Genomic DNA, 72,089 nt, shown 5'->3' on the forward strand with positions numbered 1-72,089 from the left:
TGCCTTGTGGGCTGCAGTACCAGGGCTGGCCAGTGGGTGCCCTCAGCAATCAGAGACTCAACCCTGCAGCCAGCCAAACACCTGAAGCTGATTATGCAGGTGTATTTAAGGGATGGCCAGACCTGCAGTCTGTGCCTTGGTGTGTGTTTTTCCTGGGCCCCTGTATCTTGTTACCTGCATCCCTGTCCCTGTCCCTGTCCCTGTCTGACGGATTCGTTGCCAACCCTGCCTGATCCGGACCTCTGCTGACTTCTGTTTGATCCCTGGCTTGTGACCCCGACCATTCTCTGCCTGACCCCCTGTACCTACCTGCCCGTTAGTTGCTGCACCCGGCTCGTGACCTGACTACTCTCTGCCTGCTCCTCCTGTTCCTACCTGCCCGATTGTTATTGACCCGGCCTGCCTGACGACGCTTGCATTGTATGTATTGTTATCTGTGGGTGGTTTGGTTTGTTTGCACTGTGTTATGTTTTAGTATTGCACTGCGTTTATGTATTGTTAGTGTTAATAAATTATATTGTTTATAACATATCTGAAGCCTGCGTTTCCCTGCGTCAGTTCACATACCTCTGGTCATACCCTGGAGCCCTGACAGCAAGCCTGTCAGTAAAATGTACAAGGGATTCTTCTATGGAGATGTTTTCTTGGAGTGTATAAACATCTACAAGTCTCTGGGGCAGATAAATTATGAGGGGCTTAATTTTGTGGAGCCGATCATAGCTGGTCACCACAGGGACGACAGAGATTATTGTCACTAAAATGCATAAAATACATTATTATCTCATATGTTTTCCTGGCCATTGCAGCAGAGAACATGAGCATAGGAAGAGTTGGGTCTGTGGCCCAATTCATTCTTTTTTGTAACGCCCATGTTAGGGGTTAGGCCCAAAAAAGTTTAAAATTCAGAAACCATTATAGGTTTCCACTCGAATGGCCTAAAAAGGTATGAATTTAGGTTGGCGGCAAAGTACTGTTTATACATTACTTTGGTTCAAATGATCAAGGTCTTTGGTGAAAAACAGCTTAAAGAAGTCAAGGGGTGTTGTTAAGTTGGCTGTTTCCACCTGAACCCCAAGCTTGGCTTGAATAAGGAAATAATGGGCACTGCTGAATCTGGGGACAGTCAATTAGGGTTTGCAAGCACCTCTGGAAGGCTACTATGGGCTCTATGGGCCTGTGCTTGTATTCTTGGTGGCTGCAGTTGCATTACACTACTGGTGCTAGTCACCGCACCAGCTTGTATTGCACTGCTGGTGCTCACCACTTCACCATGAAATATTGCAACGCTGGTGTCCAAAGGCCAGGATGTACTACGCTGCCAGATCACCACAAAGTAGTGCAGCTCTAGTACTTGTGCCCTGCTCTATCTGAGCATAATTATGTGTTTGTAGCACTCCAGTAACATGAGGTTGGTTACTCCTAATTTTATCAGGAACCACTTCACCATCGTCTGAGCTAGCTGTCAGGGTGCCGTTGCTTTCTATAGGTTCACATTTTGAGCCTGAATCTGACAGTGAGGCTTCCCCTTCTCTCTTATCTCTCATGCTCAGAATCCTGTACACCTTCACACTAGAGTATCTTTTTTGAACATTTAGGGTGCTAACTTTACAGGTACCTTGTGCAACTATGGGAAAAAGAGCTCCTGGCTAGCAATCAGGGACTGCAGTGATCAGTGACTTAAAGTGTGACTTTGATAGTGTGGCAGGGAATCATGGACTGGCACTAACTGACTTTGATGCTATCTGATGTCACTAATACAGTGATACCGTATTAGTGTACTAATGACACTAGCTGGGTGACAGGAGTGATCAGGGGGCAATACAAGTGTATGTGTGATGCTTTTACTCACAGATCTGGCTGGGTCTCTCTTTGATCTCAGTTCTGAACGTCAACAGAGGCCAGGGAGAAACACGCAGATCTCTGTGCAGTGGTTGGCTCACAGCTATCAGGTTTACAGCCAAAATTATTGTGCTGTGTCCAACCACAACACAGAGTAGCAGGGGGGAGTGTGTGCAAACCTGCAAACCAGGAAGTTTGCTGCGATGTACGGGTATGATGCGGGGCCTGGGCAAGCTGCTGACCAGCAGTAAAATTACTGTTGACTGGTCGGCAAGTCATTAAATGAAATTCAGAACAAGCCATCACTGACCTTTACTTTTTTCACTTTAGAGATTATATGGCTGGAAGATTGCCAAGTCATCACTGGGAGAGGGAAGCAGAGTGAACTGAGCACCTTAGATGAGGATTTCAGTTCTTCTTTTGTAAATGTTTGAATTGTTCCACAGTGCCTGTGGCTAAGGAGGTCAGTGAGGGCTTGTTCTAAAAAACATTCCCTTCTGGCTGATCTATGTATATTGCAGGGATTTTAACAAACTTTGTTGCAGATTTCTACCTTGTGTAATTCTGATGAAATAGCGATTTGTTTATCTGTGTCCATGTGCAAAGTGAATGTGAATGGGAGTGACTTTAATATTATCAATCAGCTGCACCTGCAGGGCTCTAATGAGGAAATTGGAAGTCCATCAATCACTTTAGATGTGATTAACCCTTTAGGAGTATCTCACCAAAACTGAAATGTTTGTTGCAGAGGATGCCCAAAATCCATACCTTAGTGATAAATCAGTGAGCCAATGACACAAGCAGGAAATTACATTTTTGTGGTGGGTACCGTGCACCATCTGTGTGAAGAACCCCTCCAGGTTGCCAAATTGCTTTGCATTTACAGAAAATTACAGCACAGCAGAGTGAAAAGGAAAGGTAATTTTTGTATTGCCATTGTATACAGTGAAAGAAATAAGTATTTGATCCCCTGCTGATTTTGAATGTTTGCCCACTCACAAAGAAATGATCAGTCTAAAAATCGAATGGTAGGTGTATTGTAACAATGAGAGACAAAATAGTAACAAAAAAATTCAAATGCATGCTATATTATTTTTTATTTGTGATATTTTTTCCCACAAAAGTGGAGTTATCTTTTGAACATGTATAGTGTGTCACATGTTCAAGCAGATCTAACTTTTAGCCCCCTTCCCTGTGACAGTGGGCAGGGGTTCCGCACATTTGAAATCAGCGTGGTTGTGCGGGGTTTCGCCCATAGATGCATCACTCATTCAGATGGACTCTTTAAAGGACTGCAAGCATGCTGGTTAGCGTGCTTGTAGTCCAATTACCCTTCCTACCGCTCTGAAACTGACAGCCTATACAGAGGTATGGGCACAGAGCTACAGGCAGCGTCTGCAGGAGCCTGACATTGCAATCATGATCCACTGATCACAGTTGCAATGTTCTACAGGCCCTGTCAATAAATATATATACAGTTGCAAGAAAAAGTATGTGAACCCCTTGGGATTACGTGGAGTTTTGCATGAATTGGGCATAAAATGTGCTCTGAACGTCATCTAAGTCACAACAATAGAAGAACACAGTCTGCTGAACATAATACTACACAAACATTAGATGTTGCCATGGTTTAATTGCACATAACATGTAAACATTCACAGTGCAGGGAGGAAAAAGTATGTGAACCTTTGGACTTAATAACTGGTTGACCCTCCTTTGGCAGAAATAACCTCAACCAAACATTTCCTGTAGTTGCAGATCAGACCTGCACAACGATCTGGAGTAATTTTGGACCACTCCTCTTCACAAAACTGTTTCAGTGTAGCAATATTCTTGGGATGTCTGGTGTGAATTGCTCTCTTAAGGTCATGCCACAGCATTTCAATCGAGTTGAGGTCAGGACTCTGACTGGGCCACTCCAGAAGGCGTATTCTGTGCTGTTGCAGCCATTGTTTTGTTGAATTACTTGTATGCTTTGGGTCATTGTCCTGTTGCATCACCCATCCTCTGCGGAGGTTCAGTTGGCGGATGGTCGTACGTTTTCCTGCAAAATGTCTTGATAAACTCTGGAATTCATTTTCCTATCAATGACAACAATCCGTCCAGGTCCTGAGGCAGCAAAGCAGCCCCAAACCATAATGCTCCCTCCGCCATGTTTTACAGTGGGGATGAGGTTTTGATGTTGGTGTGCTGTGCCTTTTTTTCTCCACACATAGTGTTGTGTGTTCTTCCCAAACAACTTAATCTTGGTTTCATGTGTCCACAGTATATTTTGCCAGTACTGCTGTGGAACATCCAGGTGCTCTTTTGCAAACTTCAAACGTGCTGCAATATTCTTTTTGGACAGCAATGGCTTCCTCCGTGGTGTCCTCCCATGTACTCCAGTACTTCATTCTTGTTTAATGTTTTCCTTATTGTAGATGTGTCAACAAAAATGTTAGCATGTGCCAGAGATTTCTGTAGGTCTTTAGCTGACACTCTGGGATTCTTCTTTACCTCATGCAGCATTCTGCGCTGTGCTCTTGCAGTCGTTTTTACAGGACAACCACGCCTAGGGAGAGCAGCAACAGTGTTAAACTTTCTCCATTTGTAGACAGTCTGTCTTACCATGGACACATGAACATCAAGGCTTTTGGAGATACTTTTGTAACCCTTTCCAGCTTCATGCAAGTCAACAATTCTTGATTGTAGGTCTTCTGAGAGCTCTTTTCTGCGAGGCATGGTTCACATCAGACAGTGCTTCTTGAAACCAGTAAACCCAAAACAGGTGTGTGTTTTTTAAGGGCAGGACAGCTGTCAGCAACACATCCAATATCATCACACTGATTGGAGTCAAGGTTGGCTTACTCCTGGCTCCAATTAGCTCTGGGAGAAGTCATTAAGTTAGGGCCTCACATACTTTTTCCTCCCTGCACTGTGAATGATTACATGTTATGTGCAATTAAACCATGGCAACATCTAATGTTTGTGTAGTATTATGTTCAGCAGACTGTGTTCTTCTATTGTTGTGACTTAGATGACGTTCAGAGCACATTTTATGCCCAATTCATGCAAAACTCTACGTAATCCCAAGGGGTTCACATACTTTTTCTTGCAACTGTATATACTGTGTGTGTATATATATATATATATATATATATATATATATATATACACACACACTTTTTCATAAAGGTGAACTTATCATTTAATTGTTTGAAATGAGTTAAAAATGATTTTGTTGGTACAAAGACTGCAGCAGTATATACTGTGCAAGTAGGCTCAGACACTTTTTAACTAAATGCTTTTAAGCCACATGTAGAAATCCATGCAATGCAGCCATATCAACTTCTCCACAAGGTACAAAGTTCTGAAGTTAGGAGGTATACTGTAGGAAATATGAAGCCATCACAATGTGTGGGACTAGGACAAGATCATCCAGTGTTCAGGGCAAAGATAGCAAATCTGCTTCCCTCCCAGGTGGAGGACGGGATAGGGTTAATAGCGGTGCACACACAGGCCATGGCTCAGTGTGTCTTATGGATGCATAGAGCTAGGCTCAGGAGAGAACACACACCAGTGTCCCCATAGTAAGTGGCTTGGTCAAAGGGTAGGAGCCAGGACTGCCAGCGTGGGATCCGAGAAGAGGAGGTTTAGAGGTGCTATACAAAACCACTGCACTTAGCAGGTAAGTATAAGAAAAAAATGTACCTTTTAATATCCCTTTATGTATATGCATATGCATGTTTATGCATCTATACGTGTGTACAATATATGCAAGTTCTTTATGGAACATTTTACATTCAGGCTCTGTCAACAAGATCGTGTGTATAAACATCAATAATGTATTACTTCCATGTGCAAGAGGCCTTAGAATGAACTAGTCTGTATGCAGGAGTTGTATTTGCCTGTGTGTGTCTAGCCAGCTAGAATTTGTGTGAGTCTCCCTCAAGTGGTATCTGGTGTATTGTAGGCTGTGATAACTTTAGTGTCAGTGTGTACGTGCTGTTTTAGGTTGCTACCTATGTCGGGATTGGAAATATTGGGTTTTTATAATAATCTGGAGATGTGTGACACACAGAGATACCCTGCACTCGTTTGGCATCCTTTGTACCTATACCCTTTGTCAGTAGCGGACTACTACGGTCGCAAAGGTCGTACTTGTGACTGGGTCTTAGTGTTCTGCTACTGTGGCAGGGCCCGCTACTTGAAGGTACTTCTCTAGTTACACTTGGGAGATAGTATACTACTCACTGCCATAGTAACCGCATAGTGCTGCCGCTCACCCAGTCTCTCCTCCTATTCATTTTGAAGCTGTAGGCAGATGGGGCATGCCGTTGGGGGGCAGAAACAAGAGTCAGCTGACCCAGTAGAGTGAAGGGGGAGGAGCTGGAGAAGGCTCCACTGGGAGGAGAGACCCTATTTTGGAACAGAGTGACACCGGAGACAGTTGGAAAAATCAAGAGACACTGAGCATGGAGAGGGAACCAAGTGGACATTGAAAGCAAGTGAGTGTCACTGATCCCATCCCCACCTAGCACTGCCACTGATTCGATCCCCCACATATCAGCACTGTCACTGAACCCAATCCATCCCACCAACACTGTCACTCATCCCATCCCCCCAACAGCAATGCCACTCATGCCATCCCCCCCCCCACCACTGCCACTGATCCCACCCCCCCAGCACTGTCACTTCCCTTATTACCCACACAGAACTGCCATTGCTCCCCCCCCACTACCATACTTAACACATCCTCCCCCCGACCAGCACTACTATTGATCCAATTCTCCCACCCCCCTCCTCCCAGCACTGTCACTGATTTCCCTTTCTTGGCAATCCCACTGATGATTGGGGGGGGGGCTTCATGGTTTCTTGCATCAGGGGCCTGAAGGTTCTAGTTATGCCTCTGCCCTCTGTTCCCCTGCCTGGAACACTAAATAATGGATGTCCCTGGATACATTAGCAGTTCACCTATAGACTGGAGCTGATCTCTGGGTCACTTACAATTTTTGTTCCTGCTCAAACAATTCAACCTGAACCTATATCATCTGTACACCTTTTCACATTCTACCTTCTCGTATTTCAGCCAGTGTACTATAAGCACGGCATCCCTCCCCTCTCTTCCTTTGGTAACGAAAGTCACAATGAGTCAGCATAAGCTGTTTTCAATAAAAACCTGTGGCAGACAGTCAAGGTTAACTACACTTGTAAAGCAGCAATACCGGTCAATCAAGACTAACAACAGTAAGTAAATATATCAAGGGGAATAACAGATTACCCACATTTTACTACTTTTTTTTCTGTTTTGTGCACTAGGAGGATATCTCAGGGACTCTATTTTCCCTGTTTATTTTTTTTTTCAAGCTCTAAAGTGGGAGTTTTGGGGGTTGGCTTTTGATGCAGTGTAGGCAAGCTTTATTGGCTACCCTCCTCCAAATGGTAATTGGTGTAGATCAGTGTTTCTCAACTTTTTTTTCGGCCAAGGAATCCTTTAGAATTAGCTTGAGGCACCCTATACGAAAATATAAAAACAAAACCAATAGTTTTACATAATTTAGCAGCATCCACAAATGTAGGGCTTATAACATTAGAGGTGATTTATTCTTCCACAGCAAATACACCTTTGCACACTGGAACTGACTAATATTGCAGTTTTTCTCCTTTTCTTCTGGTTCTCTTCCTCGCTCAGCTAATGTGACCCCAGTGACATAGGGCAGGGAAGGGTTAAGCAAAGATGCTGTACAGGCACCCAGTGTCCTCCTTATCAATTGATGACATCATTGGTTTAGGATGCTGGCAGCTGGAAGGTGCTATGGTGCACAATGTGGAAGGTGCTAATGGTACACAAATGAAAAAACTGTGGCTCTTTGTAACTAAAAAGCAGGCTTCATCCACTTGCTGGCTTGTATACATTGTTTTGGGCAATTTTTAGGCATTTTGCCAAGGCACCCTCGAAGAAACCTGAAGGCAACCTGGTTTAACAAGGCTGGTAGCCGCCACTTGGGGGCTAAGAATATGCATGCATCATACATACTAGGGGGGATACAACTGGGGGAGTCAATGGTGGAGAAGGATCTGGGAGTTCTGGTAGATCACAAGCTTATTAATGGCATGCAATGCCAAGCTGCGGTTTCTAACGAAAGCAAAATCTTCTCTTGTATTAAAAGAGATATAGACTCCAGAGAGAGAGATATCATTTTACCCCTATACAAATCATTAGTAATACCTCATCTAGAATATGCATTTCAGTTTTGGGCACCAATTCACAAAAAGAACATTGGGGAACTTCAGAAAGTACAGAGGAGGGCAACCAAACTGATAAGAGGCATGGAGGAGCTCAGCTATGAGGAAAGATTAGAGAAACTGAATTTATTCTCTCTTGAGAAGAGGATATTAAGAGGAATATGATCACCATGTATATGTATAAATACATCAGTGTTTCATATAGTGAACTCGGTGTAGAGTTATTTACCCTGAGGTCATCACAGAGGACAAGGGGGCATTCTTTACGTCTGGAGGAAAAGCAATGTAATCTCCAAATACGGAAAGGTTTCTTCATAATGAGAGCTGTGAAAATGTGGACTAGACTCCCTCAAGAGTTGGTTCTGGCCAGCTCTGTGGATTGCTTTAAAAAAATCCTGAATTCTTTCCTAGATACACAGAATATAACTGGATACTAACATTTATAGGTAAAGTTGATCCAGGGAATATCCGATTGCTCTCGGGGGATCAGGAAGGATTTTTTTTTCCCTGCAGGAGCAAATTAGATCATGCTTTGCTGTGTTTTTTTTTTTTTGCCTTCCTCTGGATCAACTGTGGGTATAGGATTATAACTTTTTTTTTTAATGGTTGAACTGGATGGACTTTTGTCTTTTTTCAGCCAGACTAACTATGTAACTGTGCATGGGTACCTGACATCACATCACTAAAACGCATTTCAGCATGGGCTAGGTTCAGTTTAGCCACATCATGAAACACTGAAAAAAAATCATAAAAACCTGGGTAAGACTCAATTGCACTTTTACCATAAAATGTAATAAAAATGAAAACAGTTTGAATATACTGTAGAAAACAACTCTCAGATGGTAATTACAGAAAGGTACAATTATTAAAAATGTTTTAATTAACTGCTTCCTGACCGCCTTTTAGCAGATATAGTGCTAGAGGGCAGCACGGGTGCGCAAAATCACCTTTATATATGTGATTTCTCATTTCGCGGCCACGGCTGTCAATCTCCGGGTCTTGGCTGGTGATCACTCGCCCGGCCTGGTGATTGCCGAGCATCTCCGACGAGGAGGAGAACTGTATGTAAACAATACAGTTCTCCTCCCTGTCAGCTCATGCACACTGTTTTGGATGGGTTTGCAAATGTCCTACTACATAGTCCATATATATAAAACTCCACCATTCTTTTGCATATAATATGCCTATACAGTTCAGCCAACGTGGGTGCAAAGCCAGCTGTTATATTGTATTGTATCCCAACAGGATACTGTCATTCATCACAAGTGTTTTACGCATCATGTCCTCATAAGAACAGCAACTCTACTTCAGTTTATGACTTGCAAATTTGTCATCAACCCTCATAGTGAACACATTGGCATAATTGTACCTTTAAATGAGATCAAACAATAATTTGATCTCTATGCCTCTGATGCAGCCAAGGATCCAGCAAATCTGGTCCGGCAGCTTTTTTTGACTGATATACTCTCCAACTGCCCAATACAATGTGGTCTTTTGAATGGATAGACTGCTAAGCATAATGCCTATATTTCCAATCCATGGATAGATTATTAATATTATTATTATACAGGATTTATATAGCGCCAACAGTTTGCTCAGCGCTTTACAATATAACGGGAGACAATACAGCAACAATACAGTTCAACACAAGAGAGATAGGAGCAGGGGCGGACTGACAACTCATGGGGCCCCCTGGCAATAGGGGATCATGGGGCCCCTGTGTCCTTGCCCAAACTCAAAAAAGCCTATGAAAAAGGTACCAGGGGCGTCTCATATGGGCCCCTACTGACCCCGGGCCCTCGGGCAGTGCCCGAGTTTCCAAATGGTCAGTCCGCCCCTGGAGGGCCCTGCTCCTTGGAGCTTACAATCTAGGAGGGAGGGGTAAGCATACTGAGTAATATTCTTTATGCCCTGAGTTAAGTGGGTGGCTGGATTGAGCTATATAAGCATTATTTGGTCTCATTTAAAGCTGCAATTGCTCTTGCAACCAGTTTTTAAATGTTTTTATGTAAAAATTTGCCTTTTTTTTGCAAGAAAATTGCTTAGAATCTCCATCTCCCCTCATCTTATATATTTCCTGAAAGCAGAGGCCCTGGAGAATAAAATGGTGGGTGAGAGATAGGAGCAGGGGCGGATAGGAGCAGGGGCGGACTGACAACTCATGGGGCCCCCGGGCAATAGGGGATCATGGGGCCCCTGTGTCCTTGCCCAAACTCCAAAATTTTTATGTTACATAGTATGGTTGAAAAAAGACAAAAGTCCATCCAGTTCAACCATTAAAAAAAAAAAAAAAGTTATAATCTTACACCCACAGTTGATCCAGAGGAAAAAACCAGCAAAGCATAAACCAATTTGCTCCTGCAGGGAAAAAAGACTCCTTCCTGATTCCCCGAGAGGCAATCGGATATTCCCTGGATCAACTTTACCTATAAATGTTAGTATCCAGTTATATTCTGTGTATCTAAGAAAGAATCCAGGCCTTTTTATAAAGCAATTCACTGAGCTGGCCAGAACCAACTCTTTTAACATTTTCACAGCTCTTACTGTAAAGAAACCTTTTCCGTGTTTGGAGATTAAATTTCTTTTCCTCCAGACGTAAACAGTGCCACTTGTCCTCTATGATGACCTCAGGGTGAATAGCTCTACACTGAGTTCACTATATGAACCACTGATGTATTTATACATGTTGATCATATCCCCCCTTAATCTCCTATTCTCAGAAGAGAATAAATTAATTTCCTCTAATCTTTCCTCATAGCTGAGCTCCTCCATGCCTCTTATCAGTTTGGTTGCACGATATTTGCACAGCCATTTACCAAATGCTAATTTTCAGAAAGAAATACACTTAATTGCACTTTAGTGCACACAGACACAATATACTGTATTGTAATACCCAAATTTTTTTGGTAAATAGAAAACAAGAGGTTGTGCCAAGTAAATACAGGGTTTGAACAAAACAATAGAAACGCTACATGATTTGTAGGTGTGAACGCGATGACATGTTTTGCGTTGAAAGCTAATGAGTCACCTAGCTGAAAGGTGGGAACCTCACTTTCTTCATTCACCACATGCATTGCTGGTTGTACGGAGTCATGTCAGAGCTTACTGAGCTTCAAAGAGGGCAAATTGTTGGTGCCACTTAGCTGGTGCCTGTGTGACTGAAGTTGGCAATTTATTTGCTGTGTCACAAGGTACAGTATTAAAAGTAATGACGACATATACAGTTTCCGGGAAAACATTATCTGATAAGCATAAGATTATGCTTAAGCTTATGCATGGTCAACTGACCGAAAGAGACAAAAGGACATTGCACAGGATTGTGACCTGGAACAAGAAAACAATTGCTGCAAAAGTGACTTCAGAGCTCAATCTCAGTCCCATGAAGACTGAGATTGAGCTCTGCAGTCAGCTGCCTCATTGACCGGGAACAGTCAGGTAAACAAAGAACTGAAACCAGAAGTGACTTTATACATGTTGATTCTGGCTTCATTTGTCACAAAGCAGGGGGAGGAACATATGTTCCTCCTTCTCCTTTGTTCTCAGACAGAGCGGCTGCTTAAGGTGGTTCGAGGCACCCCAATGGAACAGAAAAGCCTGGGAACAGTGGCAGACGGTGACAGGAGGGGGGCCCCCTTCTGAGCCCTGTAAAATCAATTGGGCATCTATGGAGCCACTCAGATCACACATACAGTAAAGCTGATCACTTGCTGAAAATTTTGACATCAGAATTATGGCTGCTGCTGCAGGCTGGAATAATCACTTCCTTACCTAATGACTGAAAGTGGTTAACATGGTTATAAAGCCATTTTATTTTTCTACCTTAATGTATTCCCTGCATTTAGGTAAAAAAAAAACACCTTACTATCTGTTCTACTTACCCCCCTCCCTAAACACTTACCTGACTCCTATCACAGCTTCGGCTGTTCCGGCTTCAGCACCGCTCTTTTAATTTCACGGTTTCACAGGGGACACTAAGAGTTGTGGTAACCATAGGCTCCTGCTGCTGGCAGTCAAACTCATGTGAGGAGGGAGCAGGGGGCGTGGATTATTGGCCCTATGTGTGTCTATGGACACACAGCTTGTCTCAGGAGTGCGCAAACATGGATATCAGGCTTGTTAAGGAGGCACCCAGAGCAGCGAGAAATGGATAGCGCCAGCGGAGAACTGCCAGAAGTGGCGGTATGTGACCTCCTTGTGCAATATGGTTGCACAGAGCAGGTAAGTATAACCTAGTTTTTAATTTAATAAAAAAAAAATAGCCTTTTATATCACTTTAACCACTTGAGTACCAGACTGTAACAGAACTTTCTTTTGGTTGTATTTAATAACTGCTGGTGTTTTATTTTTTACAATAAAAAGGAAATAGGAAAATTAGGAAATTACAAATGTTTTGGAAAAAAACAGTTTCAATTACTTCTATCAAAAAAAATATGTATAATATGAAAACCCCCCAAATGAACCTTTTTTGGAAAGCAGAAACCCCAATATAATCTAATTTTTTGCCGCAAATTTTTGGAAATGTAGAAACATGCCAAGTTTCTGAGGGGGCTAAACAGAGCTTAAGAATTGTGCACTAGATATGTTAATGTACAGGTCATACACAGTAAAGGGGTTAATGTACAGGTCACATGGAGACAGCATAGGAGCTAGTATGTGTAGGAGAAGAGAGGACATGAAAGGGTAAGAAAAAAATCCATGTGACATTTCAACAGAATGAATGGATCAGCAGCTACTGACCCATTCTTTGCCCATTCATCTCCTTCTCAAGTTGTAAAGGGAAGGGGAGGGATCAGCACTGTAAATAGTACCATGTGATTGTTTTGATGACCAATCACAGCAATCACATGGTACCCAACATTTTGGTTCAGCTAAGTACAATGTCTAATGATGGCTTGGTGCACAGCAATCACCCAAAGGATTGGCTGCCCATTCATAAACGGCACTGGGTAAGTAAAGGACTGCCCATCCACACATTAAAAATGTGCAATACGGAGTGCGCATGCGCGGCCGGTGGGACGGACATGTCCTGAAGAGGCTCCGTCTCCCCGTCGGGTGACAGCGCCGGGAAGCAGCGGGTCCCAGCCCGCAATCCAGCCCAGGGGGAACCGACCCACAAGGCAACCCTCCCAGGGTCTGATCCGCCCTGCTCAACGGCGGATCAGCTACAGCAAGTCGGAGAAATCCGACAGGGGACTCCGTCCCCATAGTGAGTCGCACACAGGCCCGCCCACAAAAGCGCCGGGAATCAGCGGGTCCCAGCCCGCAATCCAGCCCAGGGGGACCCGACCCACAAGGCAACCCTCCCAGGGTCTGATCCGCCCTGCTCAACGGCGGATCAGCCACAGCAAGTTGGAGAAATCCGACAGGGGACTCCGTCCCCATAGTGAGTCACACACAGGCCCGCCCACAAAAGCCAGCACATCTCTGAGGCAGAAGAGAGAACAGGGGGGCTGAGATCTGAATAACAGCCCCCCCCATTGACGAGCAGCAAAATGTTTAAAGGGGCACCCCGGCACCAGGTCCCCCCTCCAATTAAAACAATTAAAGAGGCCCTGGGGAAGGCCTCCACAAAGATGGCCGCCGCCCTAGCTCGTGGAAGCAAGCAAGCTGCAGGGACATACGCAGCCCTGCAAGATCCGCAGCCCAGTCATCCCTGCACTTCTGAGGGTGAGTCTGACACTGAAACAGATGCCCCTGCACCTACCCTGACGCCTTACCTCACGCCCCCTGACCTACTATTACGCTTCGAAAAAATGCTACACAAAGCTTTGAAGCAAACCTCGGACCGCATCACTGCCACACTATCTAGGGAAATCCGTGAATTAGGACAGCGCACTGCGGACCTAGAACAGAGAGTGGACGGCCTTGACGCCTCGCTTCAGACACATATGGAAGACCTTGACCTCCTGCGTGACGAAAACGCATCGTTGCTGACACGACTGGAGGATTTTGAAAACCGAGCAAGGCGTTCAAACCTACGTATCCGTGGCCTTCCGGAAACGATCGTCGACGTTCAATCAACGATAACAGCTCTGTTCCAAGAGCTCGCCCCAGCTATCCCAATCGAAAGATTGGAATTGGATAGAGTCCACAGGGCGTTAGCATCGCGACGCTCAGATGGCCCGCCACGCGACATTATAGCCAAGCTCCACTTTTTCCGTACCAAGGAGCAACTTCTACAAGCTGCCCGTAACGCAGAATGTCTACAATTCCAGGGACATAATTACCAATTATTCCAAGATTTATGCCCCACAACTATCTCCAAGCGCAGGGCTATGAAACCCCACCTACAAGTACTTCAACAACACGCCATACAGTATAGGTGGAGCTTCCCCTTTGCTGTGCGATTCCGCTACCAAACCCGAGATTACATCTGCAAGACTCCAGAGGACCTACTAGATACCTTGCGGATCCTACAACTACTTTCCCCAGCGACGCCTTTAGAGAGCGCCAAGCGGAGGTCCACATCCTGCTCGCGGCGGAAGTCCTGCCCCACACGTGCATCTGAAGGTCAACTCAGCCTCCACAAAAGAGGGCGTTTTTCGTCACCGGGCCTCTCTTTACAAGACACCATGGACTGAAATATGTCCCACGCTTTTTCTTTTTGTTCCACACGCCAAGCGGTGTACTCTCCTGTCTGTCTTTGCGGTTGGTGCCCTTGATGCCATCTCTCCCTTTGCCTGTTGGATTTTGGTTGCCCCACAGTCTGGGGATTGTTCTGGTCTTCCCCTCCTGGGCCCTATTTTGGTTTGCATTCGGGAGCCTGGACTTTGACAGAGTGCGCTGCCACACCTCCACGCCCAAGGTGTCGCACCAGCGCTGCTGGAGCCGTCTGAGCCTAGGACACCTTGATTTCCTCGGATGTTTTTTGTGCTTGTTTTTTCTACCGGGACCTCACCACCATTTATTTACTATATAGCTGTCATCCTCATGGTCCACGTACCTGCTCACTCCACATTAGCCCCTGTGTTATTGGCTATTTAATAACACTTGGGCTACTATTGCTCCCTCGCCCACCCTGATTCAGGGTGTCCTTGGGAACATGCCTTTTAGGCCTTAAATGGCCTTCTACACCCCTTTCTCCATGTTACCTTTCCCATACCGTACCCCCCCTCCCTCCCCCCAATATGACTCCATGACTTCGCGCAACATACTCCGCAACGCTCTCATCTCCCACAGTAATCGTCAGACTCCATCCCTGCTGGTGAAGCCAAGCCACTCAAACCACTACGAACTCTCCCCATGGGCTCGCTAAATATCCTCACCCTGAATGTACAGGGCCTTAATGTCCCCCAGAAGCATAATAAGGATTTCCAAACCTTTGCTACACTTAAAGCTCACGTGGTCTGTCTACAGGAAACACACTACACCCCGAACTCCACCCCCAAGTTTTTCGGTCCCCGTTATCCTCAGGTCTATACAGCCTCTGCCGCCACCAAACGTAGGGGGGTACTGTTTGCCTTTCATCGCACAACACCTTTCACGCTACACACCGAAATCAAAGACCCGGATGGTCGTTACCTCCTGCTAGTAGGGCAACTCCTAGATGTAGATGTTACCATTGTCGCATACTATGCCCCAAACCAAGATCCCTTACCATTCCTCTCCCACATACTCTCTGTTATAGACCATCATAAGCACGGTACTTTATTTGTCAGCGGAGACTCTAACAGTGTAATATATCCCTTTCTTGACAAATCTTCTCAATCCTCCCCTGTCCTTACCTCTAAACAAACCTTCCAAGCCATATTACAACGTCATGCTTTGATAGATACGTGACGGGAACTCAACCCGGCTAAACGCCAATACACTTTCTATTCTCACCCCCACCAGTCATTCTCCAGGATAGATCATATTTTCATTACCACCGCCTCCTCTCCCCGACTCCTAACTTCCGAAATAATTCCAATCCCTTGGTCTGACCATTGCGCCGTATTCACGTCTATGGCCTCATTAGCCCCATCCCCCGCTGAATCCTCTTGGATCATTAACGATAACCTGCTCGCAAATCCAGCGCACTGTCTAGAAATCAAAAACGCCCTCAAGGACTATTTCTCTCTTAACCAATCGCCTGATATTTCTCCTCTCCTGTTATGGGAAGCACATAAACCAGTACTGCAAGGGTTTTGCATTAGCAAAGCATCCTTCATAAATAAAACCAAAAGACAACAACGTCTCTCACTGGAGCAGACCTATGATCGTTCCCATCAAGCCTTCCAGGCGGCCCCTTCACCTGCCAACTGTGAGGCCCTAGAGCGATCTAGATTGGCGTTGGATCTCTTTCTCACGGACCAAGCGGAACTCTCACTTTGTAGGTCTAGGCACAAGTATTATACTAAGGCAAATAAACCCAATACATTCCTGGCCCTCTCACTTCACAGGCTGGACCAGCCCACTAGACCTATCCGGATACGCACCTCTTCTGGTATCCTCACTAGTAATCCTGAGCACATACTACAGACTTTCCATAAACACCTGTCACAGCTTTACTCTTCCTCCACACCTTTTGATTCCACACAAGCTGATACCCTTCTAACCTCCATTTCTTTCCCAAAACTCTCAGAGTGCCAAATAGCGACACTAGAGCAACCCATCTCCCCAGCCGAAACCCTAGATGCTATTAAAAGCATAAAACTGTGTAAACGCCCAGGACCGGACGGTTTCTCAGCCACTTACTATAAAAAATTTGCCCATCTCCTCGCACCCATCCTCACTAATGCCTTTTACGCTTTACTATCTGGCCAATCCTTCAACCCTGAAACAGTACAAACGAACATTTCAATGATCCCAAAACCGAACTCTGATGACACGCAATGGTCCAATTATAGGCCAATCTCTCTCCTGAACATTGATATCAAACTGTTAGCGAAAATCCTTTCCATACGTCTTAATCTGTGTATTGGCTCTCCATAATGACCAAGTGGGCTTTATCCCAACTAGACAAGCGGGAGATAACGTCAGACGTGCATCTCTTTTGGCAAATCTAGCCAAGTCTCGCAATATTCCCGCCTGTTTCCCGTCCTTAGATATCCGGAAAGTATTTGATACAGTTTCATTGCCATATCTCAACTACATTTTGCACCGCTGGGGTTTTGGCCCACACTTTTTACCTGGATTCTCTCGCTGTATCGAGAGCCCTTTGGCCAGAATTAGGTATTTGGGGCACAGGTCAGCCCAGTTCCTGATCTCCAGAGGTACGAGACAGGGCTGTCCTCTGTCCCCCTTGCTCTTCGCCCTGGCTATAGAGCATCTAGCCCTCTTAATCTGAGCTAATCCGGATGTCAGGGGACTCGAGATAGGGGGCACACATCATAAGTTATGTCTCTTTGCGGATGACGTCTTGCTCTTCCTCACATCCCCACTGACTTCCTCTCCTTCCCTACTCCGGCGTCTCGAGGCGTTTGGCTCGCTCACACTAAATAGTGAAGCGCTAAAAGCTACCAAAAATAAAACCCTATATTCACATCATAAATACCATCTGAACCTATAATAATTATAAATAACATACAATAATAAAAAATATTTTGTCTATCAGTGGGATAACTTAAATTAATAAATATCTCATACATAAACTAACCATAAATACCTCATAATATATAAATACGTGATATAAAATGAATAACAATTGATATTCCCTTAATTGATCCTCAAATTAATCAGTGATATGGAATCGACATTTATAATTATACTATTCAATAAATAATAAATAATGAAAGTATAACTATCCGTGATGAATTGTGACAAACCTATGAGTTGAAATAAATAAACTGTGATTCTTAATCAAATAAATACGTGATTCATAATTTCTGTGGTAAACTATATATCAGAGTATTCCATAAAAAATTATATTATATATTAAATCCACTATATTTTGTGATAAACAAATACATAAAAACACTGTGTCTAAAATAAGCACAAAAGTCCATGCATATAATGTGAAAACACTCAGTGATCTTCACTTCTAGTGCTCAAAAAGGAATCCTCCAATGGCAGCAATGCCTGCTCACCTCCCCACCTCGACCCACACAGGGCCACAAGGCTAAAATTCTCCTCAAAGGCAATCCTTTACTCCAGGCAGCTCAGCAAGGGATCACAGGACTTCCACTCCACCTCCTCTCAAACGTCATATAGGTCACAAACAGAACTTCCCATAGTATAATACCGTTTATTAAAACACTCAATGCAACATACTGTTTCCACTCACATGTATTTCTTATTACAGAGCGCTTTCCACCTCATTCCATGGGTGTATTCACATACAGGGAGGGAAACCAATATGGCCGCTGCGTCCGGACATGCGTCCCCACGTGACTGGAAGTGATGTATCTCTGAACTGGGAATGGCGTTCCGACGCGTTGCGTCACGTGCGTCGTGGCTTCATCAGGGTAACCGCCCCCCAGAGCCATAATGTGTTTATATAGGGAATAGTCAACACACTATTCCCAATTAGAGGGCGGGCTCCCAGCGGCCATTTTACCAGAGCCCGCAAAGCTAACCTCGTTACATGGGAGATATTCCTATAATAGCTTCTCGATCTAAGACTTTATTAAATACCACTACTTCCATTTCATATTTACTCGTAATCTTATGGAATACTCCTCTTAGAAATACAAATAAAATACATAAGATTGTTTATTAATATTATATTAAGAACCTGCATACTACCCCACTTTATTAATTATAAACCCATCTCATTATTATTGTTAAAGGGACAGAGGAAATGATTATAAATTAAACCTAACATTAATGTATATATACAGATACACAGATCTGATATAAATAAACCAATCCTCTAATAGAAAGATATATATATATACATATAATATACATATATACCCATATAATCACATAACAAACCATATCCTTAAAAAGTTGATGTTTAATAAAAATTAAAAAGTCTTAAAAAACGTATTAAACCTGACCTTATATAGCTACTCTATATTCTCACTTAAAAATCTGAAAGGGGACCCTTATTAAATCCAATATCTTATCTATATAAATCCGTTATTAATATAATTGCTCTACACCTTAACATGTAAAGACATATGCATTATATGGAGAAATTTAATTCCCATATATATTCCAATTTGTAATAATCATGTGAATAAACCCATGGTCCGAGTTTACAAAAAACCTTATTACATATGTCGTAAACAGACCATAAATATATCTCTACAGTATAACAAAAGTATTTAAAATAAATACGCACAGTCTAAAATCCATAATATAATATATATATCCATAGCCACTAACCCTCCCTCCTTGGCTACTAAAATATTATCTCTTTCAATAATTCTCACTAAATAAAAGTCACTAATAAAACAATTTAAATCAAAATCCACATTTAACCCACAAGGTACCTGCGTATGCATAATATAAATCCATCGGGATTCTGCTTGGCTCAAAGATTTAACCTTACTACCACCTCTCCAGTGTTTTGTATATTTCTGGATCCCCCAAAATTTTAGGCCTGATGGATCTTTATTATGTTGTTTCAGGAAGTGTTTGGACACACCAACATTAAGAATGAAGTTGGTTCATTCACATGATTATTACAAATTGGAATATATATGGGAATTAAATTTCTCCATATAATGCATATGGCTTTACATGTTAAGGTGTAGAGCAATTATATTAATAACGGATTTATATAGATAAGATATTGGATTTAATAAGGGTCCCCTTTCAGATTTTTAAGTGAGAATATAGAGTAGCTATATAAGGTCAGGTTTAATACGTTTTTTAAGACTTTTTAATTTTTATTAAACATCAACTTTTTAAGGATATGGTTTGTTATGTGATTATATGGGTATATATGTATATTATATGTATATATATGTATATATATATATATCTTTCTATTAAAGGATTGGTTTATTTATATCAGATCTGTGTATCTGTATATATACATTAATGTTAGGTTTAATTTATAATCATTTCCTCTGTCCCTTTAACAATAATAATGAGATGGGTTTATAATTAATAAAGTGGGGTAGTATGCAGGTTCTTAATATAATATTAATAAACAATCTTATGTATTTTATTTGTATTTTTAAGAGGAGTATTCCATAAGATTACGAGTAAATATGAAATGGAAGTAGTGGTATTTAATAAAGTCTTAGATCGAGAAGCTATTATAGGAATATCTCCCATGTAACGAGGTTAGCTTTGCGGGCTCTGGTAAAATGGCCGCCGGGAGCCCGCCCTCTAATTGGGAATAGTGTGTTGACTATTCCCTATATAAACACATTATGGCTCTGGGGGGCGGTTACCCTGATGAAGTCACGACGCACGTGACGCAACGCGTCGGAACGCCATTCCCAGTTCAGTGATACGTCACGTCAGGTCACGTGGGGACGCATGTGCGGACGCAGCGGCCATATTGGTTTCCATCCCTGTATGTGAATACACCCATGGAATGAGGTGGAAAGCGCTCTGTAATAAGAAATACATGTGAGTGGAAACAGTATGTTGCATTGAGTGTTTTAATAAACGGTATTATACTATGGGAAGTTCTGTTTGTGTCCTATATGACGTTTGAGAGGAGGTGGAGTGGAAGTCCTGTGATCCCTTGCTGAGCTGCCTGGAGTAAAGGATTGCCTTTGAGGAGAATTTTAGCCTTGTGGCCCTGTGTGGGTCGAGGTGGGGAGGTGAGCAGGCATTGCTGCCATTGGAGGATTCCTTTTTGAGCACTAGAAGTGAAGATCACTGAGTGTTTTCACATTATATGCATGGACTTTTGTGCTTATTTTAGACACAGTGTTTTTATGTATTTATTTATCACAAAATATAGTGGATTTAATATATAATATAATTTTTTATGGAATACTCTGATATATAGTTTACCACAGAAATTATGAATCACGTATTTATTTGATTAAGAATCACAGTTTATTTATTTCAACTCATAGGTTTGTCACAATTCATCACGGATAGTTATACTTTCATTATTTATTATTTATTGAATAGTATAATTATGAATGTCGATTCCATATCACTGATTAATTTGAGGATCAATTAAGGGAATATCAATTGTTATTCATTTTATATCACGCATTTATATATTATGAGGTATTTATGGTTAGTTTATGTATGAGATATTTATTAATTTAAGTTATCCCACTGATAGACAAAATATTTTTTATTATTGTATGTTATTTATAATTATTATAGGTTCAGATGGTATTTATGATGTGAATATAGGGTTTTATTTTTGGTAGCTTTTAGCGCTTCACTATTTAGTGTGTGGTATTTATGACTTATTGGTTAAGGCAGAGTGATAGCAGCTGTTAGGATAGGGACGCATTCATATTAAGCGCAGGAGGATATTCCCATTTTTACTATCAAGCAGCGCATTTAGCACAGTTACCTAAGTATCATGCAACCTCTGAAATCCCTCAATGGGTTGCCCTCGAAGCGATAGAGTGTGACCCCCTATCTACAGCTAACTTGCTCTGGTTGAGGCCAATAGACCGCCGTTTTATAACCAACCCCATTACCTCCCACTTCTTATCCTTATGGGACAAACTGAAAGCCCGTTATCTCCTCCAATCGCTACATAATCCTATGCTCTCGTTTCTCCGAAACCCAGCTTTACCCCCAGCCTGGCAGACACCCCTATTATTCAAAGCCTGGACCTCTGCTAACCTGCTCCGTACACATCATTTCCTACAGAGGAATAAGTTTAAATCCTTTGCCTCGCTGTGAGAAACGCATAGTCTTCCAGCTTCTTACGCAACAGTAACCAATCAACCAGATGCCATGTCTTTCTTTGAATGGACATGTTGCAAAGACCCTCACAGACGTGGTCTTATTTCATGCCTATACTCACTCTTCACTACTTCGGTTACTGCGCCCCCCCCCCTACACCCATAGGTGGGAAAATGATTTAGGTAAGGGACTCGACTCATCCGATTGGGACCACATTTGGGCCAACACAAAATCATCTTCGCAGAACATCATAGCATTAGAAACGAACTATAAAGTCTTAACTCGCTGGTACTTGGTCCCGGTGAGAATTGCAAAATTTACCCCTAGCTATTCACCCAACTGTTTCAGAGGCTGTACGGACCCAGGAACACATTACCACATTTGGTGGGACTACCCAGTAGCCCGAATCTTCTGGGCTGAAATTTTCACCATACTATCCACACTCAGTATTATCACTTTACGACCTGATCCAACAACAGCCCTACTCAATCAACGCCCCCATGGCATCTCCAATTCGCAATTCAAGCTCCTTATGCAAGTCACGATGGCGGCTAAGCAGCTTATAGCGAAATCCTGGAAATCCCCCACTCTAAGTGTTGCGGCTGTCAAAACCAGATTAACACAAGCCATGATACATGCAAAGGTAGAAGCCACAATTCTTGACACAATCCCTAAATTCTTGTGCATTTGCTCCTAACTTTGACGAATAACTCCTCCTCCCTTGATTTGTGTACTATGCCCCATGGGTATTGTCAATAGCCCTTCATACGCAGCTCATAGGGGCTGTCGTACACTCGATAAAGCTCATGGAGTCATTGTTGCTGTTCCTCTTCCCCTGCCCCCCCCTCCCCTGTTTGACCCCCCTCTAAATTTCCCTTTCTCTTTAATGCCCTTGTGAGCCATTACCCCGATCGACCAAAGATATAATGTTATTTGTCATAAATTCTTAACTACCTGTTTTTGTCGGAAATGTATGGACATTTGTACCGTGATCTTCACTTCTTCTGTTTTGCTATCACTACAATGTCCAATGTATAATGGTAATGTCTCCCCGTTTATGTTACTCTGGTTTACTAATAATAAAAATTGTTTGAACAAGAAAAATGTGCAATACTACATAAGTGGTTAAAGTAAACCTTTTTTGAGAGAGATATGGAGGCTGCAGCTGCTGATCACCTGGAAATGCTGATTGCCTGGCTACTATGTTGACTTACAGGGTTTGATTTCTTCTGATTTAGTGAACCTAGAATAATTATTAAGATTAGGAAACAAAGTAAAGTCCAAACTCCTTCTCTGCAACATTACTGTCTGGCCAAGTTAAATTATTTGTTATTAATTAACCACTTCTTACTCTGAGACTATGTAAATACAGTGTTTTTGTTTTAATCCAAAATCAAACACTTGCAGCTTACCAATTCTTAGATGTGATGGCTGTATTAGTTTCCTTTTTTAGGCTTTCTTTTGTCTATTTCATCTGGTGATCCAGCCAGAAAGTCTGGTGTTTTTCAAAATAACAAGCTCTCTTCCAGATATATTAGTCACAAGGATGAGACAAACCATTTAACACTGGCAGGGGTGTTTACAATGATCAGCTTTTATTTACTTGTGTAAAACCTTTATCCCAAAAGAAAAAAAAACTATTGTAACTGATTATGAAGTGTGAACTGGAGTTTGGCTTCAATTTGTTACAGTATAGTAACAGTCCCCTCCCCCCCAGACTGACAATGCTGCTGTCTGCTGTGCCCCCTGTGTTCCTTAATCCAGAGTGGAGGCATTTAATACAGGAAGTGTGTTACTGGCCAGATCACCACATGCAAACAGAAGGAAAAAAAGAACTAAAAATAAAAACGAATGCAACCATCACATTTAATGATTGGCAAGTTGTAAAATATTACATTTTTGGTTGTGGGTTTAATACCACTTTACCATTTCCATACAGTCATTCCTTAGACTGTATCAGAGGTGATATGTTGTGTCATGGCAACGTCCCTTAAAAATCTACAGATTATTTGAAAACACATAATGGGACATTTCAGACATGTACAAAGTAGCAAAACCATATTTTAAAAGACTCAATGTCAGTTTTTGTTGTACATGAAGCAATTTGAATAAATCAGTGCCTGCATATACAATATTATGGCTGATATACTATATCACTAATATGTCACCATATTCTCTCTACTGGCCCATATTCCCATATGTACTCTCGACCTAATTGGGTAAGCCATCAGTGTTCGATAGTTTGTATGGGAAACATCCCAACATGTTTCAAAGCACCTTCTTTATTAGGGGCAAGGGGTAGATCTTTCACCAGGGTTAGCATGTAATCCTTCAGGAAATTTCCATAGAGTCACATGGTCAGCCAGGTTAAAAAAAGTCCATCTAGTTGAACCAATAGAAAAAACAAATAGAGCATAAGTATAACCAGAATAAAATATGACTTGACTCCATAGAGGAAACAGGAACTGGATAAGTGGGATCAGCCTCAATCTTGTGGTGGGAATCAGTAAACTGGACAAGGATCTAGAGCTGGCCATACATGGATCGCAATTCGGCCATTTCCTGCTGGTTGAATTTTGCTCCATAAATGGGGATAGTGGTTGTACAGAAGTCAATTTACTGATCGACGTCTGTACAACCACCCTGTTTTCCCGATCAATCAGTGCTTCCAGCTGCTCCCTGGGAATCAGTACCATGCATGTCCCTATGGATACCTTCAGCATCAAACCTACAGCAAGAACTTAAGTTGTAGAAAGCATTTGTTTGTCACGAGGTTGTTTTTAGACAATGCCATTCTATATGGAGTATCTGAATTTTTTTCATGAATGGCAGGGTTTATATGTAGTTTGCAATGCATATTTCTTTCTTATTTAAAGAGTAAGTAAACTCTGACAAGAAAACCTCTTATTTGTTCTTAGATATCTTAAACATACCATTTAAAGCATTCTCTTAAATTTGTTTAATAAGTAGTTAGTTCTAAATTGTGCAGTGTACTTCAGCGCAATTAATCACAACCGTATAACTCACACCATATGATGTATTGCAGCTGACACCATATGTGTTCCCACATATATTACAATTGAATCAAAATAAAATGCCGCACAATGTGATGCTCCTGCGATGCAAATACTAAACAATTATTACCATACATCATATATATTACATAACATTGTCTGAGGATTCATCAGACCAGGCCAGCTTCTTCCATTGTTCCGTTGTCCAGGTCTGATGCTCACATGCCCATACTGTATGTGTTCACTTTCGGAACCTGGGTCAGCATGGGCACCCTGACCGGTCTGCAGCTATATAACACCATACACAATTTACTGTGATCCACTGTGTGTTCTGTCACCTTTCTATCGGAACCATCAATACCTTTTTCAGCCTTTTGAGCTCCATTAGCTCTTCTATTAGATCGGAATACATGGGCCACTGGCCAGTCTTCACTCCCCACATCAAAGTATCGCTGAGCCTTAGCCACCCATAACCCTGTCACTGGTTCACCAGTTTTCGTTCCTTTGACCACTTTTGGTGAGTCCTGACCACTGCAGACTGGGAACATCCCACAAGAGCTGCAGGTTTGGAGTTGATCTGACCCAGTCATCTAGCCATTACAATTTGAACCTTGTCGAAGTCACTCAGATCCATATTTCAACTTCACCGCATGTTCACTTGCTGCAAATGTAATGAGATAATCAATGTTATTCACTTATCTGTCAGCGTTCATGTTATCGATTGGTGCATGTATAAAGCTGTCAGTAATGTTTATTGCCTTCTGATAAGCATTCTGCAATGGATTGCTTATCAAAGAGAGGTACAGCAGCGGTTGGCAGGCATTCAGGAGGTGCTACTGCTGCCTTTTTAAGTCTTTTTTTTTTTTTTTACTTTTTTGAATGGCCAAAGCTCTTGGATCGCAGTGGTGATGCTGCTCCATTGATCCCAATAGTTAAATTTGACAGGCAGTGACATCTGTCAAACTCTGCATCCTGAGTTAAAATTACTGTGGCCATGAAGCAAAGCACTGTGACTGCACTATGTGCAGCTGTAATAATATAATTCTGATGGATGGCCAAGGGAGGTGGGGAGAGTCTCCTATTTTTAACGCCCCCAGCCACTAGTGTGAAAGAGCCAGCAGTCACCAGCACAAGGGAAATTTCTCATTGAATGAAATCGTTCATCCCTTGTTCTGATTTTTAAGAAAAAAATAACAAAGCTTAAGATTTAAAGGCAGTACTCAGCTGTCATTTCAGCTTGCTGCAAGTGCTCTAATACAGCTACGATCACCTTACTATTTGCACAACATAATATTCTCTTAATATTAGTAAAAAAAGCAAAAATACATTTTGGGTTAATCTAGAGTTTCCACAATTTGCTGCCAGTTTCATTTGGATAAATATGGTAGATATCTCAATATATTGGGCTAGCATTACTTCTCGAACCATTACTGTGTAAATGACATTATTATATTCTTTTTTCTTGCAGTGTCTGAATTAGTTTTAACTTATTTCCCTGTAAGAGGTAAGTTGATGATCTAAACAGGTTAAACTCACATTCCATAACTAAATTACCATGACCAGTACTACTGTGAAAATGAAGATTTTGCTTAATGTGGCATACTCTTGGAGGACACAAATTAAAATGTATCTTTAGGCAAACCTTTTTTGCTATGTTTTGGATAGAGCTGGTTTAGATGCACTGTTAAAATTGTTTTGCTGTCTGCATGTATGCAGGAGTTAGTAACCCTTTTAATAAGGTCACATCTCTGGGTGTAGCTGGTGGGTGGAGTATGTACCCTTTATAAGCTGGTATGGGTGGAGTCCCAGGCAAAAGGAGTATGGGAACAAATTACCCCTGACATACCTATGTCTGTAGCCTGTAAAGGAGAGGGCCCTTAGGGCCACACCATCAAGAGACTCTGGATGAGGGCTATGAAAGGAGGACTCATTGTGGAGATTTGGGAGAGATGGGTGGACTTTCTGAGTTCACGTTTACTGCACTGATATGTACTGTACTGCTGTTCTGCAGAGTGGAGTTAAAGAAGCTGCTATACAGAGATGTGGATAAACCAGGGTTGGAGCACCTGTAGTGCTGGGTAATAAAAATAAGTCTGAGCTCAAAGGATGATACTCAGCAACCACTTAAGAACAGTTTAATAAACTGATATGAATTTTAAAGATGCAAAGAAAAAGCAACAACACAGGAATGGCAGTTTACATATAACTGGGTGCAGAGATGACAATGCTTCTCTCATAGAGATGGCTTTTCCCAGAGGTGGCTCTCCATTGGCTAGGTTTCCCACACAGCGGAGGTTCTTTTGGCTTCTTCTGCTAGTACCATGACTTCATTTCTGGCCACAAGAGCACTTCACTTCTGGTCCTTGGATACATCGTCTACGGGACCCCGGCAGCTGCCAGATTCTATACCTCCCATCTTTCAGGGGTCACCAGAATATGTCAGCACATCCCACCGATCTGGGAGTTTGAGTCATCCTACTGTGCTCTATGAGAGAAGCATAGTCATCTCTGCACCCAGCTGTATGTAAACCGCCATGTTATTTCTCTTTCTTTGCATCAGCACTTTATTAAACTGACATGGATTTTAAATTGTTCTTATTGACTTATTTATATTACCCAGCATTGTAGGCACTCCAACCCTGGTTTATGCAGTTTTCTCTCATTGGTTCATATGCATTTTCTGTTAGCAGCCTCCACTATAAAATCATAATTGTTCTATTATTCCTTCCACTTGGTTTGGATTTTTTTTTTGTACGGAGTTGTGGACCTATCATTGCACAGTAAAAAATGGTAAAACGTTACTTGTGTGGACATTCCTTTATTCATGGAGATGGGCCTCAGGCCAGGAGAATACTAGTGCTGTTATGGAGGTTGGGTCTAAGGTCAGGAGAATGTGAGTAACAATATGGTGGAGTTTCTCCTAAAACAGATGTATGCATACCATATCAGAAGTAGAGGGGAGGTGTCCTTGGCCAACTTTTCAGGAGATGGCAGTGAATCAGGCCAGCTGATCAAAAAAAACCCAAATAACAAATGAACGAACAGGTCACCCCATTTACACAATCGAGGTAGATGGAGGAATCCTCCCCGCTGCGCTACTGCATTTTGACAGAGGAGGCTACTTTGCTGTCAGCATACATTAATCAGTGCTGCAACAAAGTGGCTGCAAGCACTTGTAAGAGGAGCTTTGGGCACAAGGTCCTACCCCTGCTTCAGCCCTTCCTCAATCCCACCTGATGAGGCTGACTCCTCCACCATTTTGTGCCCTACTCCTTGTCGTAGGCCGCCTCATGACATCCCCAGCCATAGACCTTTTTATATCCAAAGAAGGAATGTCCACACAATATATAACTTCCATGCACTTTACTGGTTGAACAAAGGAATGGCAAGACGGTCATATCACAAGGACATACAAGCCAGAGTCACTTGACATACAGTACACAGTCAATAACATAAAGTAGACAATCCACAGTAGTCTCAAGTGAAATGCAGCACCTCACAGCCATCGACCTTCAGTCTCTCCTCTGCTCAGAGTCATAAGTACTCACAGGACTGCATTCTCTTTAATCACCTATTAGGTGGGTACATCTCCTGGGAACCCTCCAGGGAAGCAGCCTCATACAGGGATCTCCAGCCTGGCCTAAAAGCTTTTTGCAATCTGCCTTAGTCCCCACCTCCATAAGGGACATAATAACTACTGCCAGCTCCTCCTGCATACAGGTCCACTCCACCCAGCCTCTTGCCCTTCCCAGGGTCCACGTGTGTACATTACATGCTCACAGGTGTGGGGTGTTTGTCTCCCATGCCTGCAAAGAGAGCGTGTGCTCCTCCCCACCTAGCTTATATATGGGTGCTGACTCACCCCTTGCATCACTGTGGGAGGGCTCCACCTAAAAGGGGCCTAACACCTAGTGTCACTACCTGCTGTACCAGACACTATTCTGGTACAGAGTCACCTAGTGGCAAAGTGGCTAACTGTACCTGCCTACAAGCTGATCAAACGAAAATATACCAACAGTTCCATTCAAGTGGAGATGATCGGTAGTGCAACTCCTCTGGAATGGGAACTGCTATAGGTGGATCAAAATTCGGTCAGTCCCTGCTGAACTGGAAAAATTTAGATACATCTAAAATCCAGCTTTAGTTCTCTTCTGTTATTACTCTTCTATGTTTCTACAAGTTTTTTTTTGCTTTGTGTCTGGTTAAATAGATATTTCTTAATTTCCTGTCTTGGTGACAATGTTGAATAATGCAAGGGGAAATTTTCCAAATTGGGCCAGAGGCAGTGAGAAAAAACCTGACGGGGTTTCTAATTGTTCCCTACCCTATCCAAAAGTTGGAAAAAAGGCTTTTGCTAGAGATTTAGCAATATTTTGTATTATGCCATTTTTAAAATAGGAATTCCCTTTTAATTCATTATTATAAAGGTGGTTTTAAACCTCAGACATGAAATATGAAGCATATCCCTCTATAGTGTGTACTTGTCTCAGTCCAGAGCATTAAGTGTCATTTCTATCTGCTTCCTCTTTCCTCTGCTATCAGCATGAATCACTTCTGACAAGTTTTCCTGACACCCAGAGAAAAATGGTGATGGGGAGGGATCTCCAGCAGATTGACAGTCACTGCTCTGTTCCTGTGTGCTGTGTGGAGGGGAGTGTGTCCTTCCCTCCAATCAGCTCCTCACCCCCTGATTTTCAGAGCTGAGAGATCCTGTGTAAATTCTGCACTTTGAATGGATGTAGGGGAAAGATCGCTACAGATCAACAAGTACAACTTATGTAGGAGGATTTGTTTCATCTGAGTATCACCTGAGGCCAACCATTTCACTAGGTATATGGAGGGTTTACAACCACTTTAATCATTATTTCTGTTTAATATAACACACTTAAAAGCTCTTTTGGTTTCTTACCTGATATTTGAGATCTTTATATATTTACAGGGAGAGCAGAGCCCTTGCGACTCCTACTTGCTGACCAGGGAATTTCCTGGACAGAGGATGAGGTCCAAATGCAGGATTGGGTCTCAGGCAAAAGAGATCTGAAGAAAAATGCCGTGAGACACACCACTGTTCAGTTTGTTGGAAAATGATTGGGGCTTTTAACAACTTTTTGCTTAATTTGTACATTTATAAACTTTTTCATTTTCCAAAATGGTACCAATTTTTTTTATATGTTTTACAAAACCTATGAATAGAGGGTGCATCCATGTTATCCATGTTATTCATTTACCAGCATGATCTGCCTGCATACTTGTTGGCAGCCTGTGTACAAGGCAGAAGAGACTTGTCTATACAAGGATAGAGGAAAATAGTCTCAGCTTCCTTCCTCCCTGAAAGTTTATAGGATTTAGGGACTGCCAGGTGCAGGGGAAGAATGCTTGTGTATGAAAATGAGGATTTACAGCACTCATTTAATGGCAAGGCCAATCGCAGAGAGTCTCTGTAGGTGCTTAATGGTCAAACATTAATAAGAGAAATGTCTTTAAAGCCAACCTAGTGTGAAAATGCAAGGCTCACTTAATAACTTATTACTGAGCCTTCTAACCCTAAAAACCCCCAAAAAACTAAAAGCTAAAAATAGCCACAGGTTTAAAAAAAATACTTACCTTGGACCCTTCTAGCTGCTTCCTATAGGCACATGTGATACCACTGCAGTTCAGTGCCTCCTCTTGAATAGTCCTATAGCACAATGCAGAAGTATGTTCTCAAAGAACCTGGAGAACTTAACTTTCTCAAGAGACAGCATTGTCACCAGACCCTATAGGAAGCAGCTGGAAGCCATGTTTGAGGTAAGTATTTTTTTTCTTTTTTCTTGCAGAAAGTTTAGAGCTTGGCATTGACTTAGATCACTTCTTCAATCTTTATAAAATCCTTGCATCTTCAATAACAAGTTAGCCAATAAATGGAATTCCTTAAACGCCACACTTTCTGCATTAATTAATTGCTAATTACAGTATACACTCACTATCGCGAATCGAACTTGGCGAAGTGGAATTCGTTTCGAATATTAGGAAAAATTCGATTCGCACCGAATCCGAAAATTAGCAAACTTCCGATGCACGAATCGAATTTTTCCCGATCGGCCGATTTTCATCCCTTCTACAGCCGGCAAAAAGTGTCCCTGCAGAGAGCTCCGCTATTTCTGACAGTTCTCTGACAGTTCCTTCACATTTACAGCGGTTGAAACATTGTATCTATTTGTTTCCATTTAGGATACAGATGTTTTTATTCAGAAACAAATAGATACAATGTTTCAACCGCTGTAAATGTGAAGGAACTGTCAGAGAACTGTCAGAAATAGCGGAGCTCTCTGCAGATACACTTTTTGCTGTACTGGAATTCTTCTTCTTTTCATTCTTCTTCTTCTTTTCATTCTTCTTCTTCTTCTTTTCATTCTTCTTCTTCTTCTTTTCATTCTTCTTCTTTTCATTCTTTTTCTTCTTCTTTTCATTCTTCTTCTTCTTCTTCTTCTTTTCATTCTTCTTTTCATTCTTCTTTTCATTCTTCTTCTTCTTCTTTTCATTCTTCTTCTTCTTCTTTTCATTCTTCTTCTTCTTTTCATTCTTCTTCTTCTTCTTCTTTTCATTCTTCTTTTCATTCTTCTTCTTTTCATTCTTCTTTTCATTCTTCTTTTCATTCTTCTTCTTCTTTTCATTCTTCTTTTCATTCTTCTTTTCATTCTTCTTCTTCTTTTCATTCTTCTTCTTCTTCTTCTTTTCATTCTTCTTTTCATTCTTCTTTTCATTCTTCTTTTCATTCTTCTTCTTCTTCTTTTCATTCTTCTTCTTCTTCTTTTCATTCTTCTTTTCATTCTTCTTCTTATTCTTTTCATTCTTCTTCTTCTTCTTCTTTTCATTCTTCTTCTTCTTCTTTTCATTCTTCTTTTCATTCTTCTTTTCATTCTTCTTTTCATTCTTCTTCTTCTTCTTTTCATTCTTCTTCTTTTCATTCTTCTTCTTCTTCTTCTTCTTCTTTTCATTCTTCTTTTCATTCTTCTTCTTCTTCTTTTCATTCTTCTTCTTCTTCTTTTCATTCTTCTTCTTCTTCTTCTTCTTCTTCTTCTTTTCATTCTTCTTTTCATTCTTCTTTTCATTCTTCTTCTTCTTCTTCTTTTCATTCTTCTTTTCATTCTTCTTCTTCTTCTTTTCATTCTTCTTCTTCTTCTTTTCATTCTTCTTTTCATTCTTCTTTTCATTCTTCTTCTTCTTCTTTTCATTCTTCTTCTTTTCATTCTTCTTCTTCTTCTTCTTCTTCTTCGTGCCCCGTGACTGCCCAAATGAGTGAAGTGTGCGGTGATTCTAAGATCGACGGCACTCATCTGCATGTCATACTGACTGACAGTATTATTTCTCTTCCCCAGCAGACTCCAAGGGCATTTAAATTAAAGGTACAGTGTTCTGCACTAATATAAAGGCTCTCTGAAGCCTAGAAACCCTTTTAATAAGTTAAATTCGCAGCGAATAAATTCGCATCGAATCAAATTTATTCCGCAAATTCGGCAAATCAGCCGAATCGAATTTTTGAATAATTCGCTCATCTCTAGTGATAGTCATGGGTGGCTCAAGATTATGTGGACCTTGCATATGTGTAGGCACATCCAGTATTAATATGCAAAGTTCCCAATAAGTACCCAGTAGCAAAGAAATCTTCAGGTTCTTAAAGAACAAAGCCATCTTGGAGTAAGCACACTCCAATTAACAAGCATTATATTCAGATGCCTGTTATGATTGTTAACATGCATATGTTATGTATTAGCTATTTGAACTGTAATTATTTACAGGTCTTTGGGCAACTGCCTTGTTTTCAAGATGGAGATTTTGAGCTTTACCAAAGCAGCACCATTCTGCGATATTTGGGGAGAAAATATGGTAAGCCAAAAGAATTGCCTCCTCTCTACAAAAAAATCTATGGAACTTATGTCCATAAAGAAGTTTTGTTGAAATAACTGGGTAATCTATGGGTTGATTGATTTGTGGACTAACATTAAAATAGATGTAAGCCCTAAATGAATGACATTTAGTGGGTTATTTATTAAAATTGGTGCAACTCTGCATAGAAACCAATCAGCTTCCAGGTTTTATTGCTAAAGCTTAATTGAACAAGCTTAGGTTAGAAGCTGATTGGCTACCATGCACATTGACACCAGATTCTGAGTGCGCCAGTTTTAATAAATATAAGCTTATAAACACTGCCGTTTTTTTAATGTGGGTTATCAAGTAGCAACACAGGTTTTTTTAAACACCTTTTTTCTTACCCCCCCCCCCTTAAGAAAAAAGCTGCCCACACCCAAAATATGTGTATCTCACTTATACATATATAAATCTAAAATAATATGGTGTAGCACTTAACTGATGTCACTTTTATTAATTTTGCATATTAACACAAAATGCATGCAAAAATTTCCATGTGCAAAAATGTTTCTGAGTTTCTTCCCTTTAACATTTGTAATGTGTTCATACACTCTTGTGAACAAATTATATGTTCATGAAATAAATATATTTTCGCCTCTTTTCTTTCACCTCCCTGCACCACCCCCACCAGTTGTGCTCTCATATACATGCAAGGTCAAAACGTGTGTCCCCTTTAAAGCTCCCTTTAAAGTCCTCCTTCCTCCAGTGAAATATTGCTCTTTAAAATCAGATACTCTGTGTAGAAGGCGTTACCACAGTCTCTGTCATTGTGCCTGGGGATGGGGATATGAAGTTCAATGCAAATACTGCAGTCACAAGCGTGCACCACTCGATCTGAGGACCACCAGTCGCTCACTCTGCCTCCTCTATCCATATACCGTTTTTTTAAATTAATTCTTTGTTACATCTCAACACTGGTCTCCTGTAGCATCTTTACAACTTTTTTAAATGAATGCACCTAAGCAATGGCAGTATCTCAAAGCTGTTTTCCTGAAGTTGACAAGAGTGGGCCGTGCCTGTGTAATGTGTGTTGAAACGGCCACTTGTAGTCTCCATCAGAAGCCTGTGTGACAGGGTGACAATGAAGAAAGGAAGATCTCACCAGCACACCAAGGAATCCTCAAAAGGGTCTGAAGCTTTAGTGGTCACATGCTACCAACAGCGGCAATGTTTTGGAGCCACGTAGGGCCCCTTCATCAGGCAAGTGACAATGAAGGAGAACAGATGGGAAACAAGGACAGAGAAATGTCATTGGACATAGACCTTCATTATTATTATTATACAGGATTTATATAGCGCCGACAGTTTGCTCAGCGCTTTACATTATGGTGGGAGACAGTACACAAGACAGTACAGTAACAATACAATTCAATAAAAGAGGAAATCAAGGGCCCTGCTCCTTGGAGCTTACAATCTAGGAGGGAGGGGATAGTGGTACAAGAGGTAATAACTGTGGGGGATGGAGTGGTTGGAAAAGTAGAGGATTCCAGTATTAGCTGAGGGCGGGGTAGGCTTCCCTGAAGAGATAGGTTTTCAGAGTGCGCCTAAAAGTGAGCAGAGTAGGCGATAGTCTGATGGATTGGGCTAGGGAGTTCCAGAGGATGGGGGAAGCCCTGGAGAAGTCCTGGAGGAGGAGACAAGGGAGCTAGAGAGTAGGAGGTCTTGTGAGGAGCGGAGAGTACCGTTTGGGTGATATTTGCAGACAAGATCGGTGATGTAGTTTGGTACAGTGTTATCAACGGCTTTATACATCAGTGTTAGCGTTTTGAATTTTATCCGTTGGGCAATTGGGAGCCAGTGGAGGGATTGGCAGAGAGGGGTGGCAGATACGGAACGATTAGTAAGGTAGATGAGTCTGGCAGCAGCATTCATGATAGACTGAAGTGGGGATAGCTTGCGGTGAGGTAGGCCAGTGAGGAGGGAGTTACAGTAGTGGAGGCGTGATATAATAAGGGAGTGAATGAGTTGCTTAGTAGTTTTCGAGGTTAGGAACGGTCGTATCTTGGAGATGTTGCAGAGGTGAAGTCTACATGAGTTTGTCAGCGATTGGACCTGGGGCTGAAAGGACAGATTGGAGTCTAGGATGACACCTAGCACCCTGGCTTGAGGGGTGGGACTGATGATAGTGTTGTTGGTCATGATAGAGAAGTCAGGGGGGGGCGCGGGCTGGGGGGAATACTAGGAGCTCAGTTTTGGAAAGATTGAGTTTGAGGAAGTGGAGTGATACGAGCGGAGACTGAAGGAGTGAGGTGAGAAGTAGAGAGATAGATTTGTGTGTCGTCAGCATAGAGATGGTAATTGAAGACGTGGGAATTTATCAATTGACCAAGGGAGGAGGTGTAGATGGAGAAGAGAAGGGGTCCGTGGACAGAACCTTGAGAGACCCCAACAGAGAGAGGGAGTGAAGAGGAGGTGGCAGCGTTATAGGTAACACTGAAGGAGCGCTGTGATAGATAGGAGGAGAGCCAGGAGAGCGGAGTCTCTGAGGCCAAGAGAGTGCAGTTTTTTGAGGAGGAGGGGGTGGTCAACCGTGTCAAAAGCCGCAGAGAGGTCGAGGAGTAGGAGTACTGTATAGTGGCCATTGGTTTTAGCAGTTAGTAGGTCGTAGGTGAGTTTGAGTTAGTTAGTAGGTCGTAGGGCAGTTTTGGTGGAGTGTAGGGTGCGGAAGCCAGACTGTAGAGGATCGAGGAGGTTGTTGTCGGCGAGGTGGGAGCTCAGGCGATTCATGGCAGCTATTATTTTAAGAAAAGCTGCAGATTTAAAAATATTGAAAATTACTTTTGGTAATACATTGAGAGGGTGCCCCTTCAGTCGATGTCATAATGTGCAGATATGCTATGCAACAGGCTTACCTTCCTTTAGCTAAGCAAGGTTCACACTTCCTCTTGTTCCTTTGCTAATACAGCCATCTTCTCACATTTCAGGTTTGGAATGTTCTACTTGGTGAGCCAATGATTAGTTAACTCTTGTGTCTGCACACAGGAGTTACTACTCTTTGGCACCCAGCTCCCAGGAATAGCTCACTGCACTGCTCATGAGCATCAATTGATGTACAATTGTAAAGAAAAAAGAAAAGAACATTCATGTAACCAGCTTACTATCCATATACATTTCATAAACTCCAACAGACCTTATTTTATAGATTAAACATTTATGAGGTAGAGTATCAAATGCCAAAATTAAAAACATTTGTGTGCAAAATAGGGTCCTTCACCTGTTATTGAACTACACTCACAGGCCACTTTATTAGGTACACCTTATGACGATCACGCGTCAGACCCCTGACCTTCTCACCAAACTCGGGACCGAAGAACTAGCCAATCTGAAGCCGCGATGTCACGTGCGTAACAATGCCACGCCCAGCTGTACCCTGCACAACGATTTTTCAGCTAATGGACCACAAATCAATGTACCGGCAGCCTGAATGCGATTATTACTGGGTCAGGTTAATTACGCAATTACCCTTCACACTGCCACCACCTCCTTTTTGTACAGAGAAAGAGGAAACTCGGCAATATCAGCAATAACACTATGATGGTTGAGATAATCATCTGTATAGCACTGTCACCGCAGACAGGTTATACAGAGGGTTAAACAAACACAGTAGCGCTCTTTTAGAGGCAGGAATTCGTAAGTTGCATTAATGAGCTATAGAAACAGTTCAACACTTTCAGAAAGAAAGATTTATTACTAAAGGGTCAAAAAGGTGCAATAAAAGTATTTACAGAAAAAAGATGTAACCAATATTATATGAATATACAGAGAACAATAGCACAGCAAAGAGGTAACAAAGGAGGGTAAAGGGTTAAAGTACTTGCCTCAGCCTTGGGTTAAGCAGATCAAGTTTCAGAGCAAAAGGGCATGTCTCCCAAGTTGGTTCTGATGCTAAACGGGAGAATTCTTCAACTTACACTCTTAGGCCTGACAGCCTATTTTGTATTCCCCCACCAGGGGTGTCTCTGAAGCCAAGGACCAATGCCTCATTTGGAGAGGGATTGTCTGAGCGGAGACCCAAACTAGAACCAAAATCTCTCCTACCTCATATTTTGGCTCATAACTTTTCCTAGGAACAAGTACCATCCCATTCACAGGTAGATTATTATGCAGACGCATCTGAGGAACGGTTAGATATGCGATATGAAATACATACTTGAGTGGTTCAAGAGATGTAATCTTCTGCTTTCCTATGTACTCCAGCCAAGGAGAGTGACATATCAAACTGTTTGTCTTCTCGTGGCCAATCTGAAGCTATGCCTGTTTTTTATGTAAGTCTCTCATATTCCAAGATATGAGACATAGGGGAAAAATGGATTTTAAAAGTGTTATCTAGTTCCTTACTCGTCTGGAATGTCTTTGAACTCAGGGGAAGGCTTGGGTTATCTTTGTATGAGGTGCCAGATTGCTCAGCTTCCCAGCCATCCCGGCACCTAGCTCAAAGATGGTTTATAGCTCGGAGCTCCCCGCTGTGCCCTGGCCGGCCTGTGACACTTCCAACACACACACCGCCCAAATGTCACTGTGACTCTCAGAGAGGGAGGGGGAGAATGAGGGAAGATATGTTTGTACAAGATGGATGATCCTTTGCCAAGATGGAGGTTGGAGCCAAAATGGTTGAACAGCGTCCATCTCTGTGCGCATGATTGCTACACACCTGTTCTTGGTAACACAAATTGCTAATCAGTCAATCAATGCATTTAGGCATGTAGACATGGTGAAGATGACTTGCTAAAGCTCAAACAGAGAATCAGAATGGGGAAGAAAGAGGATTTAAGTGACTTTGAACGTGGCATGGTTGTTGGTACCAGACGGGCTGGTCTGAGTATTTCAAAAACAGCTGGTCTACTGAGATTTTCATGCACAACTATCTCTAAGGCTTACAGAGAGTGGTCCAAAAAAGAGAAAATATCCAGTGAGCGGCAGTTGTGTGGACAGAAATGCCTTGTTGATGTCAGAGGTTATTGGCAGACCGGTTGCTGTGACATTCAGATGGTAGCATCAAAATTTATGTAAACAACAAGAAAGCGTGGATCCATCCTGCCTTGTATCAATGGTTCAGGCTCATGGTGCTGTAATGGTGTGCGGGATATTTTCTAGGCACTAGTAAGGTGTACCTAATAAAGTGGCCGGTGAGGGTACATGTCCCATGAGGCATTGCCAAACTGAGAGTTATAAGCATCATCCCCAGAGGAAGAGGCATAATGAGTTTTGTAGTTCTGCAACAGCTAGAGGGCTGCAGTTGACCACTCCTGATCTAGATAAGCTACATCCATTGGATTTCCACCATTCAATTTCTCACTTACTTCCTTATAGAACAATGGCAAGTTGGACTGACAAGAACAGTCTTTTATATAGAGTCCCCTACCATTCCCTTAAACCCTTTGCGCCGGCACCTTTAAGAGTTTCAGAAGCCGGGAGGCGGGGCAGGGTTTTAGGGTCATGTGACCGCCGTGATTCGCTGTCACAGAGGTCTCATAATCGGCAAAGGTCCCAATCGCAAGGGGAGATCGGGACCTTTCCGTGAGTCCCAGACATACAGTATGTGCTGGGAGTGCACAGGGCTAATGAACTTATTTAACTTATTTTTTTAAAAACACTCCCACTTGCTTTGTGTGCTTTTTGTTGTAAATATTTGGTTCCACTGAGCGTCATACTGTAAGGATCACAGCTTATTGAAGATAGCTTTTTTGAAATTTAGAGTTCTCGTCAGACCAACATACTTCTCTTTCCTATAACTTACAGTATGGCAAATGTATTTATACCATGATCACTAGTACCCAAGTTGTCTCTGAACTGCCTGTCTGTAAAAGGCTATGTGTTGTTTGAAATTAATAGATGCAACAGAGCATTTTCCTTGTTGGGGCTACAACCATCTGCTCCATGAAAATGGCAAATGGCAAGCCCTTTTTTTTACTATGCAATTCAAGAATAGTTAAATTTGCCAATAATAATAACATTTTCCTGTTTCCCAGCCATTTCAGCCTGTGAAAGGACCAGAAACTCTTCCTCGTCCTTTACGTTAGGGGGCCTATAAAATACTTCCACAAGTTGCTGCACTCTCATGAAGCTCTATCAGCAATGACTGTGCACTATCGCAGTTCTCAGCGGTGATATTTATTTTTAATAACCAATAGAATTAAAGTATAGCTAGTGGCAAAATGTTTTTTAGTTTTGGATAGAGTAGAGAGCAATTAAAACACCTGTCAGTTTATATTGCTGTCTGTGCCTACATTAGGGAGATTAACTTTATCAACTTGCTCTATTTAGCATTATCATTGAATGTGAAAGTAAATGAAAATCACACATTTTAGGCTGTCACCAGAACAATAAAAGAGTTGGAATCTTTCAAAGATTACTAGTTTTGGTGACCCTAGTGCCTCCCTAGGATTCCATCAGTTTGGAGGGATTTTCTTTTGCATCCTGTTTTGGATATGGGACAGGAAGTAAAGGGAAATTTCCCCGATCGGGAAATAACAGCTTCAATCAGTTCTCAGTTACTAACTGTAGTAAGGCTAATAAAAGTTGCTTTCTGCTTAACTGTTATGGGTTACTGCTCAAACCTTCCCCACTAATTTGAACCGACATACAAAAATGAGTTTTATGTAATAATACATTTTAAATGGAGGTTTTACTTCTTGCAGGGGTCGCTGGCAGCAATGAGCAGGAGAAAACAATTATTGAAATGATGAATGATGGAGTGGAGGATCTCAGAATGAAATACTATAAGTTTCTGTTCATAGATAATGTAAGTACATCACACTATATGCTATGAAATGAAGAAGATGATTGCAAAATCAGTTGTGTTTATAATATCTGCTCCAGTACCACAATTCAGAGAATATAGCTAGTGTAGCAAATTCAGTTCCCTTAAGGCAAGCAGGCCTAGCAGTACTTGCCCCAGGGCTTAGTACACAATTTTATTGTCTCTGACCAAGTGGCACAATATGCTGAGGGGTACCTGTGGTCTTCACGAATTTGTCGTGATTTGATGTTGCAGCAGGTGTGTAGCCAGTAGCATAAACTGGAGACATGCAAAGATCAGGGCACATGGCAGACAGTAGCATATTCACACACAGACTAAGGTCAGAGTAAGCGGCAGACCTAAGTAACCTATTACCTATGGTAACCTAAGTGCAAGCTGGGTAGGGTTTAGAACTGAGTTTTAGAGTAACAGAGTGCAGTTTCCATTGTAGTAAGCTAATTTCATAAGTAAACTGTGCCATGTTTTTAACATGAATAGTTACAGATGGGGAACAACAAAATGAAAAGGACATTCAAGTTCTCGTTTATGCAGGTTCCAGCGAAATGTTTGAAAAATGTTCAATCTGTTATACTGTTGACACTGCCAAACATAGTACACAGTATTAATTTTTAAAATACTATATAGAGAAGAAACCAAAAAAAAGGGAAGAGGGCAGAAGGAACAAGAGGGTAAGAGGGTGAACACTATACCAGTCAACATGACCACAAGATGTGCAATAAGGAGCCTGTTTTTTGCCGCCAACAAAGTGGCAAGCAAGGAGGATATATTATTTCTAGTCTAATGGGTGTCAAGTACCATTGATGCAGGAGTTTTTGATATGATTCCCAATGTGTAGTACAATGCGAGGCTTTATATGTGAGGGTGAAGGCTTTCTGCCATGTTTGATCTGGGAAAGTTTGGGAAAGTTGTTGTCACGTACCTGATGGGAGACTGAGTTGACGAGGTCGGCCTCACTTGTGTCCCTAGCTCTGACCCCACTGAGGTTGGAACAGGGGGAGTCTAGGGACCAGTGGGACAAGAGCGCCAGGAGTTGTTGCTTGTGGCTCTTGCAGATGATGGCCTTGGTAGACTGAGTATCCACTGATTTAGGGCACAGTAGCAATAGAGGAGGCAGGTACTGTGGATTGCCGGATGTGCAGCAGAGCAGGGTAGGTAGCCAGGAACAGGACTGGAGCAGGGTCAGACAAGCCAGGGTCATAAACAGTCAGACAGCGCAGTACCGAATCAGAAGAGAAAGCCAAGGTCAGGAGCAGAGCCGAAGTCAGGAACCAGGAGCAGGAGACCAATCGGAGTCGGATCAGGAACAAGCCGGGTCAGCAACAAAGGGAACGTCAGGAACTAGCAGGACACGGGGGGGGGAGCTGAAAGACCAGTCAGCACTGAATCAACACTGAGGTGCTCTTTAAATAGCCCGCCCAGTGCCGACAGGCGTGCCTGGGTCCTAGTGCCTGCCCGGCGCCGTCATTGGTGACAGGTGCGCATGGGTCTTAGTGCCCGCCTGCCTGTATGCCTTGTCGGAATCCTGCACAGGCGCAGATTCATGCGTTGCGGCGATCTTCTCGTTCCCTGATAGTTGTAGTTCCCAGTTTCGTAGAGATGTTGTTCGTAGGTTAAATTTGAATGAAGTGATATGGGAATAAAATGTGGATATGCCTCTACCCGGATATTTAGGGAGATTGAGATATTGAAATATAGGGGTCGGGAGGGTGATATTAGACGGAATTTTTGTAGTTTGGAGGCAATGGACGATCCTTATGTAAGTAAAGAATTCTGAGGTAGGAAGAGAGAATTTGTGTTGGAGATCGTGGAAAGGGATTAGTTTGTTAGATAAATAAAAGTCCATTATGAAATGGACGCTACATTTTCCCAGAGGTTTAGATTGATAAGAGGTATCCATGAGTGTAGGACCTGTAAGGGGGTCAGGATTGATCTGGATTCTGGGAAAGGATAGGACAGTATACTAGTCCAGGCCTCAAGGGAAACTTTGATGCAGGGGTGGGTAAGTGAAGGTTGTGAACAATCAATGGATCTAAGAATAAAGAGATTCTGAGGTGTGATTGGGTGAAATATTAGGGGTTCCATAGTAGACCATTTTTTTTCCTGCGTAGGGTGCTTCCAGAAGTAAATCTGGTCTAGGAGTGCAGCTAAATAGTGTAGGTGTGGAAGGCCCGCCCCCGCCTCTATTGAGTGGGTGAATTAATAAGTTAGTTGCGCATCTGGGTCACTTGGATTCCAAAAAAAAATGGGAAAAAAGTTTCTGTACATTGTGGAAGAATGAGGTGGGTATTGTAATAGGAAGGGTCCGGAGTAATTTGCGTAGAATAAACATTTTTAGGGCTGCAATCTGGCCCATTTTGGATAGGCCGAAGGTTCAGAGAGAGTTAAATTCTCCGGGCAGGGCTAGGAGAAATGTTTTGAGATTTAACTCGAAAAATCGGGAGGTGAAGTTGATCCCTAAATAAGGAATCGATTGGTTAGCCCATATGAATGGAAATTTCTTTGTAAGGAGATGACGGATTTTCGGTGGTTTACAGGGGCGAACTGACCATTTGGAAACTCGGGCACTGCCCGAGGGCCCGGGGTCAGTAGGGGGCCTCATGAGATGCCCCTAGTACCTTTTTCATAGGCTTTTTTGAGTTTCGGCAAGGACACAGGGGCCCCATGATCCCCTATTGCCTGGGGGCCCCATGATTTGTCAGTCCACCTCTAGTGGTGTATATGGATTCAGGATCACCAATTTATTTTCATTTAATTTATAATAGGAAATTTCCGCGTATAAATTGAGTATGTTATGTATTGCAGGAAGCGATTGTAGTGGGTTAGTGACCATTAAGATAATATCATCCGCAAACAGACTGATTATATGTTCAATATCGTGGTGTATAATGTCCGTAATTAATGATTCTTCTCTTGGTTTGGAAGCAAGGGGTTCTATAAGTAGTGCAAATACAATAGGGGATAAAGAGCAACCTTGTCTGGTACCATTTGTGATGTCAAACGAGGTAGATAGGTCTCCATCTGTGAGAAATCTATCGGAGGGGGAAGAATATAGTGACATAATAGCTGTTTGGAACCAGCCTGTACTGTCTGCATAAAACCCCACTGTATGCGGTCAAAAGCCTTCTCTGCATCCACATAAACAAAATATAAAATATGACCATAACAGACGTCAAATAAACAGTGAATAACTCCAAGTAAAAAGTGATCATGCAGGTGTAAACAAAACAGGTGTTCCACTTCTCAGTGCCTCCAGTGTACCCTTACAGACAGACACTCACCACAAGTTGTTGACCTACTATTGGTAGTCAGGTCAGTAGTGTTTGTATTTAGGAATATACCCCTAAGTCTCCAACGGCTTATTCCTATGGGTCCCTCTGAGATGGTGTACCATCATATATGCAAATAAAATACTGGGGAGGATCTCATAGCATAAAACCATTCGATTTTATTAAAACACAAAGTTTTGTAAAAAATTCATACTCACATTTGTAGGTGCATATAAGAACCGGCAATGGGTATTTATGGCTTGCATAGGGAGGAAAAGATGGCCGTGGCTGTGCATGTGTAGGACCCTACACAGTGGAGTAGGTTTCTTTTCACTTCTTGTCCGGATGACTGTCAGAAGATGAGGAAAAGCCTACAGTGAGGGCACAAACAAAAGTAAAAAGCTGGCAGGGGTTCTTGTCTTCCCCTAAAGATGAGTGGTTTTATTATTGAAGTGTTTCCATTACAGATTTTCCCCTCACTACCTGCCTGGGCAACAAGATTTCACCAGAACAATAAATAAAAGGAAGCCTTTTCAATGTGGCTAGAGATAGCAAATGCTAATTGAGGATCTAACCCATTTTCTGCACTGTCTGAAAAAAAAGCTTTGGTTGGAGATACATTTTAAGATGCATGCATCCATGTATATGAGACCAAATTAATCATTATAGTTGAGAGGGCTTGTTAATCACTCTGCACTCATCACATTTGTAGGGACACAAGGGCTGGGATACGGGAAGCACTATAATTCCCTGAGATGGTATCTGAGATGTGGAATTTGTCTTTAGAGCAACATACTTAGCAAGCTCAGCTTAGCAGGTCTGGTCTACAAAAATGCCCAGTTACCATGAAATCGTAAAAGAGCTGTAATAAACATAGGTATATATACTAAATACCATTTGACATCTTCTTGCAGGAAGCAAACAAGGATAAGTACCTGGAGGAACTGTCTAAGCAGCTGGGTTATTTTGAGAACATTCTGTCAAAAAATGCAAATGGAACCAAGTTCCTGGTAGGAGATGGGGTAAGTATCTGTTCTTAGACATGGTGGAGGATCTACAGATTTCTATGGAAGTGAAGTTGCTTATTGATCTGAACTACTAGTCAGCCTGGGCTGCATCTTGAACTGCCCAGATTTTACCCGAGGGTTGGATATATTTGACATCACAAAGCTTCCAAAGTTGTACACCAAATATCTGTAAACATGACATATATAGTTGTAATATTGGACTCTGGATTATTTCCTACTGTTTGGATGCAAGGCCCAAAGATCATCTTCAATAAGAAATAGATACAGATTCTCCCCAAGTGCCACCAACACTTAGTTGAAAAAAGTTAAAAAAAAGAGCATCGCAGTCATAAATTAGCAGAGTTCATTAGGGTTTTGACTAGTATAAATCTGTGTTCTAGGTCCCTGGTCTTCTACTCTTGTACCATCTAAGTGACCTTTTCTCTTTGTTCCTACAGATTACATATGCTGACTATAACCTTGTGGATACTCTGCAGTGCAATCTAGATTTTTCTCCAACATGTCTGTCTGCTTTTCCACTAATGTCAGCTTATGTGGAGCGAGTTCTCAAACGATCAAAACTCAGCGAATATTTGAAATCTGATGGACGCAAGAGACGACCTATCACCCCTAAGCACAAGTGAATAAGTTTAAAAAACCCTTAATATATTTTATAGTTTCAGCTCCAGACACACTTTAGAGCAGGGTTTTTCAACCAGGGTTCCTCCAGAGGTTGCCAGGGGTTCTTTGAGCAATGAGCAATGTTTGCCTCTCAGGTATGTTCACACTGACACCATTGATCTTTTCAGCTATCTGTAAGGGGGTAATTCTTCCCAATGACCACAAGTGTAAGGAGCATTCTTACCTATGATTCTCACATTAATTTATCATGCATTGTAGATAAAGTCATTTTTAGCAGGGGTTCCCTGAGACCGGAAAGTTATGTCAAGGGTTTCTCTGCGTTGAAAAGGTTGAAAAAGGCTGCTTTAGAGTTTTCAGTTTGGTTCCCTATGCCTGACTATGCAGAATCCCATTCTTTCTAATTGTCCCTGTTCACACTTGTATGTTCAGTTTCCCTATGCTCAAAGTATATGAGCTCTTTTCAGGCATTTTTTTCTGCTCCATAGACTTCAAGTGCACCTGTAAATGTGCAACACGTGTATTTTTGCACATTTGCACACATGAAAATCTCTTCTCCTCCTCTAGAACTGCTCTCCTTCCCTTGCCCAGACCAGGAAACAAATGCATAAAGCTTGATACAAGTGAAAATACACTTACACAAAGTTTGTAAAACACTTTTAAAAAAAACTCAGACAACACTTAAAAATTACCAGCAAGCTCTGCTCAGGTGTAGGCTAAGGCCCTGCTTTTTATCTGCCTAAACTGCACAAACACAAACATATTGTATATCCTATTTTTGGGGAAATTACACCCATTATTCATAAATGTTGTCCTTTCCTGAACTGGAGAAATCCTGGCCTGTGAAAAATTATGTGAAAATTGAAGCAGGTAGCATCAGTTAGTTTAAATATTGCTATCTTTACAACTTTTGTTTATTTTATGCAAATATAACTTTTGTTATACGTTATAGTTATACGTTATAGTATTAATAAACATATGAAATTATATTATGAGCGACAGTTATTTTCTTTCTTGTGCACAAAGCATAGACTGATAGCAGTGTTTTGACAGGTGGTTTTCATTTCAAATGAAAGAGAAATCCCAGAGCCACACACCAGAAAGAGCCCAGGTGTCAGACGAGTAAGTCCACGTGGCTTCAACCAGGTTACAACCATATCTGAAATAGGATCGTGCAGCGCTAAAAAAGATATAAATACGGTGTCCAAAAAGACAGTAAATCAACTGATATATATCCCAATTAGAGGGAGTATAATAAATAAATAAAATAAAATAAAATAAATAGATAAATAATCAAGTAAATATATAAAAAGTTCCAATAAGGTGACTTTAGTGAATCTTGATCTGGCAAAAAGTGCTATAATAGTGTAGGTAATGCGCACTTCCTGGACGCGCATATTAATTGGGCCTTATACAATAAATCCAGATGTCATCTGATAGGGCGTGAAGCTGAAAGGTCTTCCCTCTAAGGGACAAGTCATCAGATGTAGCGAAGTACTGGGGTATCCTTGTTCCTTCCAGGAATGGTAATATATCACCAGGTTTCCGTAAAGGGTAGCAACCCGCCCTGGGATGGTGGGTCTGTGGGTTTAAAGCACTCCCTCAGGGGGTGGGAACAAGAATACTCCCATACAGGGGCGGACTGACCATTTGGAAACTCGGGCACTGCCCGAGGGCCCGGGGTCAGTAGGGGCCCCATGAGATGCCCCTGGTACCTTTTTCATAGGCTTTTTAGAGTTTGGGCAAGGACACGGGCCCCATGATCCCCTATTGCCTGGGGGCCCCATGAGTTGTGAGTCCGCCTCTGCTCCCATAGTGTAGTAGGTAATATAAAGCTTTATTACTGATGCATCAAATCAGTAGGTATAAAAAATGGTAGGTGTGGCGGGGAAGGAGCCAAACTATGGCGGTGTAGGAGAGCACGGTGTGGGTGCTCTCCGTGCTTCCCCACCGCCTCGGATACAGTTGTTGGAGAGAGAGACCGGGGAGACCTACCGGAGTATGGTGGTGCAGCAAGATGCCCTCCCCCCCTGAATGGAGGTGACTTTTCCACAGGGGAGAGATAAAGAGAAGAGACCCAGAGGAACCCCCCCCCCCCCGAAGAGAGCTATGGATTGTGACAACTGAGGAGTCTGCTGGTGCTGCAGCTGTGGAGGGTGAGTGTGAACAGCCTGGATTAACTATTGCGATACATAAATGACTGTTTTTTGGCTGTCTAAAGGGAGAAAGAGGAGTTGTGAAAAGGGGTTTCCCTGGGGGGTCTGACTGAGAGAAAGGAGGAATTTAAAGCAGCCTGGAAGGTGCACTAAGTGGAGAAGGGGACAATAATAAATCTAGGTCCCTGACACATATTTTAATCAATTCTGGTGTTTCCCCCATTGAAGAAAATAAAACGCATAGAAGAGATGAAGAATAAAAATGTTAAAAATAGTGGGCCAAAGGGGTCTCAAACTGGTACTATAAAAAAATATACATATCAAGGAAATGTGACTCTAGATAAGTCTCAAGTTGTTGGTGAAAAAAGTGAACTGGAAATAAATATAGAGGGTGGCCCTAGACACTCCCTGGGAAAAAAATGTAGCAGTCAACAAGCTACAGAAAATTTGGAGATGAGAGACTTTGAAAGTGAATTACAAATTCCAAACAAGAAAGAGATGGCAGATATGTTGAAGAATCTAGAAAAAACAATAAAGCATGACATGATGAGCATACGAAATGATGTGGGCCGGATGCTATCGAGGATGGAGGAGACAGAGGAAAGAGTTAAAAGTCATGCCCAATATATTTCTGATCTAGAGAAAAGGACAATAGATATTAAGAAAGATCAAAAAAAGTTGCAATACAGAATGGAAGTACAAGAAAACAGGGAGAGGAGAAACAACATTAGGGTAAGAGGAGTTCCGGAGTCGGTAAAGGGAGAAGAAACACGAGGCCTTATCTGTAAAATATTAAACTCCATAATGGACAGATCAGAAACAGAAATGGTTAACCTGGAAGGTGTTTTCAGGATAGGAAAAAATCAACAAGGAAGCGGAAAAGAGAAACCAAGAGATATAATAGTCCAATTTAAGAAATGGGCAGATAAAGAAGAAGTATGGAGAAAGACTAAGGGAAGATCAAGTATTAAATATGGAGAAATGAATATACAGATTTTTGCGGATTTAACAGCAGAGACACTATGGAGGAGAAGATCTTTAAAACCCCTGTTAGAGCAGATGATAAAAGGCAAATGGTGCACTACAGATGGGGTATGCCGGAGTGTCTAATCGGATGGAAGAATGGAGTTACAGCTCAGTTGAGATTTCCTGAGGACTTAAGAGACTTCTGTGATAAACTTGAGTTACAAATAGTGGAGGTCCCTGGTTGGGAGGTAGAAGAAGGGGGTTTAGGAGGTGGAGAGAGAGAGGAGTGGCAGTTTGCTAGAAGGGGGAGATAGGGAACTGAGGACGCTGGATGGAAACATTTTTTTTTTCCCATCCCGCTTGACGCTACCCCTCTCATATCGAATTGACGACTGAGATAGTTTTGGGGTATCAGAGGTGGTGGGAGGTGGGGGGATCTGTCCATGGTTGGAGTTCAACTCCAAGGAGGTAATCTATGGTGGGTTTGGTCCCTCAAAAGATGTATAGGCAAAACGTAAGCCTAAAGGATGGGAGGGGTGGGAGGGAGGGGAGGGGAAGACTGGAGGGTGGAGGGGTGAGGATGGAGGGAGGGTATTGGGTTGGACAGCTTGGAGGAAGATAAGAGCAATAGGGGCAGAGAGAGAGAGAGGATAAGTTAGAGAGAAGGGAAAAGATATAAAGGAAATGGAAGATTTAAGATTTATAACCTATAATGTAAATGGGTTGTGTTGTCCAGGAAAGAGATTTAAATTATATAAGGAACTACAACATAGAGCAGCATCAGTGGTTTTCCTACAGGAAACGCATTTTGAATTGAATGTAAAGTTGAATTCTAGATATTATCCGTTATGGTACTATGCAGATTCCCCAGTTAAAAGAGCAAAGGGGGTAGCTATAGGATTTGCAAAGAATATAAGGTTTGAGTTGGAAGAAAGAGAGACAGACCCAGAGGGGAGGTTTTTATTTTTGAAAGGTAAAATACAAGATATTGAATATTTTTGTTTTTTTTTATCAAAAAAAGTTTTTTTTTAAAATAGAGAATAAAAAATACAGCAATTCCAGAGCATAGTCATGACCATAGCAGAGATCAGTCATTCAGTGTACAAAATCAGAATCAGGCATTGATACATGCTAGGCATGCCATAGGTGAACTGGTTTTTACTTATAGTTTAATTATGAGAAATTTTATAAATATAAATCTTAATCTGTAGTACTACTGACTTGTAAAATCTAATATTGCTGTTCAACCAGAACAGATGACTTACTGATCAAATATTATTTTAACCCAAGACAGATTTTAGATCTCCAAGCCAGCCCTGACTTGGTGAACATGGAAATTCTGGCATTTATCAATAGGATTGTTCTGTATTTGGGGCTGATGTAAAGTACTGTGGGCTTCTCCAGATATCCTCTTTAAATGCAAAAGCAAAACTCACAACAGCTTGTGTCCTTTCTACACAATTGGACCAGTAGAGCTAGTGCTGTCACCATGAGCTCACAGTGTAATAGCACAGAGAGCACCGCTGATATTGTCATGTCAGCATCATTGTTGACCATCCACTGGTGGAGAAGATAGGAAGAAGATCCTGTATGACACAAAGACATCAGAAAAGGAAAGAATAAATATAAGGGAAAATACACTGGTGGGGGACATCCAGAGGGTTAGGGGGAGCATTGAAGGCCTTATTGATCAGCCCCATATTCAGCTTTAAATGTGTGTGTGTGCTCCCGTAGGAGCTGCTGGAAATTTGCCAAGGTTCTTCCCCAGTAGATTGCCCCACATCCAGGCACACAAACACAGTCATTCTTTTCCTCAAAAAGCTGTCCAGTGGTGTTCTTTATGTTGTTTTTATTCTTGGAGAACTTGGATAGGGTTAAGTGAATTTAGGAGAGTGATTTCTTTTCTGTAAATCTGAAGCAGAAGTCCTTGTTTAATAGCAAGCTGTGCTTTGCTTGTGTAGCATCCTCCTAGTCAGCTTATGGGGAGCTAAAGTTTCAATTCTCATTGAGGAGGGATGAGTAGCAGCTTGGATGTGATAGCTAGCAGGGTCACAGCTGAGAGGTTGTGAAGATTGGCTCTCTGAAACTTCCTCCTGCACTAGAACTAAGGAGAAAGTTCTAGAATGAGTAGGCTGAGGTAAGGAATGGCAGTCTTCACTCTCAAGGGATCCTGGCCAATCCCCAACAGGAGGCTTGGCACCAGGACAGCCTTTAAGAATGACCAAGCCTGTTCAGCAGCAGGAGAGTTTGGGTGGAAGATGGAGAAGTGAGGCTGGAGAGCAGGAGCCTGGGAGGGGGCCCAGATGGAGAGGGGCTCACCTACAGGTGGAGGTTCTTGGAAGGAGGAAAGCTTGGGACTTCACTGGCCCCCAGAGTGAGGACCACCTATGCAGCTGGAAAGGAGCGGCCCTGCTAGAGGGCCTGGTAGCAAACACTGACCCACCAGCAGCATGGGAGAAGGACTGAGTAAATAGACCTGCACCCGCTGGGCCAATAAGTGGAAAGGAGCACTCTGGTAGGAAACGGGATTAGCTACACACCTGGGACTGTCTTGTATCTAAAGTGACAGGCACTGGATCCCCTGCCCATGGATTCACCCAGAACAAGTGGTTTAGAAGAATCTTGGGTCTGGGATGGTACTACAGGGGATGCTGGCTAGCTCTCAAAGAAGAGGATTTTTGTCTAGAGACTTCTACATAGTCCCAGGAAGTTGTCCTCAATTGCTTTACCCTTTGGGCACCCCGTACACCCCTTACCCTATCAAAGTTCTAAATCTCCTAATAAAATCCTAAACACAATCTCAAGGACTGGTTACTGTCTCCTGGATGCAAGTTTGACTGGAAAGTGCATGTTTCCTGGCTGTGCAGGACTATAGAGGGACCCAAACTTCAGCAACTCCTAAGGGGGTATCTGCTACACTTGTAGTAGAAACAGTTAAATGCAGAGCTGAAGCAGAAGTCCTTGCATATACAGTGGATATAAAAAGTCTACACACCCGTTTTAAAATGTCCGGTTTCTGTGATGTTAAAAAAATGAGACAAAGATAAGTAATTTCAGAACTTTTTCCACCTTTAATGTGACCTATAAACTGTACAACTCAATTTAAAAACAAACTGAAAACTTTTAGGGGGGTGAAGTAAACATAAAAAACTAAAATAATGTGGTTGCATAAGTGTGCACACCCTCTTATAACTGTGGGTGTAGCTGTGTTAAGACTCAAGCAATCACATTCAAAATCATGTTAAATAGGAGTCAGTACACACCTGCCATCAATTAAAGTGCCTCTGATTAACGCCAAATAAAGTTCAGCTGTTCTAGTAGGTCTTTCCTGACATTTTCTTAGTTGCATCCTACAGCAAAAGCTTCCAAAGCATCAGAGGCATTTCATTGTCAAAAGGTATCAGTCAGGAGAAAGGTACAAAGCAATTTCCAAGGCATTAGATATACCATGGAACACAGTGAAGACAGTCATCATCAAGAGGAGAAAATATGGTGCAACAGTGACATTACTGAGAACTGGACATCCCTCCAAAATGGATGAAAAAAACAAGAAGAAAACTGGTCTGGGAGGCTGCCAAGAGCCCTACAGCAACATTATAGGAGCTGCAGGAATATCTTGCAAGTACTGGCTTTGTGGAACATGTGACAACAATCTCCAGTATTCTTCATATGTTTGGGCTATGGGGTACAATGGCAAGACGGAAGCATTTTCTTGCAAAGAAAAACATCCAAGCCCGGCTAAATTTTGCAAAAGCACATCTGAAAATTTGTTATGGTCTGATGAAACCAAGGTTGAACTTTCTGGCCATAATTACAAAAGATATATTTGGCACAAAAACAACACTGCACGTCACCAAAACAGAACACTGCAGAACACCATACCCACAGTGAAGCATGGTGGTGGCAGCATCACGCTTTGGGGCTGTTTTTCTTCAGCTGGAACTGAGGCCTTAGCCAAGGTAGAGGGAATTATGGATAGTTCCAAATACCAGTCAATATTTGCACAAAACCTTCAGGCTTCTGCTAGAATGCTGAAGATGCTGAAAATGAAGAGGAACTTCTTTCAGCATGACAACGACCCAAAGCATACATCCAAATCAACAAAGGAATCACTTCACCAGAAGAAGATTAAAGTTTTGGAATAATCCATCCAGAGCCCAGACCTGAATCTGATGGAAGATCTGTGGGGTGATATGAAGTGCACAGGAAATGACAGATGACAAATCTGACAGATTTGGAGTGTTTTTTGGAGTGTTTTTTGGCAAGGAAGAGTGAGCAAATATTGCCAAGTCAAGATGTGCTATGCAGATAGACTTATACCCAAAAAGATTGAGTGCTGTTATAAAAAAAAAAAAAGGTGCTTCAACAAAGTATTAGTTTAAGGGTGTGTACACTTATGCAGCCCTATTATTTTGTTTTTTTATTTTTACTGCCCTCTACCTAAACTTTTTCAGTTTGTTATATATAGTTTACAGGTCACATTAAAAGGTGGAAAAAGTTTAGAAATGATTTATCTTTGTCTCATTTTTTTACATCGCAGAAACCTGACATTTTAACAGGGGTGTGTAGACTTTTTATATCCACTGGTGGACTTGGCTTTGTACTAGAAGCAGTTATAACAGCACACAAGCTTCTTCCTTTAGAGCAACAAAAGCAGAGTCCCTGCATAGAGAACCAGATAGAGTAAGCTCTTCAGGACACTAGCTGATGTCAGCTTTAACAAACACATAGCTGATTCTCTAGCACAAGAGGGGTGGCAGCAGCTCAAAAGTCTCAAAGACCTTTCACAGCAGTCTGTACTCACAGAATGTGTAGGGGCAGTTGATTGTTTCCTTCCAACTTCCAAGCAACACCTTTTCTCCAGTGATACCAGACTAGATCTCAAGTAGACAGCCCCTTAGTCAGTTCTCTGTAGCTTCAGCATCCTAGCCCCCCAGGTCACCCACCTGAGGCCTCATGAACAGCAAGCACGTGGCAGTGTAGCCCCGGAGGGCAGTAGTCCTCCAGGCTGGACTGGTCCTCAGCAGGAAAAGACCCAGAAATCCAGTGTCTCAGAGAAACTATACAGACTCCCATCAGTCTTCAGGGCCCTGCTCCCTGGGATTGGCCAGGGCTGCATACATATTCATACTGCCATCTGCATAGCTCCACACCTATATTCCAGAGAATTCTACTACTCTCTGGAAGCAGAGGGAGCTATCAGACTAGCAGCATCTTGAGAACACTGAACTGACCTAATTAATCAGCTGCACTGGATACAGTGAGCAGAGCTAGATTTGCCTGACGCATTAATTACTGCCACAATGTTTATAGTGAGATCAGCTAAATTTACCTAACCAAAAATACCCAACCCCACTGAACACCAGCCAGCACTGAGTTGTGTTCACACTGATGTGGTGCGGAATTCACAGCAGTTGCTGTGCAAATTCTGCACCGCATCACAATTGCACCCCGTTCATGTGAACTGTCAAAGCACCCGAAAAGTGCCTACATTTAATTGAACTGCAGGAGCTGTTCAGCCAACAGTTCAGCTGGAAGCTTCCAGCTACAAAACGCTTAATGCGGAGGTCCAATCGGAATAAAAAAATAAATAAAAGTAAGCAGTTACAAAAACTGGGGTCAGGTTGACCAACTGCCCTGTCTCCTCGGTGCCAGCATTTTCAGTGTGGGCACCTGGCTGTGACAGCTTGCGGCTTCACAGCCGGGTGCCAACTGCGCATATGCGAGTGGTGCTACGCTTTGTAAATGGTCCCATAGTCTTCTGGGACCTGTCACATGTCCCACAAGACTATGGGGAGGAAGAGGGGGAGGACAACTTCCACTTCCGATCGCCTAGGTGATCGCAGCAGACGTGGGAGCGGGTACCTGTCTGTCAAGGTCCTACCTTTCCTCAGACCTTGTGCTGCTCCATGTGCTGGCATCCATCTTAGGTGTCTGCAAAGCATTGCAGGATCCTTTATGCTTTTAGCCCTCTGCGGCTCCTCCCCCAGGAGGTGGCGGGTTATCACATATAAGTCTGCTGTTTGTAGCTGTCCATTGCATTTGTGTCCTGTCTGTTGCTTGCAACAGCAAGCTCCTGTTTAGCTACTCATTGCTTTCCTGGATACCGACTCGCCTTGGCTAACACTCCTCCTGGCTTCTGACCCCGCCTCTGGCGACCATTCTTCCTGGCTCTTGATCCCAGCTCTGGCGACTATTCTTCCTGGCTCCTGATCCCGGCTCTGGCGACGATTCTTCCTGGCTCTTGACCCCGGCTTTGGCTACGATTTCCGCTGTTGGACTTGCATAGGCACTTGTCTTATTTTTATATTAATAAACCTACCTTTAATTGCACCTCCTTGTGTGTCTGGCTCCTCGCTCCCTGACACTACATGAATGCCATGAATCCTGACGGTGCAGGTACGCCCCTGCTCCCTATATTGGTTGCCAGACTTGATCAGCAGGATCTCTTGTTGGCTCAGTTCGCTCAGGCGTTGCAGACGATGCTTGCACGCACAGCGCACCTTGCTCCTGGTGCTATTAGGCCGGTTGTCACTCCTGTGGTCGCTCCCGTTGTTGCTCCAGTTGTTGCGCCTACCTCCGCATCTGCTGCCGCACCTCCGGTGCATAGAGGTATGACTGGTTCAGCCCCCCTTCCACAGCACTTTGGGGGTGAATCAAGTCAGTGTCGGGGTTTTCTTAACCAAGTGGGCATATATTTTGAATTGATACCCCACGCTTTTCCTACTGAGAGGTCAAAGGTGGGCTTCCTAATCTCGCTGCTCTCAGACTAAGCCTTGGCCTGGGCAAATCCCCTCTGGGAGAACAATAACCCTGTGATTCACGAGTTTGCCGGTTTTGTTGCCTCCTTCTGTACGGTATTTGATGTGCTCCACCTCTGCTGCTAAGCTGCTCATGTCCATGCATCAGGGTTCACGAACCGTTGCCGAGTACGCCATAGAATTTCGTACCCTGGCGGCAGAGGTGGGTTGGAACAATGAGGCTCTGGTGGCTGCTTTCTCTCATGGTTTCTCAGATGCGTTGAAGGATGAGATTGCAGCCAAAGAACTGCCTGTGGAGCTCGAAGCACTCATTTCCTTCCTAATCCTGATTGACACCAGGCTCAGGGAGAGGCCTTCACTTAAGGAGCGTCTGCGGAGGCCTCCTAACCGATTGGCGCCTACGTTTTCTGTCCCACCCGTTCCTCCCTCTCCTCCCACGCCTCCTGGGGATGGCTTGTCTGGTGGTGAGCCCATGCAACTGGGGTTTGCTCGCCTTTCCGAGGGGGAGCGGGCCTCTCGGCGTCGGGAGGGTCGCTGCCTGTACTGTGGTCTCGGTGGGCATTTTCGGCAGTCCTGTCCAGACCGTCCGGGAAACGCTCGCACCTGAGATCCTGTCGGGGCAGATCTTGGGAGGAGTTTCCTCGTCCCCAGTTTCCCGCAAAGATAAACCGCTAATCACCGTTGTCCTCTCTTGGGCGGAAGGCTCGGTGACGGCCCAGGCGTTGGTAGACTCTGGTGCTGGCGGGTTGTTTATGGACAGTTCGTTTGCTGCCCAGTACTCCATTCCTCTGCAGGCTTGAGTTACTCCATTGGTCCTCGAGGCAATAGATGGCAGGCCCCTGCAACCGCCGCAGGTTACCCACAAGACCCTGCCGGTGGAAGTAGCTATTGGGGCTGTTCACAGGGAGTTGGCCTGTTTCCAGGTAATTTCTTCCCCACACTACTCCGTGGTTTTGGGATATCCCTGGCTTCAGAAGCACAATCCGACCTTTGATTGGCGGTATTCCGAGATTCTCTCGTGGTCTCCACAGTGTGGGGCCGGTTACATCTGTGGACCTGTTAAGGTGTTGTGTGCCTCCTCGGACTCTGTGCTGCCAACTGACTATGGGGAGTACCTGGACGTGTTTGACAAGGTGTGCGCTGGTGCTCTGCCTCCTCACCGTCCATGCGATTGTGCCATAACCTTACAACCCGGTGCCACTCCTCCGCGTGGCAGGGTGTATCCTCTTTCGGTTGCGGAGAATCAGGCCATGGAGGAGTACGTTGTGGATGCACTTTCCCGGGGGCATATTCGCAAGTCTACTTCTCCAGCAGGAGCTGGCTTTTTCTTCGTGAAAAAGAGGGGCGTTGAATTGAGGCCTTGCATTGATTTTAGGGGTCTCAATCGAATCACGATTAAGAATGCTTACCCAATTCCATTGATAACCGAGTTGTTCGACCGCCTCAAGGGAGCAATGGTCTTTACTAAACTCGACCTTAGGGCTGCGTACGGATCAAGGAGGGCGACGAGTGAAAGACCGCGTTCAACACCAGAACCGGCCACTATGAATCCCTGGTTATGCCCTTCGGGTTGTGTAATGCACCCGTGGTCTTTCAGGAGTTCATTAATGATGTCTTTCGTGACTTGTTGCAGCAGTGCGTGGTGGTTTACTTGGATGACATCCTGGTTTACTCTGCATCCATGGAGTCTCATATCCAGGATGTTAAGAGAGTGCTGCAACGATTACGTGAGAACGAGCTTTTCTGTAAGCTCGAGAAGTGTGAATTTCACCGATCCCAGGTTGCCTTTTTGGGCTAAATCATTTCCGCTGTGGGATTTTCCATGGACCCTCAGAAGGTTTTGGCGGTTCTGCAGTGGCTTCGTCCCAGTGGTCTTCGGTCCATTCAGTGCTTTTTGGGATTCGCCAACTATTATCGGAAGTTTATCAGGAACTTCTCCACACTGGCCAAGCCTCTCTCAGATCTGACTAAGAAGGGCAGTAATCCCACGAGTGGTCATCTGAGGCCATCTTAGCTTTCGAAGTTCTGAAATCCGCCTTCGCTTCGGCTCCGATACTGTCTCATCCCAATCCTGGGTTGAGTTTTGTCCTCGAGGTTGATGCATCTGAGACGGGAGTAGGCGCCCTCCTGTCTCAGCGTCGGTCGCCCAATGGACCCCTACTTCCCAGTGGGTTCTACTCCAGGAAGCTTTCCTCTGCAGAATGCAACTACCAGATTGGAGACAGGGAGTTGTTGGCCATTATTCAGGCTCCCAAGGAATGGAGGCACTTGCTCGAGGGTTCTGCGGTTCCGGTTCTCATTCTCACTGACCACAAGAACCTGACGTATCTCTCGGAAGCTAAGAGGTTGACGCCCCGCCAGGCCAGATGGGCTCTGTTCTTGACGCGTTTTAACTATGTGGTCTCCTATTTGCCTGGCTCCAAGAATGTCAGGGCTGATGCCTTGTCACTGCAATACTCTGAGCTGTCCAGGGAGGACTCTGAGCCGACCTCGGTCATACCTCCGGATCATATCCTGGCTGACATTCGTACCAGCCTGACTTCTCCCCTTGGGGAGCAGATTTTAGCGGCTCAAACTGATGCTTCCTCTGAGAAACCAACTGGTAGATGTTTCGTACCTGAGGGATTGCGCATCCGCTTGCTGCGTACCTACCAAAATTCCAAGACCTCCAGGGAGGAACTTGTTGTCCTGGGTCGTTTCTCGTTTATTCTGATGGCCATCTCTCCGTTCCGACATCGCCTCATATGTAGCGGCATGTTCTGTCTGTGCCCAGAATAAATCTCCTTGGCATCTTCCATTGGGCCTTCTGCAACCCATTCCCAACGGGGAGCGTCCCTGGTCACACCTGGGCATGGATTTTACTGTAGACCTCCCTGCGTCTCGAGACCATACGGTCATTCTTATGGTCATTGATCGTTTCTCCAAGATGTGCCATTGTGTTCCGTTCAAGAAATTGCCGACTGCGCAAGAACTGGCTACGGTTTTTGCCAGGGAGATCTTTCGCTTGCATGGGTTGCCTAAGGTGATTGTCTCGGACCGTGGGAGCCAGTTTGTGCCCAGGTTCTGGCGCGCCTTCTGCTCCCAGTTGGGTATCAAGCTTTCCTTCTCTTCGGCCTACTACCCGCAGTCCAATGGGGCTGCAGAGCGTTCCAACCAGGCCCTGGAACAATTCCTTCGCTGCTATATCTCTGACCATCAAGACAATTGGGTCGATCTCCTGCCATGGGCAGAGTTTGCGAGGAACTCGGCTGTCAACTCCTCCTCCGGGATGTCTCCCTTCATGGCCAACTATGGGTTCCAACCCGCTGTATTGCCTGGGTTGTTCTCATCACAGGACATTCCGGCTGTGGATAACCATCTTGCTGCCCTGCGTTCCTCATTGGGGCAGATCCAGAGGTCCTTGAAGGACTCAGCTCAGCGCCAGAAGCTCCAGGCTGATCGTAGATGGTTGCCCGCTCCTTCATACCAGGTTGGAGATCGGGTGTGGTTGTCCACTCGTAAACTCAAACTTCGGGTGCCCGCACCGAAACTGGCTCCCTGTTTTGTTGGTCCTTTCCGCATCCTCTGCAGGGTGAACCCGGTTGCCTATGCCCTTGCTCTTCCTCCTGGGATGCGTATCTCCAATGTCTTCCACGTATCCCTGTTGAAGCCTCTGGTCTGTAATCGCTTTACTGCCTCTCCGCCTCGGCCTCGTCCTATCCAGGTCATGAGGAATATGAGGTGAGCCGAATCCTGGACTCTCGGTTGGTCCGCAGTCGGGTGTAGTTCCTGGTCCATTGGCGTGGTTATGGTCCCAAGGAGCGTTCCTGGGTTCCTTCCGCGGATGTTCATGCTCCTGCCATCCTCCGCGCTTTTCACGCCCGCTTTCCACAGAAGCCCTATGTTGAGCCACGAAGGGGGAGAAGCCCTTGGGGAGGAGATACTGTCAAGGTCCTACCTTTCCTCAGACCTTGTGCTGCTCCATGTGCTGGCATCCATCTTAGGTGTCTGCAAAGCATTGTGGCATCCTTTATGCTTTCAGCCCTTTGTGGCTCCTCACCCAGGAGGTGGTGGCTTATCACATATAAGTCTGCTGTTTGTGGCTGTCCATTGCATTTGTGTCCTGTCTGTTGCACAACAGCAAGCTCCTGTTTAGCTACTCATTGCTTTCCTGGATACCGACTCGGCTTTGGCTAACACTCCTCCTGGCTTCTGACCCTGGCTCTGGCGACCATTCTTTCTGGCTCCTGACCCTGGCTCTGGCGACCATTCTTTCTGGCTCCTGATCCCGGCTCTGGCAACGATTCTTCCTGGCTCCTGATCCTGGCTCTGGCAACGATTCTTCCTGGCTCTTGACCCCGGCTTTGGCTACGATTTCCGCTGTTGGACTTGCATAGACTCTTGTCTTATTTTTATATTAATAAACCTACCTTTAATTGCACCTCCTTGTGTGTCTGGCTCCTCGCTCCCTGACACTGTCAAATTCGGGATCCCGCTCCCCAAAGGTGCCAATCCTTAACAGGGAACGGGAGACAAAGCCTTAAAACGGAACTTCCCCTTTTGCTTGGAGCTCTGCTTTAAGTATACATGGGGCCTGAGGATAAATTGCAACACACTGGCTGCAGCTACAGAGGTCAGTGATAGCTTGTTTTAAAGCTCAGTGAATGTGTATTAAGGATTGTCTAAATGTCAGTAGCTTGGCCACAATCACAGGTAAATTCCACAAGAACAGCAACAGTTAACTAATGCACCCACCCCCCTGAGTGCAGTCCATCTAGTTAAATATTTAACTTTCTCTCCCTTCTAGCAATATTCATTGTACTGCCATGGCTGCTGTTTTTCTGCTGGCCACAGTGCCAGTTTCACTTCCTTCTGCACAAGTATGCAGCCCCATTCTGTGCTATGGTAGGTCTGTACTCTGCTGGAGACCACTATGAGTACTGCTTTCTTGAATCACTGAAGCCAAGGCACACATATACAGGAAAAAGAGGACTCAGCGCAAATGTTTTCAACAGAAAGGCTGTGTAGTGCCAGGCAGGTCATACATTGAATATTGCTAGAATAGTGCATTCTAAAGCACTATGTATCATACAAAAACTGCAGGTTTCTAGATTGTGAAAATGGTGGATCATGCCTGCATTATATATTTTGAAACTGCATCATGTAGTCTCCATCGGAAACCCATGTGATAAGGTAATGTAGTGCTACACCTGGAGGAGCCACAGGATGGATGGGTCCTCCTTTATCTCCCCTGTGATGACCCACTCAGTCTGTACCCAACTCACCAAAACCTCTGTGGCTTAAAATGGCCTTTATTAAAAAGCAAACGTCCTGCACGAACAACGAGAATGTAAATGGAAGAAAAAGTCAATAGACTCAGTCCTTTTCACAGTAGCTTAGATTAATGTTCTTCCTCTGGTCTCTGTTCCACAGCAAGCAAGACACCGTGACCCTGATTTACTATTGTGCCTAGGCAAATTTCCGTGGGCTGACATCTACTTTTTAATAGCGCCCGTCTACTTTTGAACACCAAAGACATTTACTAAAGAAAGCGTCAACAAGTAGACACCAAATCGAATTTACTAACCAGACACAGTCCAGGAATAAGACTCAAAAAGCAGACGTGCTAAGAAGCACGTCTAACAACATGAAAAATCACTGCAGAGACATGTTCACATTGAAATTTGCTTTGTCAAATATCAGGACTTCACTTTAAACAATATCTGACATTTCAAAAAATTTTTAAAATGTGTAAAAAATTGTTTTTTTATAGCAAGTCGTCACAGTGAAGAACTAGACGCTTTTCCATGTGCAGAACACATTTTAGACATCTGCCGTGGGCGCTTTCTTTTTAGACGCTGTTCAATAGTAAATCTTGGTGGGGAGTCCTCTGACAGACGGCACTCCATCTCGTCTACTGTGTTTGACAAACAGCACTATTTTTAGCTAGGCATATCTTTATGTATTCTAATTTGATTTCCTTAGTTCTTGTGATTCTGTTTTTGTTTCTTATCCTTTATAATTATTTCTGTAATGATTTTACTTATTTCGAAGGTCTAGATATTATTAATTTTGACAGCTGAATGTAAAAATAAAGGTCTGCAATTAAAAAAAAAAAAAAACCGCGTGGGATCCCCCTCCCATCCATACCAAGCCCTTCGGGTCTGGTATGGATATTAAGGGGTAACTCCACGCCGAAATTTAAAAAAAAAAATGGCGTGGGGTTTCCTTGCATGCAGCTCGGCAGGCCAGGAAAGGGGGGGACGAGCGAGTGCCCCCCCCCCGAACCATACCAGGCCACATGCCCACAACATGGGGGGGTTCTTTGAGGTAGGGGGGCTCCTCCCCCCAAAGCACCTTGTCCCCATGTTGAAGGGGACAAGGGCCTCTTCCCCACAACCCTGGCCGGTGGTTGGGGGGACTGCGGGCAGGGGCTTATCAGAATCTGGAAGCCCCCTTTGACAAGGGGGCCCTCAGATCCCGCCCCCCCCACATGAATAAGTATGCGGTACATGCAACACTGCACCCAAATTAAATTTACATCCTTTTTTTCCCACAAATTGATTTATTTTTTGCACTATAAAAAAAAAGGCTGACAATTTTGAGAAAAAAACAATATTTTGGACTTTTTGCTATAAAACATGTCCAGTGAAAAATGTAAAAATCAAATATAGTCATAAATTTTTGCCAAAATGTATTCTGCAACATGTCTTTGCTAAAAAAAATCTGTGTAAATAAATTGGTTTACGTGAAAGTTATAGCGTATACAAATGGCGAGAAAGATACTGGGATTTTTTTTTTTATTATACTAATAATGGCAGCGATCAGCGACTTATGGCGGTGATCAGCGATTTATGACAGTGATTAGCGACTTATGGCGGGACTGCGGTGGACATTTTGACACTGGGGGGGAACTGACTTGGGGTCACTGACATCCCCAGTTATACCAATACAGTGATCAGTGCAAAAAAAAACACTGACACTGTACTAATGGCACTGGGGAGGAAGGAGTTATTATTTAGGTAATTAAAGGGTTAACTGTGTGAGGGGAGTGGTTTACTAGGGGGCGGGGGTGTGTGCTTCACGGGAACATGCTGATCCCAAGAGATAAACTCTTCTCTCAGGTTCAGCCAGCCGTGCTCTCTGTCAGTGATTGCCGGTAATCGCCAGGACCCGGTGATCGACACCTGCTGCCGCGATCGGCAGGACGGGTAGGGCGGGCCCGCGCCTTGCGCGCCCCCTATTTATTTTGCAGAGCGCCGTTTAAAAACGGCGTTCTGTGCAGAGGTGCCACCCTGCTGCAGTAAAAACACTGTGGCAACCAGTTAAGGTGCACTCTATAAAGAGTTTTTTTAGCTTCGGCCACGTGCATGTTGGAGTCTGTGGGTAGTACATGGTGTTGGAGGGGATTTTGCATCGAGTTTTGGAACAGATCTGGAAAATTTTAATCATGTCCCTGTACAGTATTTATGCCTTTAAAGTTCACTTTATAAAGAGTTTTGAACAGATGTAGCGGTACCCCCGAAGGGGCTGCTTAAGTTTGTTCACACCGCCACTCTTCCTTTCAACCCCAAGAACTGTCTCAGCCCACACTGGCACACCTGGCAATAGTGTAAGTGCAAGGACCAATGAAAAGCACACACTTTATAATAAAACACAGAGATCAGCTTTACTGTAGACCTCTATGGGAAATAATAAACATTAACAACAGGTATATGTTAGGAGAATCAAGAGAACAACAAATACTGTGACGGAAAGCAATATAACTCACTTTTACACTCGGGCTGCTTTCAGGGGATTCCAACCATGAATAACCCCAAGAGCAGAGGCAAACACTTAAATGGCAACCCCAAAGTGGATTTAACTCCTCTTCATAAATTTAGCCCCATGATGTCCAAGCAGAAGGAGAGCAGAAGAATGACTCTCTGTTGTGTCAGACTTCTCCCTTCTAACCCCCGACACCATGACCCCAATAGGAAAACACTGTACCCAACTGATGTTTAATAGCTATTCCCTCACACACCATGCAATATAGAGGCCTGACTACGCATGCGCGTGCTTGTATGGCACCAGTAACTTTAGTCTCTTTGTAACTGGATGAATGTTGGGATCTTCAGCTAGCCACTTTCGTTGGTGCACTTAAACTCCTTAAACACTTAAAGTGTAATTGTAATCCTGTGGCAGTATTTGTATAGCAAAGTGAACACGGTGTCTGTTCAGCAGGGCCATCTACACAACCCAGTGCCTGGTGAATATGAGCAAGGTATGATGTCTCTGTATGTGTGCAATGTTCCTGTCATCTGACAGTGGGAGAAATCCCTCTCACCAGATCCTGTGACAAAGGCCCAAACGATCGTCTTGGAAATGACAGGTTCCTCTGGTCACCTCACGATGAGCACTTCACACTGTCAGCGTAGGCACTGTACTGTAGACCACTTCTCTCAGTTTGGATGTTCCTTTGTCTGATGCAGATCACCAAACATGCAGTGCACTGCCCATCAGCACTTCTTTGCCAGGTCCAATCTCTCTCCTGCCACATGCAATCTCCCTCTCCCTCAGGAGAAAACCCAAGATGGCCCCTTCACTCTGCTCTCTCTAAGCATGATGGCTTTCGTGGTTCTTTTTTAATTCTATCTCCATATTAGCCTATAAGGCCTATAAGGCCGTTTCTGTTCAAAACTCCATCGTCCACAATGCTTTGCAGCTGCACTTCCTGCTTGAAAGAGCCCTTGTCATTGGCTCCTTTAATGGCTCTCATAATTGGCTCTCTCTCTCTTACAGTCTGAGAGGAGAAAGGGGGGCTGAAATCCCTCACTGCTTTGTCTGTGTCAGGGCAAGTGTCAGGTTACACAGGAGAGGCCAGTCAGCAGATCACAGCCATGAAACAGGATTAATCTCTCCTGCTACACACTCCCCCCACCAAAGAACCTTTGGTCCTCCAAAGGCAGTAACAATCCTTGACCTGGTACATGCTTGATATATACACGCGGAGAAAACAAATTAGTACACACAGGAAATTAAATTATTCACACTTGCATAGGAATCTGGCAGAGGAACCTCCCACCATGTAGCAAAGTGAGGGTTGTCCTGCCCATAGGCCACACTAATGGGAATGGCCCAACCAGATGTGCCAGGGGGTGAGTTGGGGCTGTTCTCTACCGAAACTGCTGTAGGAGAACCAGGCGTCACGAGATTCCTTCTAGAAGCATGTACTACTTCCTCAGAGTTTTCACCCAACACATCATATGTCAGTCTTTTTGGGGGTTGAATAACTCTACGCTCTCTCTGTTCTCTGGGCTCTAGCAATGGTTCTGGCGTTGCTTCCGATGTTGGTTTTGACACTACTGACTCATCAACCCTTGCTTCTTGCTCGACGCACCACGTCTCCACGTCTTCTCCCTCAGCAACAATGGACCCAGAGTCTTCAGCTAACTCGGGTAGAGAAGGCTCAGGCTCTTGCAAATCTTCTGTATGTTGAGCCTGAGGTACAAATTCAGGAGCCTCTGGCCTAAGAGGAACTACGTCAGTCACTCCAGTGGAACAAGGAGTGGTGGGTTCGGAAATGTCAGATGGCCACAGCAAATCTGTCCCTACCTCCTCACTCTCACTGTCCTCTTCATTTACAGGAGGTGGTGTGGGTTGAGACCTGGTCACAGGTCTAGTTCTCTGAGAAGTTGAGGGGGTAGACTGTGGATCAGATTGTGATGGTAGACGGACTGCATCTGACAAAGGCAAAAGGTGGTTGCGGTGCCAGGTTTTTTGTGGGCCAACACCCTTTTCCGGTCGAATCTGGTAAACTGGCAATCCAGGCAATTGTTTGCAGATGACATAGGGCTCTGATCGCCACCTATCCGCCAGCTTGTGTTTTCCAGGGATGCCCAGATTTCTCAGTAAGACTCTGTCTCCAGATTGTAAGTCCTGTACTCGCACTCTGAGATCAAAGTTCTCTTTGTTTCTCTGTCCCCTGGCATCTGAGGTGGCTTGAGCCTTCTCATAAGCAATCTTCAGGCTTTTCCTTAAGCGGTCCACATATCCTCTATGGGAAGCTGCAGAGGTATGGTCTACAGAGGTTCCAAAAGCCAAGTCTACTGGCAGTCGAGCTTCCCGGCCGAACATCAGCCAGTAAGGAGAGTATCCTGTAGCGTCATTGGCAGTGCTATTGTAGGCATGTACGATGGCTGCTACATGCTTACTCCAGTGTTGCTTTTGCACTGAAGTCAAAGTCCCGAGCATATTCAGGAGGGTACGATTGAATCTCTCTGGCTGAGGATCTCCCTGAGGATGGTATGGAGTAGTCCTCGACTTTTGGATGCCTAGTAGACTCAAGAGTCTCTTGATGAGATTGCTCTCGAAATCTCTCCCTTGGTCTGAGTGGATACGTTGTGGTAGTCCGTAATGCACAAAGAACCTTTCTACTAAAATCTTTGCCACAGTTGATGCTAACTGATCTCTAGCAGGAAAAGCCTGGGCATACCTGGTAAAATGGTCAGTCACTACCAGGATATTTCCCTGTCCACTCTGATCCGACTCCAGGCACAGGAAGTCAATGCACACCAACTCCATGGGTCCCTGACTTTGAAGGTGGCCCATTGGGGCAGCTCGTTGAGGCAGAGTCTTCCTCTGAATACATCGGATGCAGGAGTGACAGTAACTTTCAACTTCTGTCCGCATGCAGGGCCAGTAGAAGCGGTCTCTTACCAAACAAAAGGTTCTTTCTGGTCCCAGATGGCCATGGTCATCATGGAGAGCAGTCAGCACCGTTTCTCTGTGTTTTGCGGGCAAAAATAGCTGCCATTTCTCTTCAGGATCATCAGAGGGGCCCCTTCGGTAGACCACTCCGTGGCGTAACTGTAGCCGATCCCACTCATGATGTAGCCGCCGGGCCTCCCTTGACGATGTAAGAAGCAAATCAGGGCTTTTGCTTTCTAAAGCCTTCAATACTAGGCCGCAGAGGGGGTCTTCCAACTGATCTCTTCGCAGATCCTTCCTGGAAAGCTTGGGCAGGCCTTCACCCCCAACCTGGGTGACATTGCAATAACACCTGGGAACGCCAGATGCCGAAATCCCAATGTCTTCTGCCCTGGACCCACCTCTTGTTCGGTGTTCCACTCCTTGGCATAAGGCTCGTACCCCTTCAGAGGGCACCTGAGTCCACTCTTCTGGGGAATCCTTGGAACAGTGAGGTCTTCGGGATAAGGCATCTGCATCCCTATTCCCAATCCCTGGCCGATAACTGAGGCTGAAAGTGAACTCCGATAAGGCAGCTAACCACCTGTGGCCAGTAGCATCCAGCTTAGCTGTAGTGAGAATGTATGTGAGGGGGTTATTATCTGTTTTTATCACGAATTCTGCTCCATATAGGTAATCTCGAAGTTTGTCCACTACTGCCCACTTCAAGGCCAAGAATTCAAGCTTGTGGGTGGGGTAGTTCTTCTCAGCGGACGCCAAACCCCGACTCACATAGGCGACAGGTCGCAAGCATCCATTCTGTTCTTGATAGAGGACTCCCCCTAACCCATCTCTACTTGCATCCACATGCAATTCGTACGGCTTGGCTGGGTCTGCATAGGCCAGGATTGGAGCGGTGGTTAGACTCTTTTTCAGCCGTTCAAAGGCCTCTTCACACTGGGTTGTCCATTGTCCTTGAATAGATTCCCTAGGCCTCCTGGGTCCCACTGCTGGCTTCGCAGGTCTAGAAAGATCTGCATCATCATTGTCTTCTTCATTTCTGAGCAGTTCATTGAGTGGACGGGCTATCCGAGCGAAGCCCTGGACGAATCTGCGATAATAGGAGCAAAACCCCAGGAAAGATCTGAGCTCTGTGACATTTGTGGGCCTTGGCCACGAAGTAACAGCTTCCAGCTTCTTGGGGTCAGTGGCCACTCCATCGGCAGATACGATATGACCCAGGTAATTGACCGAGGGTTGGTAAAACTGGCACTTCTCCAAAGACAACTTCAGTCCCTCATCATGAAGTCTCTTGAGTACCTTCTCCAATCTCTCCTCATGTTCCTCTAGGGTCTTCCCGAACACAATGATGTCGTCCAAGTATACCAGTACTTCAATTAAATTCATGTCGCCCACCGTCTTCTCCATCAGCCTTTGAAAGGTGGCTGGAGAGTTGCACAAACCTTGAGGCATCCGGTCAAATTCAAAGAACCCTATTGGGGTTATGAACGCGGTCTTTTCTCGGTCTTCTGGGTGCATGGGGATCTGGTAATACCCATTCTTCAGGTCCAGCACACTGAACCACTTTGCCCCTGATAGGCTTTGCAAAGCATCCTCTATCCTGGGGGTGGTATACTGATCAGGAACAGTTCTTCGGTTTAGCGTCCGGTAGTCGATGCACAATCTTAAAGATCCGTTCTTCTTCCGGACCACCACTATCGGAGAGGCGTATGGGCTTCGGGACTCTCTGATGATGCCTGTCCTCTTCAACTCTGCCAATTGCTCACGCAGGTCTTCCAAATCTCCCAATGGAACTCGTCGAACCCTTTCCCTGAATGGAGCGTCTTCTCGAAGCCGGATCCGATGATGGGCACTCTCTGCACACCCCACATCGAACTCACTTCTGGAGAATGCAGCCCGCCACCCTAGGAGTTGATTCTTCGCTCTCTCTCTCCATTCCGGGGAAAGGGGGGTGTTCCTTGGGTAAAACGCATCAACAGGGATTTCTTTCTCTCTTCCGTCCCCTAGCTCAGTGGGCAAGATTGGAGTTGCAGGATCCACATGTCCTAACAGCACCCGAGCTGGGATTTTCACTGGGGCAGCAGTTGGGTTATGAACACTGACCGAAACCTTTCCGTGACTCCTCCGTAGCGCTTTTGTTGACACTACCTCCGGGAGGATCTCCACTCCTGTGTTCTCTTCACAGCCACCAGCCTCAAGGACAATGAAGGGGCCTGGCTGCTTCCAGGTCAATTTGACTGATGCCTGTAAACACGCCACCTCTCCGGGTTGTAGCACCTTCTCATGTTGATCCAGGCGCCATATCTTCCCTATTCTTTCCGCTGGGGTTCTCCTTTCTTGTACCAGGCGCTGATATGCTTGCCTCAGCATGGGATGTACAGAAGGGGGTTGATCATTGGGCTCTTCGACCAATGGCGCCAACAGCCTTCTGACAAGATTGGTGTTGGTCCCTATGATTAGGGGACTCCTATTGGCCCCAGGCGGCCGGGGACAGATGATGGCTAAGGCTTCAAAAGTCTCAGCCTTCCCTGTCATGGAAGGATCAAAAGTTAGTCTGACCGATAGGTAACCATCATAGGGAAACTTCTGGGTTCCTATGCCCCATATTTCCAGATCTTCCAGCTTCTGCAAGGGCAAATGCTTCAGATGCTTGTCATAGAAATCTCGATACAGAAGGGTTACTTGGGCTCCGGTGTCCAGAAGAGCCCTGGTATAAATCCCTTCTACCTGAATCGGGACGACAGGGGAGGGTCCCACTAAATTCTCAGGGAGTGGTGAACAGGTAGCCGTCTTCTTCTGTTCTGCAGTTCTTATCCTTACTCCCCTCCTGGGGGAGTTTTGACTCGGCCTAAGCCGTGGTTGACTCCCAGGTTTGAGGTGTGCACTGACTCCCTGAGGTGAAGTGGCATCTTCCCTAGGCTGTTTGTAAGGGATGGTGGGGTCCTTCTGGATAGGACCAGATTTTCTCCTCGCCCCCCTTTTACTTGGTTGAGTGGAGCTAGCTGTGGTGGTGGGGTCCCTGGGTTGCTCCTTCACCAGGGCCCTCTGAAGTTTTCCGCCGGTTTTTGGCGCTTAGCTTCAGGCTTCCTGGGGCTCGGACAGACTCTCCTGACATGTCCGGTCCCTCCACAATTAAAGCAGGTCATTTGAATGATGGGACTAGTTGCTTGCGTTGGGGCAACTCCTGACAGGTTTTCAGAAACTGCTCTCGTCTCTCTTGCTAAACCCGATGGTCCCGCCATTAGTAAGGTCACCATCTCCATTAATTGGGACACCTGAGTCTTAAGGAGTTCAACTTCAGGGGTGTCACCTCCCACATTGACTACCCGGACCCCTACAACAGAGTCTGACTGTCTCTCTTTGTCATCCAACATGGCTTCCTCCTCTCTCACAGTCCGGATCAAGTCTGGATAGTTCAGGAGGCCACCATCTCGCCGAGTTCGTAATAGAATGGCAATAGGGTCTAGGGGCCTGGCTCCCCGTAGGACTTGTTGCGCCCGAACCTCATCTACTCTTTCAGGGCCTATTCCCCTTTTTAGCAGAATTTGGTGTATTATCTTGTCTAGACGTCCCATGTAACTGGAGAGTTTCTCCCCTTCATTTTGGTAGGTATGCTCTAGCTGATAGATGAGGTCTGAAGCCTTCTCAGTGCGCCCAAATACATCTTGTAAAATATCTAGATAGCCCTGAGCAGTGCAATCCTGTTTGCTAAGTTTTAGGTTGCGAATGGCCTCCAATGCAGGGCCCCTTAGGCTCTCCGTAATCCTCTGTTTCTTGTGGGCCTCAAGAATGTCCTATTCACTTAGTGCTTGCATGGCTTGGTCTAGCCACTCTTCAAAGCCATCCTCCCCAGTAGGTATTGGTTGCCTACCCGAGAAGAATCGGAGCTCCCGATACATCCCTGTGTATGGAGAGGGGTCTTTGCGGCATTTTAACATGAAGTCCCCCAATGCAGTGAGGAATTCCGGGCCTATGGTGGCTAGAGGTGTCTGGGACAGGGGTTCTTCCCTCTCAGGTTTTGCACAACTAGGCCCTGGGGTGTTCAACTGAAGTAACTGGAGCCTTGTCCCTTCCTCTATTTGGATATTGGCTCCTTGGAAACTGTCAGGGATTCCCTTCCTCCACTCTAGCAGGGCATATGCCAGGGTGGTGTCTGAGGCGGGTATCACATCTATCACACACGTTTTCTTCCCCTCTGTGGGTAGTGCATTCACTATCTTGGTAATCTGTTCTTCGGTCCCCATTTCTCTGGGGAACTCGACCACTACACTCCGTTCTGGGCAAGCATTTTCCCTGCTGCACCACTTGGTCGCAGCTGCGACGTCCATCTTAGGAGTTGGTATAGGGCACTGCTTGAGTGGTTGTTGGGTGATTGAGCAGCAAGTAATCCCGGACGAGCCCCCACATGTAGCGGTACCCCCGAAGGGGCTGCTTAAGTTTGTTCACTCCGCCACTCTTCCTTTCAACCCCAAGAACTGTCTCAGCCCACACTGGCACACCTGGCAATAGTGTAAGTGCAAGGACCAATGAAAAGCACACACTTTATAATAAAACACAGAGATCAGCTTTACTGTAGACCTCTATGGGAAATAATAAACATTAACAACAGGTATATGTTAGGAGAATCAAGAGAACAACAAATACTGTGACGGAAAGCAATATAACTCACTTTTACACTCGGGCTGCTTTCAGGGGATTCCAACCATGAATAACCCCAAGAGCAGAGGCAAACACTTAAATGGCAACCCCAAAGTGGATTTAACTCCTCTTCATAAATTTAGCCCCATGATGTCCAAGCAGAAGGAGAGCAGAAGAATGACTCTCTGTTGTGTCAGACTTCTCCCTTCTAACCCCCGACACCATGACCCCAATAGGAAAACACTGTACCCAACTGATGTTTAATAGCTATTCCCTCACACACCATGCAATATAGAGGCCTGACTACGCATGCGCGTGCTTGTATGGCACCAGTAACTTTAGTCTCTTTGTAACTGGATGAATGTTGGGATCTTCAGCTAGCCACTTTCGTTGGTGCACTTAAACTCCTTAAACACTTAAAGTGTAATTGTAATCCTGTGGCAGTATTTGTATAGCAAAGTGAACACGGTGTCTGTTCAGCAGGGCCATCTACACAACCCAGTGCCTGGTGAATATGAGCAAGGTATGATGTCTCTGTATGTGTGCAATGTTCCTGTCATCTGACAGTGGGAGAAATCCCTCTCACCAGATCCTGTGACAAAGGCCCAAACGATCGTCTTGGAAATGACAGGTTCCTCTGGTCACCTCACGATGAGCACTTCACACTGTCAGCGTAGGCACTGTACTGTAGACCACTTCTCTCAGTTTGGATGTTCCTTTGTCTGATGCAGATCACCAAACATGCAGTGCACTGCCCATCAGCACTTCTTTGCCAGGTCCAATCTCTCTCCTGCCACATGCAATCTCCCTCTCCCTCAGGAGAAAACCCAAGATGGCCCCTTCACTCTGCTCTCTCTAAGCATGATGGCTTTCGTGGTTCTTTTTTAATTCTATCTCCATATTAGCCTATAAGGCCGTTTCTGTTCAAAACTCCATCGTCCACAATGCTTTGCAGCTGCACTTCCTGCTTGAAAGAGCCCTTGTCATTGGCTCCTTTAATGGCTCTCATAATTGGCTCTCTCTCTCTTACAGTCTGAGAGGAGAAAGGGGGGCTGAAATCCCTCACTGCTTTGTCTGTGTCAGGGCAAGTGTCAGGTTACACAGGAGAGGCCAGTCAGCAGATCACAGCCATGAAACAGGATTAATCTCTCCTGCTACACAGATAAAACTTTTTTCTTTTTTCTGACCTCCGGAACGGATTGTTTTTCAATGCATTTACAAAATTTTTTCACAATACAAAGCAAGTTTCCCCAGAATGAATTGTGCCTGGGAGGTTTATAGCTCCGGCCCCATGCCTTTAAAGTGCACTTTATAAAGCGTTTTGAACAGATTACTTTTTTTTTTTACTTTTTTCTGACCTCCGGAACGGATTAATTGGTTTCAATGCATTTACAATTTTTTTCTCGCAAAACGGAACAAGTGTCCACGGGATGAATTGCGCCTGGGAGGTTTATAGCGCCGGCCCCATGCATGCTGGAGTCTGTGGGTAGCACGTGGCATCAAGTTTGGGGGTGTTGGAGGGGTTTTTGCATCGAGTTTTGGAGCAGATCTGGAAAACTTGAATCATGTCCCTGTACAGTATTTATGCCTTTAAAGTTCACTTTATAAAGAATGCATTTCTATGGGAAACCACTTTTCGGCTTACAAATTTTTCACAATACGAAATGTCCCAGAGAACGCATTAAATTCGTAAACCGAGGTACACCTGTATATATTGTACATTCATATCAGTCCGTAACCCTCAAGGGATGTACAATCTAAGGTCCCTAGCTCACATTCATACATACACATACCAGGGCCAATTTAGACAGGAGGCAATTCACCTACCAGCATATCTTTGGAGTGTGGGAGAAAACTAGAGTACCCAGAGGAAACCCACAGGGAGAACATGCAAACTCCAGGCAGGTCGTGCTGTGGCAGGGATTGGAACCAACGAACCTAGTATTGCTAGACAGAAGTGCTAACCATTTAGCCACTGGAGAGCCCTTAAAGGGTTAGTTCATCAAAAATTTACCATGCAATAAGAGGAACGCCAGTATTTTATAAAAAGCTTACTTTAAAATTATTCTCTTATGGGTAAAGGGTGACTTCCCCGAATGATTCTCCTATAGGAGAAGGGTGGCTTCCCCGAATGATTCTCTTATAGGAGAAGGGTGGCTTCCCCGAATGATTCTCCTATAGGAGAAGGGTGGCTTCCCCGAATGATTCTCCTATGGGTAAAGGGTGGCTTCCCCGAACGATTCTCCTATAGGTAAAGGGTGGCTTCCCCGAATGATTCTCCTATGGGTAAAGGGTGGCTTGCCCGAATGATTCTCCTATAGGTAAAGGGTGGCTTCCCAGAACGATTCTCCTATAGGTAAAGGGTGGTTTCCCTGAATGATTCTTCTATAGGAGAAGGGTGGCTTCCCCGAATGATTCTCCTATAGGTGAAGGGTGGCTTCTCCGAATGATTCTCCTATAGGTGAAGGGTGGCTTCCCAGAATGATTCTCCTATAGGAGAAGGGTGACTTCCCCGAATGATTCTCCTATAGG

The 72,089-nt window shown here is 44.0% G+C and overlaps 1 protein-coding gene across 1 annotated transcript; it reads left to right on the forward strand.

The window, feature by feature from the left end:
- The first annotated feature begins 7,000 nt into the window (after positions 1–7,000).
- On the forward strand, positions 7,001–45,357 carry LOC149454437 (glutathione S-transferase P 2-like). The gene is made up of 7 exons (XM_089687583.1): positions 7,001–7,065; positions 26,257–26,292; positions 29,728–29,840; positions 32,567–32,654; positions 39,335–39,438; positions 43,637–43,744; positions 44,188–45,357. Coding segments are annotated over exons 1-7 (636 nt in total). The 5' UTR covers positions 7,001–7,064; the 3' UTR covers positions 44,374–45,357.
- The last annotated feature ends 26,732 nt before the right edge of the window (positions 45,358–72,089 follow it).

The sequence above is a fragment of the Staurois parvus genome, unplaced genomic scaffold (assembly GCF_062004578.1).
Source record: "Staurois parvus isolate SC_StPar_1 unplaced genomic scaffold, SC_StPar_1.0 ptg000430l, whole genome shotgun sequence".
NCBI lineage: Eukaryota > Metazoa > Chordata > Amphibia > Anura > Ranidae > Staurois > Staurois parvus.

What these genes read in the sequence shown, in the direction of transcription:
- LOC149454437 (XM_089687583.1), top strand. An exon ending in AACTTATTTCCCTGTAAGAG is followed by an intron (nt 26,293 to 29,727) that starts GTAAGTTGATGA and finishes ATATATTTACAG; the next exon opens with GGAGAGCAGAGCCCTTGCGA. An exon ending in AGTTTCTGTTCATAGATAAT is followed by an intron (nt 39,439 to 43,636) that starts GTAAGTACATCA and finishes ATCTTCTTGCAG; the next exon opens with GAAGCAAACAAGGATAAGTA.